Genomic DNA, 60,948 nt, shown 5'->3' with positions numbered 1-60,948 from the left:
CGCGTTCATTTCGACCAGAATACGCTCTACCTATTCCGGAATAGCGAATATACCGGTAGACCTGATAGAAGCGGCCGGTAGAGAGTTTATTATCCGGAATCGCTATTCCTAAACCAGAATACGTATGATCAAAACCTACCTAAGCTGATCTTAGCTGATCTTAGCTGATCTTAGATCTCGTGACAATATCGGAATCCGTAGATTTCCGTTGACACGTGACCGCGAAATCTGACATCTTAATGAACAATTCAATCCACAAGTATATAGACTATTTCTAGACCAATTTCTTATCGATTCAAAAAAAAAAACGTCTCGAAGTTCCACAAAATATCGTCTTACCAAAAACGAATGGACATTTATACGAAAATATCAATAGAACGAATTAGGTAAAACCAACTGAAATGATTCGTACGAGAAAATGTACCATCATATGGCCGTATAACGAACGCAACGTGAATACCACAATTAAGACCGTTCAAAAAAGTCCGTAAACGCAAATTTTGCCGATTTTCCACCCGACCCTACGATAGTTACAGCGTATATGTATATGTAGATACCGGTCGAGCGTTTCTGTACGAATGCTTCTTGAGTATTTTGAGCAATCTATTATTGCCTCAATTCTTCGCTTCGTTTATTATTATTTCGATATTTATTTTCGACTCACACACACACAAAACGAACGATTGTGCCGTGTTTTTTTTTTTACTGTAACGCTCACATACATAGATATATATATATATATATATACGCACACGCACGCACACGCGCACAACGTTCTCGTTATTCATATAGGTAGTTTACAAAACAAGTATTTAGTTTAGATTTTTACACAGGTACATACATCGTAAACGATTAATCATTGTGAATTATAGGTTCCACGAAACCTAGCGAGATAATTTTAATTCTCCAGCCGATCTAACGGATGAAGACCCAACGCCCGGTCGCGCAGTCACGCCTTTACTGAGATTTAGCTAATATAACAATGTATTAAGCCCAGTTATGAAGATTTCGGACCACTTTTGGACTCGAGCCAAGACTGTGAAACTGGCCCCCGAGTCTCAAAGACCAATAGCATTTTGAAAAACGCCAGGAGCTGGCTCCATAGTCGAGACTTAAGTCCAAAATTGGTCTTAAATCTAAAGACTGGTCTTACGTTGTTAGATCGGCTATAGAACTGAGATGGTCTAGAAGTCATGACTACGGAACCAGCCCTAGGGGTCAGTTGCTGAAAAATTGGTTATAAGTAAACCATCGGATACCTTAGTCATAGAGCAGTTGTGTAGGTAAGGGTAAACTCGAATCAACTTTTTGAAGAACAGACCCCCAGGATTGCAGCAAAAACCGGACTATAAAATTCGCCGGCCGAGGCCTCAATGAAACTCCAATCCGAGCCGATTCATGAACCCAGGATCAACTCATTTCAACAATAAACTCGCGTCAAAATAGACTCGAGCGTAACCTTTAAATAGTGCAGTTTGATTTTTTAGTTTTTACGCGTTACAAAACGTACATATATTGATTACAAATGTTTGTTTCTTTTGTAGATTCTTCATCGTAACACGCGTGAATCAGTCTTCATTGTATAACATATGTGTGAATCAGTTAATCGATGAAATTATTTACAAATACAGTGAAGAGAAATGGAAAGGAAAAAAAAAAGATGGCGACAACAAAAAACCTAATAAATGGTTGATCTACCCTCGAATATAAACAACATTCGTTGAAACTTAAGTAAAATAATGACATTCATTACAGGGTAAACGCCCTTCCTTCAGGGCTTTAAAAAAAAACGAAACCACCCCTTCCTGCGGGCGTCGAAGCTCCGGGAAATCAATTTCTGTCGATTCGTTTTTTGCGCGCGTGGATTAAGAGGATACACGCGATATTCCCAGCAGTTGTTTCACGGGGAAAACATCGAAGAGGAAGGTTTTCGAATCTACGTTTATCCGCGATTCTTACATCAAAGCAACGATCAATCTAGAACCTGCGCCCTTCTCGAGATCGCTATTCATTGAAACAGAACTTTATTCTGATTGAAAATAAATTAACGAACACCGGACATTAGACATTAGGTTTATCGGCACACTTTCTCGAAAAGTGATCTTCCACACTTGGCATGTGTTCAGGACTTCACCAGAGATATCTTTATTTGAAAATGAACTACAAACACCAGATATTAGACATTTAATCAGCACATTTTCACAACGCAGTGAATGCCTGAAGGGGTGCAGGTTGCAGATTGTAGATTGACACCTATCAAGCAGAATTCTGACACAAGCAGTCAGCTTTTTATCGGTGATTACAAGTATAAGATGCACACGCGCATAAATTCTCAAACACTGCTTTTACTTCTTTCAATTTCAGCTTTAACTCGCGTAATAATAATTATAATATCTATAATAATAATAATGATTATGTTTTTCGTCCCGTGAAGTAGGTTATTAACTCTTTCCGGTACAGAACGATACCGACACCACCCAGTGATAACGTGGTTGGTCGAGCTGGTCGTACCTACTTCCGTCACTCCATACGAACCCTACAGAGTGAAGAAAATCTTCACTTCTGTCCCGATATTCAACCGGTATACGGTGCTGCCACCTGATTACGAAAAAAGTCAACAGGTGGCGCTTAGCGAAAGAAAAATACAGTACGATTCAATTTTCGATCCTTTGACGATATGGTCCGGAAATCAGCGGACTAACGGCACTAGCTTGGTCCGAAACTCGGAGGAGAAAATCGGCACTAGCCCAGTCCGAAAATCAGAGGATATACCGAACTACCCTGGTCCGGAACTCTCGGGACTCACTTGTTGCGCAGTCCAAAATTCCCGAAGATAAATTTCGACGGCATCTCTCGTGATATCGATAATAATAATAATAATAATACTAATAATAATAATCATAATAATCTTACGATGATAAAATCGACGCATAGATGAATCCTACGAGAGATGGAATGAAAGTTGACCTTCGCGCGCGGCTTGTCGCAGTTTCGCGCGCATCGTCTGCGCGTTCGAGTAGTCGGGCAGTTTCAGATAGTTCACGCACGTCATCACCGACGGCAGGAACATGTCGGCGTTGTCGGGCGGCTCGATGCTCTTGCGCACGATCGTCAACGGCGGGTTCAAGCTCTTGAAGCCGCCGACCGGCAGACGCGGCGAGCCGGTGACGAACTGCAGGAACTCGCGTTGTTCGTTGACGTCGTACGCGGAGAGTACCTCGACGAGGAGTTGAATCGCACGGCTCTCGTGAGTGTAACCGTGGTCCGGACGACAGCTTTCCATCAACACTTTCATGTCCCACGAGTCGGACGTGCTGCCGCAGAATAGCTGTTCCAACTGAAAACAAACCGAAATTATTCGTGTAATTTTAGTCGGTCGACTAAACCTGTTGAATATCTGCTTTTTTTGTTCAAAGATCATGTATTATTATATCTTTCTATTTCCTCTATTTATATGTTTGTATCATAATTTTCTTATTTTGTAGTTAACGGACGTAAAGTTAATAAAAAAGGAGGTCCAGTTAAAGCCCGTGTTACTTTTAGTGTAATTTTTCGGAGGAATGTCGTCTCTGTTTACGACAGAACCCTAGAGATCGGACTACAAGGACGAGGGGCAGAAAATTTTTAACCGCACCAATGATCTTAGAATTATGTTCTTGTTGTAGATTCATCTATCCAGGTTTTAACTAAGAATTGTCTAAGAATTGAGCTCTATCGCCGGTAGTAGCTGATAAGATACCCAGAGTCCAGGACCCTGAGCTAGGACTGGTGTTTGACCCCCACAAGGGACGTAAGATCGCAATCAATACTTGTGTTTATCGATAAAACTCTCAAGTCTACACCCATACGCCATCTATCCTAATAGGCAGTCATTACCGTTGTAGCTGATTTGCTACTATAAGGTTGAAAGTTTGCTACTCAAGGGTTGAATTGAATTTCAAACGGGTGGAAATTCTTGAAGACCATTCACATAAAAATTATCGGTTTTTTCTATAATGAATTTGACCAAATTGCTACTTACCTCATCCGGATAAAAGCAATGTAAATTGCTGGCTGAGAAAACAGATTCAAATCCTTCCATAAACGCTTCGAATTGACGGCTTACACCTTCAACTAATGTCCAATGAGCGACCAGCTAGAACACAAAAATATTCACAAGTTCAATTTGACAGTTTTTTAATACAAAATTTAAGTGAATGAGATTACTATACATCATCATCATCATCATCATCATCGACGGATCCATTGGAGGATTTACTGCCTATTAATATCCGCTTCGATGTCTCGCTTTAAGTTGCCATACGGCAGTAACCCAGCTTTCGCTTGGAAAAACAGCTTTGATTAATCTTGATTAATTTCGCTTTCAAGACACAATTTACCCTTGTTGTACTAGGGCAGGCCTAGTACTAGTAATATACTTGATTACATTCTCAGAAAGTTAAAACATATAAAAACTATTAATTACTCCGATTCATAATTTTTCGAGAATTTCACGATATACGAGCAGGTTTTACGCACCCTCAGATATTCTTCGAGATTGTCGAGTGTAAGTGCTACGTGTTGTCCTCCTTTTTTCAGTTCGATCTGCGGGTATCCGGGCAGCACGAAATCCAGATCTAAATCTTCAATGCTACAACCGTCTAGTCCTAAACTATCCAACGCTAGCTGACGACTTTCGGGAGTCTGAAAGAGAAATACCAATATGAAAAACTTCAAATAACTACCGTTAGTCAAATTGGAGCCTAAAAACTCAAGCTCAACGTTAAATGAAGTAAGTATTAGACCAGCCATTGTGGGATATACAATAGCTGTGCTCATACTATCAATATCAGCCTGGACCCTGCGTCCCCATAAGACAACCAACTTTTGATCATTCACACTTCACAGGCGTTCAGGACTTCACCTGATGAAACATATTTAGTCGGATATGAACTACAAACATCAGACACACTAGACATTTTATCAACTTTCAAAAGTCGATCGTCCACGCTTCACGGAGAATTCGATGCGACGCATTAAATGGTGAATTTCTGAACGGGTTGGAATCACAAGCTGTAGATTAAAGCGTTTGTTTTTGTTTTTTGGCTTTACATCGCTTGGATCTTGGTTTCCCAAGACTAACCCTATTGGATTATTCATTTAACCTCACGCACACTGTAAGCAGCCAGCAGGACTCTAACCAATTTGTCCGTCAGTACTGAGAGTGGATGCAACAGCCTCACGCCTTATCTCACCGAGCTACTGGGGCCGCTTAGTGTTGTTGGGCGGGGTTGTTCCACTCTGCAGATTGAGTGGGGTTGTTGACCTCTGCGCCGTAAGGTCGAGCAGTCGATTCACTTACGTGAGATTTGTCCGAAACGATACGATTTTTCTGTCGTAGAACGTCCTCGAGTTGATTATACGACCGCGCCAGTTCCGGGTCGACGAGGTGCAGGTGATTCGAGTTTAACGTGTTCTCCTGACCGAGGAGCCACATATAGAACACAGGAGACAGTGGTATATCAATCTATAATTAACAAACAACCATCACGAATTCAACACCGGGAATTCACAAAGAGTCACGAATTAAGACTATAGATTCTGACAATGAAATGACTGAAAAGTTACAAAGCATCAAAAAGTTTATTGAAAACTCAGAATGTTCAGATTTGTCAAAACTTCTAAGTTTTTTCATACTGTAAGTAGAAGGCTTTAAGTATAGATACAAACAAGAGGGTGGGCACCCCTAAACAATAAACACTCAATGCTTCCTCCAGAATACTGGATGAAAGAGACTTTAGTTTTCTTATATCGAAGAGTATTTCTTCCTTTTGAAAGGATCTTACTACTTGCGCTCTTTGTCTATAGATAGTGATTGATTGAGTGGCCGATTTTAGAGACTGGTATTATCTTTAACCCAGGGGCTAACTCAATTGAAACTGAATTGGGTTAGCCGCCGGGTTAAAGACCATACCAGTCTATAAAACTGGCCCCTGGACCCAGTTCCACAGTTGTGAGTTAGAGTTAACTCTGAGTTAAAGTTAGTTCATTTTCAATGTTTTAACCCAGGGTCAAATCTTAACTCAGAACTGTGGAACTGGCCCCTGATGTTCAGAAATGACCTTAATTACTGTCAACCATAGGAAAACAACTACCAGTATAAAAGCCTGCGCAATGTGACTTGCGTTCTGGTAGGTTTAGATACTGCATACCGTTAAGTCACAAACTTCGGACGATCAACACTCACCATTCTAGAATCCATCACAGCTTTAGCTAAGAATTTACCCATGAACTTGAATTTAGCTTTGATTTTATTGACGGCGCTCGCCTTCGTATTTCTCGGCAACGGCGCCGGAAACAGACCGCACGGCGAATATATATACATCACATTCTCATCGGGACCTGACCGGAAAAAAAATATATACAATCAGTTAAAATATTTCATCCATAAAATGAAGTAGTATGCGCAGGTATAACTTGACCGATGATGCGATGGAAGAATGAACGAAGTGAAGGTGTTTATGAACGAGGGAGTTGGTCAAGAAGAGCAAGTTGAAAGTTTCGACAGGATTTCAAGCTTAATGAGCAGAACCCTCAGTTCATAATTTAACAATTTAGACAGTTTCGAAGTTTTGACTAACTGAGAATAAACCGTTAAACCATAGACTGTGGTTTTTGCTCATTAACCCTTGATGCTGGGATTAGTTAATCAGTCTATTAACCATTGTAAGCTTAGTTTGCGAGGATTGATTTTTTAAAAATTTGTCAGGTTCAGTTGGCTGCACGAGACAGTGGTATGACTAACGCCATTGTCACAACATTGTGACTTGAAGGGAGGGGGTTAGACCTGAAAATACTGATCCGCACGCAAATGTATATGGGGGGGAGGGGGGGGGATTGTCTGGGATTTTTTGACGTAAAGGTATGTAAAGGAAATCTCCTTCTTGGAAAAGCACGGGTGCACGTTGCAGTACGGATACCGCTGGATACACCGACGAACCTGATGCGTCCGGGAGTTTTATATGCTGTCCTCTGAACAAGTCAAGGTCGGCTCGTTGTAGTTCACGCGATACTAACGAATAGAATTCTAAAGTCGGTCCGAGTCCGGTTCCGACTTCGTTCTCGTATTGTATTTCTAGCAGCGCTTTCGTGTTGTTCATTTCGTCGAGTAGTTTCTCAGCTTGTTTCAGTAAATCAACTCGAGATATCACTTTCTGTTGAATAAAAAAAAAAAAACAATGACACTTTGAACTAGGCTTCGACTTGATGCGAGTTCAACTGTAAATTTGGTTGTAGGCTTGGGCCCTAGACCTGAACATCAGAAAGTCCTAACTCTAAATCTGGTTGTAGGCTTGGACTTAAGAATGTTCAAACTCTAAATGTGGTTCTAAGCTTGAATATGAGAGTCCTTACTTCAAATTTATTTAAATGTTAGATTAGCTATAATTCATGGGTAGACACTAGACCCAAATTTGCAAAGTCCCTGAGTTTTCCAGTTTCTTAGTTTAAAATGTTAGAGTTTTCCAGGTATTTTGGAAAATTTATCGAATTCGTCAAGTTTTTCTAGATTTTTTTCGATTTCCTGACTTTTCCAAGTTTTCCAGGTCAGTGGCGCCACCCTGAATTCCAAACATCCCCCTAAAGTACGTACGTACCTTTCGTTTATCTAAACGAGGAGTGACTCGTTCGCTGTTATCGGTGCTAGTCGTATCCTGACTAGCTTCCTGTAATCTCTGCATAGCTCGATCTCTGTCGAACGACGTCGCGTAAAACAACATCTGACGCGTGTCGAACGGCAACAAAAACGCGCTACAACAAACACGTTGAAATATACATTCGGCGATATCCCACCAGATGGCGTCACTACACAGTAGTCGGTCTTACAGTAGTTAATATTAGTTGTTCATTTTCGATCAATTTTGAATAGGATTTTTAAAGTGTTAATGTTTCGGTATAGTTCCATTGATGATTCATTTCATTTAAACAGGATTCTTACAGGTTTCCCAATTTCATTTTCCATAGCTTTTCCGTACTCAGATTATAAACTTTCCGTACCCCTAAGTTAGACATTGCCCACCTAGAACAGGCAATGTAGGCCCATTCAAAGTAAATGAGTGCCAATTATCAAAACCATTGAAAAATTGATTTCCTAAAGTTTGTCATCAAATAGTAAGACATTTAGGCATATAGCCTAAAATTCATAATAGAATGAAAATTTGAGACCATTTTCTGATTTTCTGTACCTTTTCCAAAGCTATAGAGAAAAAAACCCAAATTTCCATAGCTTTTCCAGGGCCTGGAAAAGATTCCCATTTTCCCGAGACTTTCCAAAACCCCTTAGAACCCTGTTTCGAAGGAGTAACACATCGGCACAATAACACCTATCTACTTACCAGGTAAGAGCCAATTCGCTGAGCCACGACGGCAGATTACCGGTCATTATGACCAACGGATCTTGCAGTTGACGATTGGCTTTAGCCGTCAGTTTACTGCTCAAAAACTCTGAACTCGCTAAAATCGGGCGGTGAGCGTGCGTCTGAAAGTAATCCGGATTAGTCGTAAGAATCAAACCCTTTCCCATCTGTAAACATAATCCGATAACTGATTATAACTTCTATCGGTTACTTACGTCGATGAGACAATCCCAGTGTATATTGAGAGCTTGTAAAACACGCAGTAACGCCAGAACCTGCACGGACGGATCTTTAACCGTCACAACAGCCGGCAGGGTCGCGTGCAAATACGAATCTAACGCGGCAACTATCGGCGGACAAAATCCCTCCGTCCAGAACTCGTCTTTCTTCCCTTTCGAAGGTCGACTCACTTTCCACGCCGATTTCACTTTTTTCGGACTGGTGCCGACGATGGCTTCCTGATCGCATTCAGAAATCGGTCGATACCTGGAATCAGAATCAGAACACAGTGAGATTCTATGTTAAAGATTCAAAAGCAATTGGTACACGTGGAGCTGTGGTGAGAGCACTACTGATATCAATGGATTAGCAGTAGGTATTCAGAGTCTCATGATGTCATCAGGTTTGAATCCCTGCTGAGTGAGGATGTGTCTACTACAGCAGGGGTTTGTACTGTGACAGAGTCTCATGATATCATCAGGTTTGAATCTCTGCTGAGGGAGGATGTGTCTACCTGGGCAGGGGTTTGTACTGTGACAGAGTCTCATGATGCCATCAGGTTTGAATCTCTGCTGAGGGAGGATGTGTCTACCTGGGCAGGGGTTTGTACTGTGACAGAGTCTCATGATGTCATCAGGTTTGAATCCCTGTTGAGGGAGGATGTGTCTACTAGGGCAGGGGTTTGTACTGTGACAGAGTCTCATATAAATGACTAGGTATTTTGACAATTTTCAACGTATCTTAAGATCAAAACCAGATTCACGTTTTACATCTTAAGGCACTCTTGACAGGTCAGCATCAGTAGATGACTCTAAATTGCAGCAGAATTCTTAAGGCAAAACATAATATGCTGTCAGATACTTACCAAATAGTATGAGTTTGAACCCAGATACCGGTATGACCGAGCGGATTCTCGGTATCGGTATCGGTATCAGCTCCGTCGCGTGATTCGGCTAACGGACTGAATTGTTTGATCGCCTGATACACGGTCATGTTATACGGCAACACGTGGTCGCCGATCAGGAACTGTAGTTTATGCCGCGCGGTTCCCTGCGAGATGAACACCGCGGCCATCGTGTCGTCGATATCGTCATCGCTGTTATCATCATCGCTACCTTCATCATCAGCATCCTTTAATAATGATGAATTACACAGGTGTTACTGAATTAATAACCTCTTCAGAATTATAAGGATACACGATATACTCAAGATAAAAACCAACTATCTACAGACTAACAGAATTTAAAAACAAGAATTTATTTATTCAATCTAAAATATATAGAATACACGACATTGTGTATTCTATATATTTTAGATTGAATAAATAAATTCTTGTTTTTAAATTCTTTTAATCTGTAGATAATGGGTTCTTATCTTATTATCCGTTCACCATGTTTGAGTGTGGTTATCGTTCTATGATATACTTCTACCAACTCGAATCAATATGTGCCGGTGATTTTTGTTCAAGTTAGTCAGTAAAATTTAATTCAAGTTTTGTTGTAACAGTTCTAAGATTCGTGTTTGAATAAATACAAAGATGTTTCCACTTTAACGGATTTGATTCAAGAGGTTTCTACTGTATTTCAGGGGTTTTTAACGAGTTACCAAGGTTTCGACCTTGTGGTAAATTGACTCAAAGATCCCTGCGACCAAAGGAAACAGCCTGTGAAGAGTAGACCCCCTTCCCCGTTGTATTATCAACCTCCTTCCCATGTGAAGGGTAGATCCCCTTCGAAAGGGGACGACTAAGTCCCTATACTTTTGAAGTGCAAATCCTGTATTCCAGAGGAGGCTAGATCTCCTGTGATGGGTTGAACCCGTGTGAAAGGTAGATCATCTTCCCCTGTGAATGGATGGACCCCGTCTGCTTCTAGATCCCCGTGATGCGCTGGACCCGTGTGAAGGGTAAATCATCTTCCCCTGTGAATGGATGGACCCCGTCTGCTTCTAGATCCCCGTGATGGGCTGAACCCGTGTGAAGGGTAGATCGTCTGCTCCCGTGGTAGATACGTACCTGTCGAACTCGTCCGTATCCCCTCATGACTAGATATTTCTCGATCGCCTGAACGAGCGCGAGAGGATCTATTTTCACCGGTCCGCCGCGCCATTGACGCAGATTCGTACATTCCGGGTGACGCTGTAAATTGCACTGAAACGGAAAATCCAAATATTAAACTAAATCATCATTGAGCAGCATGGATAAAAGATGAAGCTATTAAACAGGATGCAGCCACTTTCCACCAATTAAACAAATCCCCTGAGTTTCCCATGTGAATACACAAAACCTCCTGAGTGAATTCCTGGACCCAGTTCCACAGTTGTGAGTTAGAGTTAACTCTGAGAGTTAAAGTTAGTTCATTTTCAATGTTTTTAACCCAGAGTCAAATCTTAACTCAGAACTGTGGAACTGGACCGTGAGGTTCAACAATCATTCAAGTTACAAATCATTCATTTTTAATCACGTATTGATAAAGAAACACGAGGTCAATAGTATCATCCAAATTCACCGAGTTTTCCAGGTTTTTGATTTATAAAGTTTGTCGAATTCTATGCGAGTTTCCCCTGATTTTTCTGATTCCTGTCAGCGGCCGCCCGGGCATTGCGGAGGACGGTAAATCAATTACGATACCTTTAACTGATGGGTGTTGAAGAATTTCAGAGCGTTAGAACCGCGACCAGACGACGTAGCACCACTCGGCAAATCATGAACCTTGACCTGGAACTGTGTAATTACAACAAATACTCATTAAAGCCGACTATAAACTGAATAGCTGAATTCATGATTGTCTTCTGGGTAGACTTGTACGTGTGAAGCTGATCTTAAATCCTAACTAAGACTGGACTCATTACGATTGATAAAACACTGTGTTGAAGCTAAGTAGAGAGAATCCGACAATAATCACGGAAAAACAAAGTCCGAAAATGTAACTGAAGCTGGTAGTTTATTCAACGTTTCGACTATATCCTAATAGTCATCTTCAGGAATACTGTATTCCTTGAGCTAGTGTAGTTTATTCAACGTTTCGACTATATCCTAATAGTAATCTTCAGGAATACTGTATTCCTTGAGCTAGTGTAGTTTATTCAACGTTTCGACTATATCCTAATAGTCATCTTCAGGAATACTGTATTCCTTGAGCTAGTGTGGTTTATTCAACGTTTCGACTATATCCTAATAGTCATCTTCAGGAATACTGTATTCCTTGAGCTAGTGTAGTTTATTCAACGTTTCGACTATATTCTTATAGTCATCTTCAGGAATAAATTGAATAAACTACTAGCTTCAGTTACATTTTTGGACTTTGTTTTTTCGTTATTATTGTGGGGTTCTCTCAACTAAGACTGGCCTCAACTTGTTAGATTTTATCAAAATCTACGCATTTATCTAAGTTTTGATAAAATCTAAGCGACGACCGTGCAACTGGCCTCTGGCGAGCGCCACCGATGATTTCATATATCAATTATAAATTACCTGTTCTTGTTGATGAAGACAGAGAATGAGTTTACTGACGAGGGCGGTCATAGGATGATTGACAGTCACGTCGATTTCGTGTAACGCGTTTACGTTAGGAGCCTGCGAAAAAAAACACAAACAAAATCAGACGTTGGGGCACCAGGTTCAATAGTAAAGAGATCGAATATCTTACTTTCGGGTTAGATCATTTGAACAAAACGGCTATCAGACGTTGGGGAACAAGGGTTCAATAGTAAAGAGGTCAAATATCTTACTTTCGGGTTAGATCATTTGAACAAAATGGCTATCAGACGTTGGGGAACAAGGGTTCAATAGTAAAGAGGTCAAATATCTTACTTTCGGGTTGGATCATTTGAACAAAACGGCTATCAGACGTTGGGGAACAAGGGTTCAATAGTAAAGAGGTCAAATATCTTACTTTCGGGTTGGATCATTTGAACAAAACGGCTATCAGACGTTGGGGAACAAGGGTTCAATAGTAAAGAGGTCAAATATTTTGCTTTCGGGTTAGATCATTTGAACAAAACGGCTATCAGACGTTGGGGAACCAAGTTCAATAGTAAAGAGATCAAATATTTTGCTTTCGGGTTAGGTCATTTGAACAAAATGGCTATCAGACATTGGGGAACCAAGTTCAATAGTAAAGAGATCAAATATTTTACTTTCGGGTTAGATCATTTGAACAAAATGGCTATTAGACGTTCAAGAACCAGGTTCAATGGTAAAGAGATCGAATGAAAGCGCTCTGAGCAGCCTGGCTGGATTTGGCGCTATATAAATCGCATTATAATCATGATCATCATTATTATTATTATTATTATTATTACATTTTAGTTTTGGGTTAAATCATTAGAACAAAATTTTATCAGTCAAGAATCAAGAACTCAATCCACTGAATTTGCCTCAAGAGTTAAATCATTTGAAAACGAACTAATCGTAAGTTGAGAATCAAGGTTAACCGATAATTGTCACCTAAAGAGTCCAGAGAATTCAAGTTAAACATTGATCTTATTTTAAGCTAGAGTAAAATTAACTGCTGACAAACACTGTGGCACAGAGTCGTGAGAATTATTTTTGGTCAAGTCATTGAAATTTAAAACTTATTCTAAGCTCGACTCTCAGATACAAGGTCGCGGATTATGAATCGGGTCACAGACGTAACCGGCCACAGATCGGATAAAATACGGAACTTACGGGACAACCGAGGAAGACATGCAGAAATCTACGCAGACGTAATTCCCGCGGCACGGCGGCGGCGCCACCTTCAGGACTGCTCGTCAAATACTGCAGTAATTTACCGACGATGCCGCTGTGAATGATTTCGAACGGCGAAACGTCGCTTTCGCACATGATTTCGCCGATATCGTTCAAACACTGCAGATCTGAACCTTTACTCTGAAAATGAGGAAAACAACATTCAACGGGTTTCTATAACGCGATCGTAACATACCACACATTTACAAAATCCCCGAGCTTTCCATGTTTTAAGACAAGATTCCCTGAGTGAATCTGCTGCAGGTACATGGAGAAATTCCCTGAATAAATCTGCTGTAGGTGAATGGAGAAATGGAGTGAATCTGCTGTAGGTGAATGGAGAGATTCCCTGAGTGAATCTGCTGCAGGTGAATGGATAAATTCCCAGAGTGAATCTGCTGTAGGTGAATGGAGAGATTCCCTGAGTGAATCTACAGCAGGTGAATGGAATCTGCAGCAGAATGGAGAAATTTCTTTGTTTTAAGATGTTGCAATCGATTTATTCTTCATGAATCACGTATCGATACAGAACCCAATGATCAATAGCATACGCCAATTCATGGAGTATTCCAGAATTCCAACAAAATTTATCAGATTCCGGGAGTTTTCACACTGATTCAATTTTCAATCAATTTCAACAGAACAACTGGTAATCAATTTGATGGTGTCAAAGGCTCGAGGCCCTTCAGAGAGTGAAAGTACTGAGTAATGAATGAATACTCACGGGATTATTGAGTTTCTCTGTAGCCTCGCATAGTCTGTTTAAAACACCTAGAGCCGGATGACTGCTACCGGACGTGTCGCTCGTGAAAAACTGCTCCGAAAACTTCAACGCCTGCTCCTTGATCCACGCTTTGATTTTTTCCCGGTTTCCGGACGTGCCTCCCGGCGATTTCGACAGCAACGGCTCTTTGTAAAATGGCGGCTGAAACGAAAAGAACACGAAATCATCAGCGTGTCCGTGATCTCCGCAGAGGGGCACGGTATTCGAAAGGGTTAACGCGGGTGACACTCGTACCTTCGGTAGATGAATACGCTCTGTTAGACTACTAGCGCTAGGTCTGCCCCATCTACTCGGATTCAAGCTCGCCAAGAATGACGTTTTCGAAGAGGCTCCGGGAGATCGGCTATCGCGACCTAGAAAACAACAACAAAACATTAACAGGATGGCAACTTTTATTTGACTTGCTTTTTCCCTAACGTGTAGATTGTTTTCCCTGATTTGATCTGCTAAGAATCCAATCAATCAACACAGTCAAATACGTAAGACATAGACGAAAACTGTTTGATTTTATGCGCGATCTCGCAATTTCAACAAACAGTTCCCTGACATTAAGATTTTTTTAACAAAATTCCCTGAATTTTCTAAAGGAAAGGAAATTCGCTGACTATTCCCTGATTTCCAGTTAAGTTGCCACCCTGTTTTATTAAACACTAGTCCGAGAAGTTCGTCCCTCGTCCGAGGTGACACACGACGACACGTACCTGCAGGACCCTTTCCTTTGCTGCTAGCTCGCGAACTGCTGCCTGATTTCGGTGAGGGCAAATCTAAGAAGCTTTCCTCACGAGCACCTTTACGACCGCTGCCTCGTTTCGGAGGTTTTTTACGTTTCAGGACATCGCTCAATCTCCTGGGGGAAAAAATGGTTTTAATTCTAAAAGCGAAAAGCTGTACGAAATGGCGGATAAAGAGTTAAAACGACGCGACTTACATTTGCGCACTAGCAGCAGTATGATCGGTATCACCACTAGGTGTCGCCAGCGCGCACGAAGACGTCGGAGGAGATATATCCATCGGTTCTCGTTTCTCCGGGCTGCCGCTGGAGGACGACAGACTCTCCTTACTGCTGGACGACGAATGTTGCTGGTCTTTCTGCGGAGTCGGGAAGTGCGTCTCCGGGTCAGCGAGGCGTTGGATCTGATGCATCACGCCTAAACAAATAAACAAACAAACAAACACTCGATGTAAAAACAAACGTAGATAGATAAGTTTTCTCGGACGAAGAAGCAAAATCTGGTGTTCATTGATCAGATGCGGAGATACAAGGAGATATCTCGCAGTGTCAATGGTGGTAGAATAGAACACTAGAGATATCTCTTTTCTATCTCTTCACCTCCCCTTACCGTTCTCTATATCCACTCTCCTCTCCCTCTATATCTCCTATCTCCTCTACATTTCTCTCCCTCTTCAATTCCTACCAATCCCTCTATCATCCTCTCTCCCTCTATCATCCTCTCTCCCTCTATCATCCTCTCTCTCCCATCTCTCTCCCTCTAGATGTCTCCTTTCTCCTCATCCTCCCTCTCCCTCTCCATCCAGATATCTCCTCGCTCTCCCTCTCCCTCCCCCATCTCCCTCTAGATATCTTCTCTCATCAACCTTTCTCTCCCTCTTCAATTCCTACCAATCCCTCTATCATCCTCTCTCCCTCAATCATCCTCTCTCTCCCTCTCCCATCTCTCTTCCTCTAGATGTGTCCTTTCTCCTCATCCTCCCTCTCCCTCTCCATCCAGATATCTCCTCGCTCTCCCTCTCCCTCCCCCATCTCCCTCTAGATATCTTCTCTCATCAACCTTTCTCTCCCTCTTCAATTCCTACCAATCCCTCTATCATCCTCTCTCCCTCAATCATCCTCTCTCTCCCTCTCCCATCTCTCTTCCTCTAGATGTGTCCTTTCTCCTCATCCTCCCTCTCCCTCTCCATCCAGATATCTACTCCTTCTCCCTCTCCCTCCCCCATCTCCCTCTAGATATCTCCTCTCTCCTCATCATCTCTGTCCCTCTCCCTCTCCATCCAGATATCTACTCCTTCTCCCTCTCCCTACCCCATATCCCTCTAGATATCACCTCTCTCCTCATCATCTCTGTCCCTCTCCCTCTCCATCCAGATATCTACTCCTTCTCCCTCTCCCTACCCCATATCCCTCTAGATATCACCTCTCTCCTCATCATCTCTGTCCCTCTCCCTCTCCATCCAGATATCTACTCCTTCTCCCTCTCCCTACCCCATATCCCTCTAGATATCACCTCTCTCCTCATCATCTCTCTCCCTCTCCCTCTCCATCCAGATATCTCCTCCCTCTCCCTCTCCCTACCCCATCTCCCTCTAGATATCACCTCTCTCCTCATCATCTCTCTCCCTCTCCCTCAGACGTACCTTCTCTGCGGAAATAAACGCTGAATACGTCCGGCAGTTTCTCCATGAGGATGAACGCCATTTGTACAGCACCGACGACGACCTTCAGATCCTGTGACGCCATCATCGACGCGATGTGGCTACAACAATCAATCAGTTCATAGTACGATAAGTTAACTCGTTCTCTCCGCGGCGGAGATATTTACGAACGAGCGAAAGTTTCATACCTCGAGACAGCGTGATTTTTGAGGACGTCTTTCAACAACTCCGACGACGAGAAGTATATCGTTCGCAATAAAGCTTGAAGACATTTGTGGCGTACGGCCGGACCCGCCTAGAGAATAATCAACGCGTGACGTTAGATTACGAGGAAATCGTGAATATTCGTAGAGTAGCCGTGTTAACCAGGTTTTAAAGTAAGTAACGAGACGAGTAGTACTGCATAGGTTAACTATTTATTTGACGCACGAGCTTTCGTTTCTAATGAATAGAAGCTTCATGAGGTGAATGAGTGCAGGAGATTGTGGATCCTACGGATTGGTCTTTCCAGAATTTTACGGGGTTTTTTTAAGGAATGTTAAACCTAAATTTTAGGGGTCAATTATCCGAGCTGAGTGCTCCGCTCCAATACGGTGACTGATATCTAAGTAACGCGATGCTTACCGATGAACAATACACCTCGTATAAAACGCCGAACAGCGTTTTAATGAACGCCGACGCCAGGTGTTGATTTTCCTGCAAGACTTCCGCGCGCGAATCGCTCCGGTGTAACCCTGGCAACGCTGTATTCACTGCAACAATGAGAACATCGTCTTCACAGTCAGATATTATCATCATACTGTCTAATGTCTACTTTAATCCGAGAGGACTTCGGGTGGCGTAGTCAGTTTCAGTAGTACATACCGTACCTGATATAGGTCTTAATAGGACCAGAATGGATGGGCAGTTGAACTAAAACATTGATTTTTAACATTTTGTTCTGTAATGAAGGACTACAAGTGTTCTTTAAATGGGGTTTTATCATAGAAAAGTGACACCATTTTCAAATTTAACAATACGTATATTTCCCCTGCCGACCAACTGAAGTTAATCAATGGTCATCCTTAATTATGGTTCATAGGCATGGAAACCTAGGGAACATATTGTTACACATTCAAATTGTGGAGTCACTTTTCCCTTTTCGACCCCATTCAAAGAAGACTTTTTGGCAATCGTTCAATGCATCCAGCCGATGTGCTCTCATAGTTGGAATAGCGCTACAGACGCTCTGATTGCATAGAAAACAAAACATGTTTCGAAATAAAATTTCAAGTCAGTATTAGTTAAATTTACCGTTAGTATTAGAGGCGAGAGGATTAGGTTTACGTTGAACCGGTCGCGACGTTCCCGAATCTTCGTTTATTTGTTGCATAGAGTTGAAGTCTATAGTATACGTACGTCCCATTGTCGATAAACAGACCTCATCTTCACCGGACTGCTGAGCAGCCTGAAAATTATCAATTAAAACGCTCATAAAACCAAGAACATTCATTTAACGTATTTCAATAGTCTCGGTGATAATGTCCGAAAACATTGGAGTTAAAACCCTTAATTTGCTGATCTTAATTTCATAGCAAAACAACATGCAAGTTCTCAAGAGTTGGAATAAGTTCTACCAGGTTTAAACTACATTGTAATTGGGTATGGTCTACATGGCAGGGTTTGTACTGTGGCAGAAGGCACCAACTTTCAATCTGTGTTGGAGAAGTGCTGAGGGGGATGCGTCTAACTAGGGCAGGGGTTTGTACAGTCTCATGATACAACCAGGTTTGAATCCCTGTCGAGGGAGGATGTGTCTACTAGGGCAGGGGTTTGTACTGTGACAGAGTCTCATGATGTCATCAGGTTTGAATCCCTGTTGAGGGAGGATGTGTCTACTAGGGCAGGGATTTGGTACTGTGACAGAGTCTCATGATGTCATCAGGTTTGAATCCCTGTTGAGGGAGGATGTGTCTACTAGGGCAGGGGTTTGTACTGTGACAGATTCTCATGATGCCATCAGGTTTAAATCCCTGTTGAGGGAGGATGTGTCTACTAGGACAGGGGTTTGTACTGTGACAGATTCTCATGATGCCATCAGGTTTAAATCCCTGTTGAGGGAGGATGTGTCTACTAGGACAGGGGTTTGTACTGTGACAGAGTCTCATGATGTCATCAGGTTTGAATCCCTGTTGAGGGAGGATGCGCCTGGCAGGGGTTTGTACTGTGACAGAGTCTCATGATGTCATCAGGTTTGAATCTCTGCTGAGGGAGGATGTGTCTACTAGGGCAGGGGTTTGTACAGTCTCACGATACAACCAGGTTTGAATCCTTGCTGAGGGAGGATGTGTCTACTAGGGCAGGGGTTTTATCGAATGAATGTCATAATTACCTCAATAATCCGATTATCTATGACTGTATACGGATGCCACAGTCCGTGGTCGTCCTTCCATTGCCAGATGACGGCGTCGTTGCTATTTATAGAATTACCTCGTCTGAGAGCCGTATCGATAGCGAACATTCCATCGGTCGGTAGTTTAGGCATCAATTCACTGCAGGGACGAGATAAATACATCTATCAAAACCCGTCAGATCTGACTATGTTACAAGACAGGGTGGCAACTTTTATTTGACTTGCTTTCTCCCTGACTTTTCCCTGACGTGTAGGTTGTTTTCCCCGACTTGATCTGCTTAGAATCCAATCAATTAACACCGTGAAATATGTTAGACATAGAAGGAAGCTGCTTTTACGCGCCACCTCAACAAATTTGCCCGACTTTCCCCTGATTTTTAGCTTCTTTTTTTTAAACAAATCCCAAAACTATTTATTCTCTTTTTTGAAGAAAAGAACATTCACGACTTTCCCCCAATATCTAGGTAAGTGGTCACCCTGCAAGAGAGAAGATATTTATCTTTCTCATCACAACTAGGACTCTAGTAGGTTTACAGCCATAATTGGTATTGAAATAACTATTTGTCGATCGACAATTATTCTAAATTCTTACCAGATCAATGACACAATTTCGTAAAGTTCTTGTGGACTTCGTGGAACGAGCTGTAATGAAATGGACAGACAGTTTGAAGGTTGAATTGAATATTTATATAGATTAAGGGTAGAGGGGGTTATACCATGACACAAACCTCAATTCCTTGTAAACCTTCCTCTGGCGGCCCGACCAACAAATAACACAACGTATCCGCGATATCTGTTAATATCAGCAATAAAATAAGTCGGTCGGTTTAATAAATTTGTTGTGATTTTAAACAGGTTTAGGAAGCGTCGAGACTCACTTTGTTTAAGTAAAACGACCGCCAAATCGGGACAATTCGCGCACATGACGGCCATCATACGTATCGCCATGACGAACGTAACAGTGCTGATAACCGGTGGACTCATTACCAACTAGAAAAAAAAAACATATCGTCTTTTGATTAAACCATGCCTTCAATATTGCTGGGCCCATTGAATTCTCTGCGAGAGGTACGCTCGTTCCGGAGTTGTCCGAGCAAGAATGGGTTGTTATAACGATGAATTGTAATAAGAAAATTTGTAATATATTTTACACGCCAGGTACGCAATAATCTGAGGTAATTGATTGCGGGGTAAAATGGAGTCTACCGCTATACTGGTTATCAATTCTACGGATTTTAGGTTGACAACAGTTGTCCACTTTCAGAGTTCTGGGTTAAGATTTGACTGCAGAGCTTAAGTATTTGAATTAAACTTATTCTAAATCTTTTAAGCGGAACTTATCTGAACTACATGTAAAACTGTGCCAAGTTGCACAGTCATGACTCAAGTCAAAACGGAGTCCTCAACGTTAAGACCGGACTTGAGTTGTTAAATTGACTATAGAAATAAGTTGGTCTCAGACTGGGCTAAAAAATGTCATGAATAAAACGCCGAATTCTCACTCACCAATTGTTGCATGTTGCTCAGCAAACCGTGAGCGGCAATTTCCTTCAGTATTCGTTCGTCGACCTGAAAATTGTCGACCAGTCGCGTGAAACACAAGCAGACGCTCTCGACGGATTTCTTATCCTGATGATTCAGTCGACCGCTGAGCAACGGCAGCGACTCGCGGATGTGCTGGAACTCGTCGGCGTTCATGTTCTGACAACAGTTCGCCGTGACGGCCAGAGCGCATCGCTGCGCGGCGATCGAAAAAAAGTCGAGGTACATCAAACACGCGGCTATTCCACCCTGTAAAAAAAGATTAATAGTAATAATAAATATGGTTGCAAGGCAGCTCCTTTTCCATCTCATTATGTAATGAATCAGCAATGATAAATATGGCCACAAAGCAGCTATATTAGTTTTTTGTCTTCGTTTCTATCCCATGCAGTGATAATGAATACGGCAACAAGGCAGCTATAATGGGAAGTTTTTTCCAGTAACTGCACAACTTTCAATTGGAAGATTTTAGTATGCATACTTACAGCTTGTAAAATAGCTTTACTGTGTCTACGCGACAACATTTCAAGAGCCGTCAAAGCCTGTTCAGCTACATCCATACATTGTATTATTTGCAACTGAAAATAACAAATAAACAACAATATTTACAACAATATCACCTGGGCTAGTTTCATAGACTCGTATTAACTTAAACCCAAGGGCTCACTCGATTCAAATTGAATCTAGTAACCCTTGGGTTAAGAGAAAACAATAGTCTTTAAAGGCTGCAATGCTAGTATGTAGTAAATGCATTTACGGCTGACCTTTTCCAGAAAGACGGGCACGGCCTCTACGACGACGGCTGATGAACGGGGTAACGCTTCCATCATGTAGGTCAACGCGCGACACGCGTGGTTCATCATATCGAAATTATGCTCCATTTGTAACAGCGTGATAAGAGCTGGTACGACTTGTTTAACCGGGAATCCGGCTAATGTATCCTCATTACCCATTACCAGTAACTATAAATACAGTAGACATTTAGAATATCATATCAACGCCAACATTTTCAGCTAAAATCTTTGATTCTAGAAGGGAACTGAAGATTCTAAGTGAACAGCACCCTGGACCCAGTTCCACAGTTAGTTAGTGTTAGATTAGTTAATTTTCAATGAGTTAACTCAGAGTCAAATTTCAACACAGAACTGTGGAACTGGGTCCAGGGTTTTTACTAATAGATCAGCGAATCGAAAATTTCCCGATATTTCCACGACGAAAAATTTTCTGATTGAATCTTAAGATATCGTCAGTGGGGGCTGTTTCATTTCGAGAGGTTCCTTGCGCGAGAACAACACAGGCTTTCCGATGATTCAGAATTCATTGGAATACAACTTTCTAACGAAGAAAATAAATGACCCGGGGATCGCGATTAGCAAGAATTAGATATGTTTGGTTTTTCTTAACGAACCTGACACATTTCGATGACAGCGGTGAGTTGAGTTCCCTCGTCTCCCGATGCTTGTAATCCCTGCATCAACTGTTGAGCTTTACTCACTACACAATAAAAAAACGGTCATCCGATAAACACGCCGTGCTCGCGCAGAAATCTGAACGGTTTTCGAGAATGAAATCGGCAGTTTACTTACTGGCGCCTCCGCTCATCGAACGGTGTAATAACTGATGCATTCGCGGTCCCAGCGCTCCGAATAAATGAGACGGTAAACCTCGCGCTTCCAATAACGCTGCAAACAAATAACACATAATCATAAACTACGTATAATCGCAGCGTCTACGGTGATCAAAAAGTGGAATGCGTATTTTACCTTGCAGTCTACCGACATCCGATTCCTCCGGTTGATCTCCATCCGTCCCAGAAGATGGCGCATTCGCCATATTTGTTCCTGAAATATTTCGATTATCATTAAATGAATCATGAAATGACGACGAAATAGATAGTAAATGATTTACTATCTATTTCGTCATCGAAATTCTATCGCGAAAAGGAGTTTGGGGCATTTCGCTCGAATTGAAGGAGTTTCGAGCACCTTTAAAAGCATTTTAGGAGTTTTTAAGGAATCAAGGAGTTGTAGGGACCCTGATATACCCGCTCCATGCTTACAGCAGATTTTATTTGCCCAAATTTGTGCTGGGGTTTATAGCATTACACAAGGGTTATAATAGGTGTTTATTGGTGTCGAGTTATATTAGGGATATATCAAGGTTTATTGCTGTTATCTCAGGGTTTCATAATCAGTGTTATATCGGGGAGTTAGTAACCTACCTGAAGTAGCAGGCGTATCCTCTCTGTTCGAATTATCGTTGTCTTGTTCAGACATGGCCGACGTAGTGGAGACTTTGAAAGCTCCGCTCGAACGCAGGCCGGTCGTTGGTTGTGCACTACTCGGCACTCCTTGTCTACTCACAGTCGAGGACCGCCTACTTCTACAACAACAAAATCAACAAATATTCATGAATCATTCACCGGTGAATCTAGCTTCCTCGATACAGATTTAAACCCAACCTGCTCCAGTTACAAATCTCACCACCTTACGAGACACAACCTCCCTTAATAGGGATTCGAACCTGATAACATCATGAGAATCTGTCACAGTACAAACTCCTGCCCTAGTAGATACATCCTCCCTAAGCAGGGATTCAAACCTGATGATATCGTGAGACTCTGTCACAGTACAAACTCCTGCCCTAGTGGACACATCCTCCCTCAGCAGGGATTCAAACCTGCTGACATCATGAGAATCTGTCACAGTACAAACTCCTGCCCTAGTAGATACATCCTCCCTCAGCAGGGATTCAAACCTGTTGACATCATGAGAATCTGTCACAGTACAAACCCGTGCCCTAGTAGATACATCATCCCTCAGCAGGGATTCAAACCTGATGGCATACAAACCCCTGTCTTAGTTTAACACCTGTGCCTGTTTATAAACCAGTGCTGGGTTTCATAGATGTGGAGAAAAATAGTCCCTGGGAACATTTTGAAATTTGTTAGTTATAACCATGGTTTCTTATTGTTACTATGGTGGTTGTTACCCAGATTGAGGATTTACCCCTAGGGATAACTTTGATACTCAGCCTATGAAACCGGGCCCAGATGTAACTGGAAGGGATAATTACTAACCTACTACTAGCACAAGATCCCGTGGTGGCTGATCTCTGACTGCGCCTCAAGCTATTCAGCTCAGGCGGCACGTCTACTACAGCAAATCTACGTTTCCTCACAGCCGCTTGCTGCTGCTGTTGCTGCTGCTGTTGTAACTGTCGTTCCGCTTTCAAACGTTTCTTCGGTACGACCGATTTCGAGTCGGCGGCGGTAACCGTTACCGTCGACGATGATTGTTGTTGTAAACCGCTTACGTTAGGCGGTTCGACGATCGCGCGTTTCCGTGCACGCGACGTATTACTACACCCGCACGTCGTACGACCGCTAGTCGTATTCTTACGCGAGCCGCGCTGATACGACGACGATTTCTTCGTCGTCGGCGACGCTGCGTTTGTCGTCGCTATCGACGACTCGTTGTTATTGTTGGCGTTGACTTTCGTCGCCGCGGCGACTACCGACGACGGTAGATCGGCGGCGGCGCGGTTGTTGTTGCGCAAACGGCCGCGCGAATTCGAACGGAGCGTTCTCCGAGGAGGAGAGTCCGACGACTCCGGCGGAGGAGTTATCGTCAACACCGACGATCGTTTGTTCGCCGATTCTAAACTGTTCGATCGACTGCGCTGGGAACGTCGAGTCGGGAACGCGGGAACGGCCGCGCCGTCCGAACTGTTCGAGCGACTCCGCGTCGCGCGCGATGAAACGTTATTGATCTGTAAGTCGACGCTGCTCGAGCGGCTGTCCGAGTTCGCCGCGCCCGCAACGCGTGCCCCGCCGCTAGACGCTGCCGAGGTCGCCGAGCTGCTGCGCGTGCGACGCCTGACCGCGATTACCGGTGGCTCCACCTGCTGTTCGTTTATCGCGAGTAAACTTTCCTTCGTTAAGCTGGACGTGCGCGAACGACTGCGTTGTTCCGGAGTTACCGTTGCGTTGTTAATGTTCGTTTTAATCGATTGTTTGTTGTTAAAATCACCGCAATCGTCGACCGCAGTTTTTAAAACAGCAGCTGCCGACCTGCAACGAAGACAACAAAAAATCATATTTAAACAGCGTCGCAATGGATCGGTCATTCCTGGATATAAACGTTTCTATGCATTTTCTGCATCACTTTCGTATCCCAATTACTGTAGACTCCTCCTAGTATTGTGTATCTCAGTAAACCATTAATTCACTGGTTTTGAAAGCAAATTCGTATCCCATACACTACCTAAACTTAGTAACTGCCTAATTGGGTTAGAAAAAATTCTGGTCCCGATTGTATTGATTTAGGCAGTTTACTGTACAACTTACAAATATTTCCAATTGCCTATTTCTCAAAATTGAAGGATTTTCTGACATAGTGTTCAAATTAAAAGAATTTCAAGCACATTTAAGAGAATTTTCTAGAAGGAATTTTTAAGAAATCAGGGAGTTGTAGGGGCCCTGAAAAAATTGACATTGATATTAAATCTCAATCTAAGAATTGTCAGTTTCCAGGAGCGGGGGACTGGCATTAATTACTAACTGAATTCATTTTCAATCGAGTTTTTGTGAAACTGGGCCCTGGTTTAAGTTAATACCAATCTATAAATCCAGCCCGTCTATTTCATCAGTGGAACAGGACAATTTTTATTTTAAGTTTCATCTTTAATCAATTTCTCAAATAAATTCTTCAATCAGTCAAATAACAAGCTATGAAAACATATCATTACCCGGTAGGCCTTCGAGGCATTGCTTAATTAATGAGGTGAAAGTTCCTAGCTATGCAAGTTACCCTATGTTAATTATACCTTTGTTGTGTTGAGTTGTCACGACTTTTGGTCCCCGATTTTCTTGTTGACCGCCTTAATTTCCCCCCACTCGGGTGTTTAGATTGGTCGGCCATAGGCATCCACCATGCGCTGGCACATGCCAGAGCTTAATTCAATACTGCTGCAAATTAGAAACAAAAACCACAAATCAGAACCGAACAGGTTAAAACCTGTATTTCTAAGTCTAGGCCTCGAATGCTTATCTTTATTCCATTATCGACCCCATTGATAATCATATTACAGTTTTAATCAAGCAGCATTTCGAAAAGCCTTGTTTCTATCGTGGCTCAATTTTTTTTTCGTCGCTTCTGGTTCAGCGTCGAGGGAGAGAAGAGAATGATGTCATGATTTTTTCGTCGACCGTTTCCAGCGAATATCCCGGCTCGTATCGGATTACAGAGGTGTTCGAGAGGACCTGGAAACTTGTTTGAACTGTTCCGAGCGAAACCTACTCGTTTATTCGACGTATTAACAGCGAAATATCGACTTAAATCGGAAAATTTTTCGTCAAATTTTGCCTTTTCTGTGTTCAATGTTGGTTAGGAAATGATTACTGTACTGTTCTCAAGCATACGCGTACTGAAAGATTTCCGACGCGCTACGGACTCCGGGTCCTCACTTGCCAAAGTTTACTCTACAGAGCCCGGCTGACTCCGGGCCTCGCTTACCGCAGTCCTTCTCCGGGGCCTCGCTTACCACAAGTGGTACTGGTCAGTTGACACCCAACTTCGGGTTGACTCCGGTCTTCGCGTGGACTTCGCTTACCTCAGCTTTCTTCTCTCGATGGATCCTAACTCCGGAACCTCGCCTACCACGGCAATACTATTTCTCAGTGGGTTGACTCCGGTGACCTCTCCTAGCCTCCCACAGATGCCTAAAATCTTGGCGAAATGAACTTCCAATTCTTCAAATCATTCGTAGAATCGATGAAATAAGTTATCATTGAAACTATCTAAACAAATTCTGGGATTGCTGTTTCAAAAAAATAATCTATTGGGAACATCAATTAAATAATTACACCCGTTGCAACAGTTTAACGATTGTATTTTGATACAGCTTTTGACAACAATTTTGCTTTTTTTTCATTTGACAGCTGGCATTCGCACTTGGCATTCGCTCTCCTTACACTCCTTGTCGGTTTTGAGATATGTCAGGCTGGTTTGACTTAGTTACAGACGGCGCTGATTTGTTAAATCGTATCGGACAGCGGACTGTGGACGTCTTCCGCGGTGGTTCAAAGCTCGAATCGGGAGGATTGGTCGAACAGCCACAGGTCGTTTTGAAGGAGCTCATTCCGATGGCTCACAGTCGAGTTTTCGTCCGGATGGCTGGTCTATCAGGCGCAGCAGCCGTCATTATGGGAGCATACGGAGCCCACGGTATATTAATTATGCATACTTTTGAAACATGTAGAAAAAATGGCAATTTTGAAAAATGCCATTGTGGAAATTGGAATTTGTGGAAGCAGTTTTCGATTACCGGCTGCGACCAATTGACGATTTTTGGCATGATCTAATACATTACCACGGCGAATATACTTAAAAGTCATTAAAAAAAAACATGGTATTTAAAGAAAAAACGTCATTCAGTCAAATTATCACGATTATCATCGGAGCTTTTGCCGTTGCAGTTCCAACGCCATTGAAGAAGGGATCAGCCTAGTTAGTTACCTAATCGTTGGTGGTAAGCTTTTTATAATCGGATGGGCTTATACCAACGGTATGTGGTTTGTGAAAATATGCGATCGTGAAACTAAACCACAGACAGGTTACTGACCAGGGTCAGCCAGGCAGAATCTGGCGCAATGGCCCACCCTCACTTCCCAAAACTTCGGATGTGTTCGCTTGAAGTCCATGACAGTAACCAAGGCTTAACATGTGCTTTGGTTGTAGATAATTATATTCTGTATTAGTTAGTTACCTAATCATTGGTGGTAAGCTTTTTATAATAGGAATGAGCTTATACCAACTATTGTGGTTTGTGAAAATATCCGATCGTGAAACTAAACCACCGACAGGTTACTGACTAATCCTGTATACACTGGCGTATGTAATCCAATGGACGCATTAACATAATCTATTTTTTAAATTTCATTGTAGGATTCCGGGATGATAAAGCTTCAGACTTGAAAATGGTTTGTATTTATCTTTCGTCTTGTTGATAATGAACGTTTTTTTTTTTTTAACGCATATCATTCGCATGTGATAACAGGGTATTTGAATTGATATTTCAGGTGTATGACACTGGTAGCAAATATCATATAATTCATTCAGCCGCACTGTTAGCGACACCTTTGTGCAGTAGACCACATCTGGTAAGTTGTTTTAACATCTTTCAATCTGCTACCTGCGTCCCATCCTCCCCCGGCAGGGATTCGAACCTGATGGCATCGAGATTGCCACGGCACGAAACCCTGCCATAATCGACCGTGTGCGCAGATACATGCGCAGTTCAGATGATGTGATTTTTAGCCAATCAGAAATCCCGTTTTATTTTAGCCCGGGTTTTCCCATTTATAGTTCTTCCTTGAAATTTGCCTCAACGATTATACAACGAGCAATCTGATTGGTGCCGCCAGTTTTCGTTCGGAAAGCTGCGCATGTACCCGCGCACCCGGTCTACTGATGCAGGGGTTCGTGCCGTGGCTGAGTGTAGCGATGCCATCAGGTTCGAGTCCCTGCAGAGGGAGGATGCCTGCGCCCCAGGGGCTGATCCATCCTACTGCTAATACCGCTTTTTGAATATGGTACTTGCAGAAGTGCCCTTCTATTTTTCAAGTTAGTTCTTCCTGGGATTTTCACAGTTGTGGAAGAAGTTACACCTGGCAAACGATAGAGAGTATATATTTGATAGCCCGAATGAGCTCAGATTGCATCTCAGAGCCCTGAAAGTTCAACCCCTATTAAGCTTCGGTATAGGTACCCCTCCACAGTGTAAGCAGTTCAAAAACCTAGGCTAGATCATCCACCCCTCAGACAAATTCACCTACCTGAGACATTTTTGATTGTAAATAAACCACAAACACCAGACATTAGACATTTTATTACCATACTTTCAAAAACTGATTGTCTTTACTTCACATGTGTTCAGTACTTCACCTGAGACAAACACCAGACATTGGATATTTATCAGAATGCTTTAAAGAACTGAATGTCCACACTTCAAATGTGTCAGTGCTTCACCTGAGACATTTTTGATTGAAAAGTGACCTACAAACATCATACATTAGACGTTTTATCAGTGCACTTTGACAACTCCACACTACTCTATATTGGTGCATGTCTAAAGATCAGGTCTTCAGATTCATACCCTGCAGTAGTTAACGAACATTTTGTTTCAGAGTGTCATTTAGAAATGAAAAACGATATTAGAAAGATAACAACGTTTAATGATTTTATTTCTCATATTTCATTGATGTTTTATTGCTTGGTCTGTTTATCTTTAGTTTTGACACACTGCTTTTATTTTAGATCCTGTGAGTTTATATGCTTTGTAACTTGTTTTTCTGGTCATTCCACCTGATGATGGCTGTTAGTCAACAGCCGAAACGTTGTGGTTTCGTAATAATAAATTTGATAGTATAATTTCAAATTCGAAGTGTGGGATTTCTTCATTTATCTACGGTTTACACGGATTATAGTGTTTATTCGACAACTAATATAACAACGTTTAATGATTTTATTTCTCATATTTCAGACTGGTACGCTGATGACTGTCGGTTTGCTGTTATTCAGTGGTAGTTGTTATTATCACGCGTTAACTGGTAATACGGCTGTAAGGCGTGTGACGCCGTACGGAGGAATGCTCCTAATCGCTGCCTGGATGTCCATGATTCTACCATAAAACCACCTCTTGCTAGAGATGTTCGAAGCGCTATTAAATTTTTGAGGATTCGTTGAGGGAAGGATCAAGCAATAAATCCTTAATTATCTGCCATTCCCAGTTTGAAATCTAAATTCGGAATTCTTGTGGTCAGTTCCCTTATCATGGCTTATATTCAAGACCAGTCTAAGACCGGATTTAAGACCACTTTCGTTGAGTGACAGCTGAAAGTGGTCTTAAATCTTAAGTAAATATGTAGAGTGGCACATAATCATGGTTTGGGCTTAATTAAAAACAAGTAATTCCCTGACTGTTTATCGTTGATAGCTTTTTAAACTAGGATTCAGATTTTTACCAATAATTTTCATGTGAGAAACTGAAAGTTTCCTTTGTAAATAAAAAATCACTGACAACAAACATTTATTCATTGATTTATTCATTTCATACTCGTCTCCACCCTCGCATTCTTGAGAGTGTTCTGGAGCTTTGCCAAGCACTCAGTAAGTAACAAACTGTGGTGCGCTAGTAAAGGAATAAATTCTTAGTTCTATTGCCAAACTAAGAACTTAGTAAACCGATTGTATTGTGTTGTATATGTAAACAACGTATATATTCGTATGCTAGGAGATTTGTCCCGAAATAATGTCACGATAATATGGGATTCGAACCTAATAGTAGACCTTTGGCGAATTCAACCTATGCCTCATTGCATTCAACCCGTACCACCCCGGAAATGTTTTGATCGTGTGCGAAATCGAGGAATTTTTCTCAATAAATCGTGATTATTCCCATAGATATTAGACATAGTTTCGTTTTAGATTTAGATTCGTAGCTTAGAACACAATATGGTCATCATAGGTAAGTTGAGAAACGTTATAGATCTCAGTTTGGGTCGGAGGGGAGAGGGAAACAAGAAGGAAAAGAACAGGCCTTTTCAAAACGATTTTCTCTACTCGTCTCTTACTCCACACACAACACCCTACGTCCGTGAGGTCATTTAAAACATTACCCACTTTCCTTAGGACGAAACAAATTTATGATTTCTGCTAATCAAGGCCGCTGTAGTACTGGATTACCACACAGGCACGCCACACATGGTTTCCTTGATGATGGGCTTGGAATTGGATTTTATTTCTGGGTTCTCGCGAGAATGGCGCAAAGTTTAAAGTGGAAATAAATTCAAAGGATTCTAAATATCACAGAAATACTTTGTATTAATATTCTTTATCTATCGCCTAAAAAGTTCAGATTTCTAACAATTGGCCGTTGTTAAGGATCGGTATCAGCGGTCGCGACTGTAGCCACTGTAAACTGTTAACTATCTGTATAAGTGTGGTTCGTCAGAGTTTCGTAATTAGATTATCGATTGTTTCTATCTTTCAGACATTCCAGAAGAGTTTTATATAACGGGCTTAACTAATAACATTGATCTGTTGGATCGGATAGTCGTAATGGCTGATGAGGTTACCTGGTTACGCTGGCAATATCAGAGACAACAATATCATAAAAATAATGGTACGTTTTTTATTTAGTCAGTTAGTCATTTACCGCACTAGTGTGGTTTGGTCAGTTACCGGACTACGTGGACTAGTCATTAACCAGACTACGGTTTAGTATCAAGACTGGACCTGTCAGTAGCTGGACTATATGGTTCAATCAGTAACTAGTTAATTCAGTAACCAGACTATGGTTGGTTTAGTCAATAACTGGACTGTGGACTAGTCAGTAGTTTCTCTACAGGTCGATCAGTAACCAGATTGTAATTAAGTCTAAATGAACTGCGGTCCAGTCACTAATTTGACCGCGGTTTAGTCACTTACTTGTCTGCAGTTTAGTCAGTAACTAGGCTGTAGACTATAGTCAGTAGCCAGAGTATGAAACTATGGTTTAGTCAGTTGTACTGTGGTTGAGTCAGTAATCTGGAGGCACCCTTATCTCACTTTCGGAGCCATCCCGAATTGTTCGTGTCGTAAATCGGTGTCGAATATTTTCAGGTATGTTCGATCAATATTCGAATGATTTCGGTACGAATTCGATGAATCGATCGAATCGCAAACGTTCCAACAACAACAACAGCAACAACATTCCGAATAAATCTAAAAGTGCCGTCATCGTTCGAACGCCTAAAACAACTCCGCCGCCCGTACAGGATAACAATAGACGCCCGGTTCAGAACGTGCAGCGCGGGGTCGCCACGGATACGACGACGCCGGCGTTTAAACGTCGCCGGAAATCGCAAATACCGCAGCGAACGTCGACCAATCAGCAGTATTACGTAACCGACGAGCTGATCGAGCTGGACGGCGGTTACCAAGGCGACAGTTCGCCGAGCGTCGTTCACTCGTCCGATTCCGGCGTCGACAATCTGAAAATAATCGCATCGAGCGTTCGTACGTGCGCCGACGAGCTCGACCGCCGATCCGAGGAGCCGCGCGACGACCTCGAACCGGCGGCGGCCGCGGAGGACGAGTCGTCGATACCGGCCGACGATTCGACGTCGCAACATTCCGACGAGTCGGGCTTAGTCGTCGCGGAGACAAGTAATTCGTCGGTCGTCCAGCAGGAGGCGCTGGCAGCAGCGACGCCGGTCGTCGTGAAGGAAGAGGATATTTTTAAAGAATCGGATGTGATTAAAGCGATGTTGAACATGAGCGAATCGGATCTAAACGGAAATGAATCGATGGATTATTCGAATCAAATAGGTATATTTCGGTATTTTAACTTCACTTCAAAATCCCCCCGAAGATTACTTACGATCACCCCTCAACCTGCTGGGCAACACAAAGGACTTAATTACATGATCCCTACGACTTCTTGATTCCTGAAAAACTCTTAAATGGAAAAATGCTTTTGAAGGTGTTTATAACTCCTTTAACTTGAACAAAACGCCAAAAACTCCTTTAAAACTCCTTCAATTTTGAAATTAGACATTTTTGTCTAGTTTGTAGTTGTACAGTAAACTAGATCGGTAGAGTTGGGACCAGGATTTTTTTTTACCCAAGGAGGTTACCGAATTAGAAACCAAGTTTAGGTTGTGTAAAGGATAGAAATTTGCTTAATACAAAAACGATGAGTTAACGGTTTACCCGTAATTAGAGTATCAAAGTGATGCAGACACTTACTCGAAATTTGAAGTTTTCTCCTTCAAAACTCCTTGAAAACTCCTTATATCCCTACCAGGATTTGAACCCATAAACCCTGAATTGATGAAAGCCCAGTGACTGACAGTTTGAATCACTCTCTCTCTCTCTCTAAGACCACCACGGTCTTCAGTTATCGAACGATTAATATAAACGATGTATTGATGATTTTGTTGCAGGAGGAGACCCGTCGATGTTAATGAATAATTGTTTAGAATGCGGCCGTATATTCGAAAGCGCAAATAGTTTATACGCTCACATGAAATCACACGCTTTGAATCGACCGTTCGAATGTCCGATCTGTAATAAAACATTCACGCAAGCTTCCAGTTTAAACCGGCATAAACAAATTCATACAGGTACGTTACAGGCAACGAATCAAAATGAATTCCGTAGTTTTACCGTCTTTAGGGGCCGTGGATCCTGAAAAATTCCCTCGTACGGGAAGGGGGGTCAATCAGAAAAGTATGTACGCAAGGGGGGGTTATGAAAAATCGTACATTAGGGGAGGGGGTTAAAAATACCCGGAAGTCAAGCGTACATACTTTATACACAGCCCCTTATCGGCTACAGTATTTGTGTCTTGCCTCGGATGATCTTCTCGCGCTGGGTCACGAACAGGGCGAGAATTTTGAGGGGTTTCATCATTGGAAACTTATAGGGCCAATTGCAGAAAAGTTGGTTTGAGTTAACCAGTGGATAGTTGATGTAGTGATGATTAAAAGTTCATTGTTTATACGGTATTTATTCGCCGGTTATCTTTCACCAACTTTTAAGCAACTGTAGCCCCCGGTTTGAACAGTTTCAATTCGTTATTCGTGTTTCGTTTTTTTTTTGCGCAGGTGAACGGCCGTTCCAGTGTCCGGAGTGCGGCAAGGGCTTCTCGCGTCGGTATCAACTGAATAATCACTTCGAACTGGCTCACAAAGACGTTATACTGGTCGACGACGCGTTGAACGTGACGTCCGATTCCAACAAGAGTCCGCAATCGTCCTGAGAGACGACGACGATGACAATGCGGCGGACGCTATTTTTTTCCTATACGAGTGCAGATCTGTTGTGTTTTAGCGCGTGCGTGAGCTGGACCTCGAGAAATGCGGCCAGATTCGAGATATATGTATCGATTTGTTTAATGAAGGAATATCGCGATGCGGAATTGGACGAATATTAATGCATTTATCTGTAGAACTTTAAAACAACAACAACAACAAAAATCATGCGAAAATGTCATTCTTAATTGATTGTACGGTGTTTGGTTGAGGGTATTTATCATACACGGCATTATTTGTCCGGTCTTCTGAGGTAAGGATTCGTACCTGGTGCCATCAGATTTGAATTCCTGCAAGGTGTGTCTACTACTGGAAAGGGAATAATTTAATTAATGCCGCTGTTTCCGTCTGCAGTCTGGAACCTGCTCCACGTTCACACGTTCACGCCATTCTATTATCAAGTTTGAACGATAAATTTCTGATAGTGCTCTCCGATCAAATATCTAACGTCTGGTGTTCGTAGATCATTTTTAATTAAAAACGTCTCGGGTGAAGTGCTCAACACATGCGAAGTGTGGACCATCTATATTTGAAAGTGAGCTATCCCGGGTGAAGCGCTGTACTGTCTGAGTACATATGAAGTGTGGAGGATCAGGTTTTGAAAGTGAGCTGATAAAATGTCTAATGTCTGGTGTTTGTAGTTCAGTGTCAATTCAAAATGTCCCAGGTGAAGTTCTGAGTACATAAGAAGTGTGGAAGATCAGTTTTTGAATGTATATGCTGATACAATGTCTGAGGGTCGTGCAGGGTCCAGGCTGATATATGCATTAGAACAAACGTTGACTATTTTCTCCGGGTGAAAGACATACTGTTTGTATATGTACGTACGTAACTCTACTACAGCCCTGTGCTATCAATCTATCTTTTTAAACAATATTTTTATAGTAATATTGACCCATTTATGGTCAAGAAACAAAAAACTGTTTTGTGGAGATTTTTTCATTCCTTGAATATTTACATATAGGTATATATTGTGTTTCTGATGACATGTGTTTTACATTCCTTATGATGTTGTAAATGCAGGCCTTGCCAGAAAGGAAAAGAGCTCACTACTTACTTGAAACTTTTGGGTCAACAAATCTGTTCCTTTATAAATGATAGTTACTGCGGAATTTCGAAACGAACTTCAAGGGACCAGAAAATATTTTTGTTATACCGATAGTTCGTTATTCATTATGATGAAATAACTGTAAACCTTGCGTAAGTCGGATCTTTTGGAACCAAGAGAAATCATCCGACTTTGAATGATACGCATTTCCGGCTTTTTTCCGAAAACTACGAATTGAGAATTTCAAGTCAGGAACCGGGAAGAAATCGAACTGGAATAGGAAGAAAATATCTTTTTTCGGACCAAGAAAAGTACTACGAGTTTCCGACTTATAAAATTCGATTTTGGAATATGAATTTCTTAGTAAAAGAGAAGATAAAAATCGGGACCACCGATATTCATCCGATATAAGCGATTATCCGACTTTTGCCGATCCCATCTACGCTAGGTTAAACGTATTATAATTTTCCCGTCAGAGACGAAGTTCTAGGTTTGTAATTACCGATAAATCGCTATATCCGAGTTTGTTATTACTGTACATATAGTAATTCAGAAGGCGGAGATCTTTTCTTGAAAGGCCGACTTTGTAACATAATCCGTTGAAGCCGATTTTATTCTGTCATTCCTGGTCAAGTTTAAAACAATATAGGGTAAATTGAGGTATTTCTATCCGAGAAATTGTGCATTTTTATATACACGTAAGGCCAAATGATACCTTGTTTCTCATTTCTATTGAGCCTATAAGTTGACCGAACCCTGTACATAACTTTTTAAAAAATCATGTTCAAACTAGCCATTGCAGGTTCGGCAGAAATGAACTGATTACAAATTTTATTGCAGTTTACAAGTGGCCCGGCCACTGCGAAGAAACAAGGTATCATTTTATTTTAGCCTAACTATGATGTTTGTACCCAGTATGATTCATGATGGTGTCTTCTTCTATTTTTATCTGTTTTTCGGTTGTAGAGGTTGATCAATAATAATTATAATAATAATAATATTAATGTGTATGAAACATCATTCAATTTGTTTACTTTTCGTATAGATATATCTACATTGTACGTACGTGTTTAGTAAATATGAAGAAAAAGATTAAAGAAACTTGAAACTGAAATGATTAATGAGTTAGATTAGTTATTGTTTGTCTCGTTCCCCCTATGACATCACCGATGCTGACTAGGATTCTCCACCGGTCTCAATCCAGTGAAAGTAATTCTATATCCGCTGCAAAAACCTCAAGTTCGTTTGCCTTGAAAATTTACTGGACCCACAAGATCGGAGGCAAGCACAGTCTACTGTATCTTTACTGCAGCCTGGAACATTCAGACATCCACTTTTTCGAAAGCATGCTGACAAAATGTCTAATATATTGTGTTTGTAGTTCATCATTTTCAAGAAATGTCTCCGGTGAAGTTCTGAACAAATGTGAAGTGTGGATGATCACTTTTTGAAAGTATGCTGATGAAATGTCTCGTCCAGTGTTTGTAGTTCACTTTGTCATCAGCACAGAGCTCATGTGGACGGTCATTTTTGCGAGCTGATAAAATCTCTCATATCTGGTGTTTGTGTAGTTCATTTTCAATTAAAAATGCGTTGCGATCGATGATAGGAAAAAAATGGTTACAGGAGCAATCCCAGAGACTCGGAAAAGAAAACCAGACAAGTCTAAAATGAAAACAGCAATTCTATTCAGCAACTAATTATTTACACATCCCATGAATTAATCAATTCAAGGACGGCTACAGTGAGTGATAATTTCACAATATTTCAGTCTATCGCGGAGTATGAAGGCATTCTCTCAGTCTATCACGGAGTATGAAGGTTCTCTCAGTCTATCACGGAGTATGAAGGCATTCTCGGTGTTTTTAAATCATCGAATGTTAAATCTCTCGACCACTCGTATAAACGATGAGCCTCCTCTTCCCACACTTCATCGTCGTCATCGTCGTAATTCATATCCTCGGTGAGGAACGTGTTCTCGGGCATCCTGTCCTCATCCGGCTCTGTTTCATCAACCTGTAATCGATCGAGTAATTCCGTGAGAAATTCCAATTCGGTTTACGCTGAGTCATTATTTCAGTTGATGAAGGTATGGTATCAATCAGCTGCCCGTATCCGCATCAAGACAATCAGCCTTTGATGGTAGAAGTCTGGACAATCTGATTTTGTCCAAGAGGTTTGGCAGAGACAGTGGATTGTCCAAGCAGATTGTCTGAGGGGCTGCAGGGCACAGATAGCAGATTGTCTGAGGGGGTGCAGGGTATAGACAACAGATTGTCTGAGGGGATGCAGGGTACAGACAACAGATTGTCTGGGGGGTAGGTATAGACAGCAGATTGTGCGACAAGTTAGGACTGGGACAACAGTATACATATGACACATAGGCGAAAACTTAAGGAGAAGTCCAAATGAAACAGTGGAAAAAAGAGTGAAGTTAGGACTGGGTACAGACAACGGATTGTCAGAGTAGACAGCAGATTGTCAGAGGGAGCATAGGGGGTGGGTCTAGACAGCAGATTGTCTGAAGGGTGGGGTAAAGACCTGCAGAAACCTGCACGATTTTAGGGTTTGAATCACATTTTTCAGTGTGATTTATGAACACACACAAACTCACCTCCTGTTTAGTATAAATCTTCTTCATTTTCAGAGCTCTAATGCGGGCTTGTTTCGACCTGCGTCCACCCGCCGATGGATTCTTATCGCGATGACGTCCCGCCGCGTGTCTCGGCGTCGGCATCGGAGCGAGCGGCGGTGACTGTAATCGAGACATCACGTCGATGTGCTGCAGTTGAACGTCCTGAGTGACCGGGCGCGAAAGCAGCACTGGCAAGCTATCGCGCAGTCTCGGGCTTAGATTGCGACCGTAAATGAAGTCGATTATATCGTAGAAAATTGTCGTCCGGGGTAAAACTGAAACAGAGAAGAAATATATTGAGCTGCTTCAGGGTCCAGACAGGATCGGTTATTCCCGGAAATAAGGAGTTTTAAAGGAGATATTGTAAAATTTCGAGGCAATGTCGTCTGCATCATTTTCATATTTCCCATTACAAGAGACCATAAAATGTGCCGTATCATGGTGAAACCATTAATTCGGAATTTTGTAAGCAATTATCATCTTTTACACTACTAAACTAGGTTTCTAATTTGGCCACCGCCTAAGGGTAAAGAAAATCCTGGCCCCAACTCTACCGATTTAGGCGTAATTTGCTGTACAACTACAAAATTTTTTAATTGCCTACATGTATTTCTCAAAATCTAAGGAATTTTTGGGAATTTGGCTCAAATCAAAATAGTTTCAAGCATCTTTAAAGGCATATTAGTTCAGGAGTTTTTAACGAATCAAGGAGTAGTGGGGACTCAGTAGCTATTGCAGTCTCTTCTCCCATCATTCTGTGGCTCTTAATCTCAAGATTGCCAGGACTCACCTGCCAGTGTAAGTTTCCTCCACGAGTTATCTTTACCGCCGCGGTCGGCCGGAGTTTCGTCTAAATGACTGAGATACTGCATGTAATCCTTCATCGTAGTGACGTCGATTTCATCGGTGATTTTAAACTGTTCGTGGTGAACGGCGTCTTGTAAAATTAACTCGTAGAACTTTCGGTTTCCCATCAGATCGCAAGCGTCCCTGGCAGCCTGTCGCAAATAACAATCCGTACAAATCAGTACAATATCCGGTGTTTATTATTAGATGTTATAGTTAGTGTTATTCTTTTAGGTAAAAATGTCTCAGGGGAAGCATTGAACATGTGAAGCGTGAATCCGTTTTTAAATGTGCTGATAAAATGTCAAATGCCCGGTGATTTTAGTTCATTTTCAACTAAGAATGTCTCAGGTGAAGTGAAGTGTGGACGATCAATTTCTGAAAGTGAGCTGATAAAATGTCTAATGTCTGGTGATTTTACTTCATTTTCAATTAAGAATGTCTCAGGTGAAGCGCTGAACACATGTGAAGTGTGGATGACCAGTTTTTGAATGTGCTGATAAAATTTCAAATGCCCGGTGTTTGTAGTGTGGACAATCAGTTGTTGACAGCGTGCTGATAGAATATCTAATAGGCCTATCTGGTATTTGTAGTTCATTTTATTCCAATTTAAAAAAAAAATATCTCAATGTGAAGTCCATGGAAGATCAGAAATTAGAAGAACTCCTGTGATTAAATGTCTACTATCAATATTGTGGATGCAGGGTGTATTTCAACCCCCCTTGAATGATGTATTGATACATTTGTACATGTATTGTATAGTAACCGGTAGTTCTCGTCAAAACGATCCTATTTTCTGTATCGAGTCTGTGACTGTAAACTGCTCACCTGCGAAGCCGGTTTAATAAATCGTTTTCCGCTGATGTAATTCACGTTCGTTCCGTTCTGCGAATCCGTGTAGAGTTTGAAGTAAATCTCGGGCGGAAATTCTCGGCCGCCGAATCGAAAGCGTACTTTCAGTTGCGTGCTGCGATCGCGACAGAATTCCGACTCTTTCGGGCTGATTTTACGCAGAATTTCATACGACAGCGAATGTTCCTAAAGATGCAATAATCAATAGATGATACACTATTATAGTTACTTGTAGTTTCAAAGGACCCAGTCACCGCTTAGATTTGAGACAAGACCAAGTCTAACTTCTAAAACCAATCTTAGAATATAAGTCCAGTCTAAGCGCAGTTTGGTTCCATAGCCATTCTAACAACTTGAGACCAGTCTTAACTCATTTTGGTTTTATAACCAATCTAACAACTTAATACCAGTCTATTCTCATTTTGGATCTATAACCGATCTAAACAATTAAGACCAGTCTAAGATCATTTTGGTTCATTAACCAATCCAAAAATTAAGACCAGTCAAAGATCATTATAGTTCTTTAGCCAATCTAACAACTTAAGACCAATATTAAGTAGATTAGAAGACCACTTTTATACTTTAAGTCCCGACTGTGCAACTAGGCTAAGGAACTCATGAGTCCCGGGGATACTTGTAGAAATGTTAACCCTTTCAGTATCCACTCCATTTGGTGAATGCAGCAATCTGCAATCTGGACCTAACACACCCCATACATTCGATACTCGATCAGATTTCTTCCAATTTTTGATCAACCGATCCATTTTTCTCAGGGGGGCAGATGAACTTACCGCGGCGCAGATGGCGTGTTTGACTAGATTAAACATTTGTCGATCTCTGAACGAAATCCATGCTCTTTCAATCATACGCACTGCTATGATATGAGACACTCTACAATGACACAAAAAACGAAGCAAAAATTAATCTTTACGAAGAAAATTTCAGCAGATTTTTGGCAACTGGTCCTATTCCATGAAAGTTTAAGCTTCACAATTTTGGCAATATCTTTCAGCGCACTTTTTCCAGTGGTAACTAATAAGACAGCAGCCTGCAGAGCAAGATTTAGTTTATATTCTCCATAATGTCCCAAAAGTACCTAAAAATTGTATGAAAATCCAGTGAAATTTTAAATTTCCAGACCCTTGTCTTAGTAGTCAGTAACCTGTCTGTGGTTTAGTTTCACGATCGGATATTTTCACAAACCACAACGTATAAGCCCAACCGATAATAAAAAGCTTACTACCGACGATTAGGTAACTAATTATTGTCAGGGTAACCTGGGTACACACACCCTTTATCAGTTTTATATGACCTTTTCATTTATTTTTGTGCCCCTATCGATGTCTACCCCGGGAACCGTCCCTGTTAAGCTGAAAACGGTTTAGTTCGGGTTGTTGTTGTCCACGTCGAAAACATGAAGTTGTAAAGATAGAAAGTAGGCTGAAAAATTCAACTTTTTCATGAAACTGGACTCATTTACGAGTTTCAACGTACTCGGTATTTGACAGCAGGAAACTGGTTGTTTTCTGTAGAGTCGTCGCTGTAGGAGAACGTTGTTGTTGTTGTTGTTGTTGTTGTGATGAAGGTGATATATTCGATGGTACTGTCTCTACCGGGGGAAGCGTTACGCTGATAGACGTACGACTAGTTGCATTACGATTATCCATCGGATCAGCCGTGTTGGACGACATCTCGCGCTGTGGGTCGGGCCTGGAATGGAAAAACAAATTCATTCATAACTTTAGTAGAGCCACTTGATTGACCGATTTTAGCTATGATATCAATCCAACCTTTCTTTCATGTAAGCCTTTCAAATCGTGTCTTGGAATTTTTGTAAAATTTTCACTTGGAAACCGCAGGTTAGGTTTTTCATTTTCACCATTTTAACAGTGGGTTTTAAGAGACAGCCAGGCAGGGGCCTTTAAGTGTGTCCATGATGTATGTGTCTCGACAGCCAACGCCAGAGGTGGTTTCGAACTAGGGACCTCCACTCACCCGAACGAATGTGCTAACTCTTAAAACTGCGCACACACTACGCTTGCGGCTTGTTATCGAATGATTAAGATTAGATCGGTAGATTTTGAATAGCCTTAAAAACCCAAACCTCTAAAATCAATTATTCCCGTAACCAGTACTGTGTAGAGAGTTGGGTGTTTTTTACATTTTACACCGGGAATCTTCGGGCTTCATGCGCGAAATCACAGATAAAACATCAATTATTTCAAAACCTCGGCACTTTTCGCTGCCTGGTCTCCAATGTAAACAACCGTGCACAATGCAAAAGGAAAGTCTGTTCTGGTCGATGGCTAGTGACGTCACAGGTTCCAAGTAGTTCGAACCCCATAATATGTTCAGGCCAACACTAGGGTTACTGCGTTTATTCAGCAGGCCAACACTAGAGTAACTACGTTTATTCAGCAGGCCAACACTAGGGCAACTACATTTTTCACCAGGCCAACACTAGGGTTTCTGTGTTTATTCCAATATAGCGAAAACTCTCCTGTGAAAAAAAAATCGCCGGGAAGTGAGGATTCAATAAGTATACACTGGGAAGCGAGTATTTACGAAATCCACGTACGTGAATTAGACATACCCTACGCGGAAGTAAAATTGAACCCGGAAGTAAAACAAAAACCAACAAACAGGCACCAAAACTAACGAAAACTCGCACCCCCACACCCCACCCCCTAAATTTAGCTCGGATTTTGCACAGATAATCACTCGTTAAGATGGTGAGTAAATTCCTTCTGAGTCAAGTGAAGATTCATACGTTTTTTAACTGGTAAAAAGCCGCAAAAATATCCTTAAATATATGTAATTTTTTGTTTGGGTTTCATCCTCCCTACATTCATTGTAATTGTATGGTATTCATCGTATTGGTATTGGGACTATCCTTGCTCTTGCTCGTGGCCTCTTGTTATTTGTTAGGCTCCGTCCTTCGAGGCCGGATGAGTCCTATTATCATTACACTGGTGTTTGTGCACGGTTCTATGAAGGATTTGATGTTGTTGCGGGCTGATCTGACTATGACATTCAAATTTACAAAGTCCGTTTCAACAATTCTGCAACTTCCTCCGTAGGAAGATCAGGGGCTGCAGTTGCTCAAAAGTTGGTTAGACAGTTAACCGACGGATAAATGCCAAAGTAACAATGAACTTTTGAATATCACTACCCACTGGTTAACTCTTACCAACTTTTGAGCAACTGCAGCCCCAGATATAGTGAAAAATGATATGAAGTTTTGATTTTTATGGAGTGATTCCACACGGATTCCTATACTTAAACATTGCAATGAAGAACTTGTATACGACGATTGGATATAACAATCTCAGAATTTAAACCAAATTAAAAAGTTCAAGACATTTCTTTCCTGGATACAACGAACTATCCGTCGGTTAAGAAGAACATACCGCGTAAACTGCTGAAAATATCTAGAGTTTCCTCGAAACACAATAATATAATCCGTATATGATGAAAAAACGCGAGAAATCCCACAATAATTCTCTTCTATTCATGAAATTTCTCCTTTTAGCTGAATTATTTCGGGACATCTCGCCGTTGAACACTAAGTTCGTTATCAATAATTTCATTTAATCTTTCAAATTATTCAAATTGTGTGTATTTCAGGGTATGCAGTTCATGTTGCTGTTCAGCCGTCAGGGGAAACTACGTCTACAGAAATGGTACAATGCAGTCACCGACCGGGTTAAGAAAAAGACGACGAGAGAATTAATATCACTGGTGCTCGCCAGGAAACCGAAAATGTGCAGTTTCATCGAATGGAAAGATCTGAAAATAGTTTACAAAAGGTGAATAGTTTATGCGGCCTGGAACCGACTAGATTAAACCATGCATAAGTCGGAACATTTGGGACCCGTAGAAAAAATTGGACTTAGGAAAAATCCGACTTTGGACAAGTCAGATTTTTCCACCTTTAATTTTAGAGAAAAAAAGTATCAATTTCTTTAGCCTTACCAGACAGGCAGCAATATCATAAATTTTTATATGGCTTGTTTTTGTTTATCCGACTTATGCTGATCCGACTTATGCATGGTTGACTGTACTTCTATCTTTGAAGCCTGAGGGATTCAGCTTTTGAAGTGAGCTGATAAAATGTCTAATGTCTGGTGTTTGTAGTTCATTTTGAATTAAAAATGTCTCGGGTAAAGTCCTGAACACATGTGAAGTGTGGATGGTTGAAAATTGGAAGGTTGGTGCAGACAAATGAAATGTTTGAAGGGTTCAGAGTACAGCCCGAGGGGGTGTAGTGTAGGTTACAGTCAACAGATTTTGACCAGTGATCCAATAATAGTGAAATACCGGATGCGGCTTACATTAAGGATTACAGTTTGAAATGGTTTTGTTTTTCTATTTTCCCGTTGTAGATACGCGAGTTTGTATTTTTGCTGCGCCGTAGAAAACAGCGACAACGAACTGCTTACCCTCGAGATCATACATCGATACGTCGAGTTGTTAGACAAATATTTCGGAAGCGTAAGTCAACGCAAAACAGAAGGAAAACCCACAATTTCGAAGTGAAACTCATAAGGAATTGTGTTTTCAGCTCAAATGCGATGAGCAATTTCCAAATTTCCAGATTTTTGCCTCATCAAATTTAAACCCAAATTTTAACGAGTTTTAACGCCAATATTCACTTATGATTGGTAGACTGATGTTAATCTCAGATTTTCAGAGTTAATGAACAAAACCCACATTTGTTTTGATTTAACAATTCATTCTGACAATTTCCAGATTTTTGCCTCATCAAATGTAAACCCAAATTTTAACGAGTTTTAACGCCAATATTCGCTTATGATTGGTAGACTGATGTTAATCTCAGCATTTCAGAGTTAATGAACGAAACCCACATTTGTTTTGATTTAACAATTCATTCTGACAGTTTGAGAAATGAAAGGAACATCATAATGATGTATTCAGTAATCTTAAAATAGGCCTATAGATGTAACTATAGATGTTTTGCTTCTTTGATGATGAAGTTAAGTTAAAACTTCGAAACTGTTGATGGGTTTTGTTGTTGACTACTCTCTTAGTTTTCCTTTGTAATTGTGGATTTTCTTTAATTGAATTTCGACAGTCTCTTCGCTAGGGGTCATTCATTTATTACGTACGCATTAGGGGAGGGGGAGGGGGGGCAATTGCGTACTGTAATGCTTAATGTATATGAAAAAATGGCCGATTTTGCGTACAGAGGGGGAGGGGGGGTTGGAAATTTCAAATTTAATTAATATCCCCTACGTAAACCAAAATAACCGATGCCCGGCGAATGCATTGAAACTATACGTCCGAACATCATTTTCGATCGACAGGTCTGCGAATTAGACATCATATTCAATTTCGAGAAAGCGTACTTTATGTTGGACGAGTATCTGTTGGGAGGCGAAGTGCAGGAGAGCAGTAAAAAGAACGTGCTGAAAGCGATCGCCGCGCAAGATCAACTTCAAGAGGTACGTACAACCCGATCAACCGATGAGAGAATCCAGTGTCATTTACTAAACTCTTAAACCGGTAAAAGTCTGACCCGACCTAATTACGATATATTTCATATTAGATAGATCTATCTCTGGACCCGGTTGCGCGGCTCTGAGTTCGGTTTTCGTAAAAACGAATTAACTTCGCAATTGGTTTCAGATGAAGTGAATTTATTGAAGGAATTAAAAATCACTTCAAGACTTTTTTGTGAAATTGAGCTCCGAGTCAAAATTAGTTCAATTTTCGATTTCTAATCACTAAGAGTCGAATTTGAACTCGGAACTGTAGAACTGGGTTCAGGATTTCAACTGTGTATACGGTTTAAACCCCTTCATCGAACTTCGGTTAGGATTTTCTAAATTTCGCAATCGAAATTCAATCTAATCTTCGTCTGAAATTTTTTCTCGGTGGTCGGTTATCATGGACTGGTTTAATAGACAATGTTTCATACTGTCCTCTGAGTTTCCCTCTGAGAACGAATACCGTTGAAAGTATCAGCTCAATTAGGGTTTTAAGTTGGGGAATAAATGGATTTGTTTGTCTATGAAACTAGTTCCGAGGTAGCTTGACGAATTTCTTTTCTCTCGATTTCTCTTAAGTTTTCATCCTTTTAAAAAACTTTCTCTCGCCTGTTTATTGCTAGTACCATATAGAGTAGGCCAGGTTAGTTTGTACCGTATAGTATTCGTTATTTTCCATATAGGTGTTTCTCATGCTCACTTGCCAGTGGTGGTGTAAAACATCATCGCTTGCCACGGTATCATTTAGGTGGATAGATTTAAAAATTAATGAGTGTTAAATTAGACTCTCCGCTGCAGAACTAGGTCCTCCCGAAGTAAACCTATGATATATCGTTCCCGGCCCTTATTTTAAACCCAGCTCTCTTGTAGACTTGTCTATGAAGCAAACATCGTCGTCGTCCACACTCGGCGCCCTCATTCCGACCGCTTTGTCATCCAACTTTCTATTCTAACTATCTCTTTGTTAAATCTTGTTTCCATCGTGTATCTATCTATAAAGGATGAAGCGTTAGAAACTGCACTACAAGAATATGGACTGACCTAACACACATACCGGCTTTAGGTGGGCTGCCCGTTCTTTAAATATCCGTATATATTTATATATCATACGTATATAGATTATCATTCCTTGCTTGCCAGGGGTAGGCTATATCTGATGATTAACATTATCGAACACTTTGACTGCTAGGTCGAGAGACGAGCAGCCTGGCTTTCCCCGATGATTTCCGAGCAATTCCGTTTATTTGCGGTTACCGTAACGGTTCCGACTGTTTCGCAATCCATCATCCACCATCCAGAATTCACATGTTCGCTCCCTGCCATGTTCGTTTTGAATGCATTGCGTTTCGACGATTTTCAATTATCATATAGAATGATAGCAAGGACAAACCGTTATGTCCAGAACACTTGGACGTACATGATATATATCCAAAACACACTGTGAAAAAATATGCCAAAAACCTTTAACCCTTTCAGTGCTGACTAATCAATACCCCATAGTGCTGGAGATAATCAAAAAATTTTGAAAAATTCCACCCTAGTGTGTTGAATAACGGGAATACCACTATAGTGCGTATACACTGCGGTGCGGTGTATCGTTAGTTACTAGTATTTCACATTGTTTGACAGGTGCTGCCATTTTTCAAGAGAGATAATTACTAATTAGGCCTACATCAATACACCGCAGTGTGGTATACTTGCAAAATCCATCACCGATTCATACACCGCACTGAAATGATTAAGGGTTTTAAAGTTGTAATAAATCAACAAGCGGCCAATTGAGTTTACCACGGAGTTAAAGTTAAAGCTGCTTCGTCGTTGAATTTCCGTTATTTCGTTTATAAACTGTACCGGAGTCAAAGTGTTGAAAATGAAAAATACCGATCCCCGATAGATCGCAACGAATCAATCGCATCCCGCATTTTCGAATCGATCGCTTTACGCTCGAAAATCACGCGTCTCTGATCGAACTAACGTGATACAGCGGTTCGCGGTGGTCACTGGCAAGTGAGGAAAGAATGAATGTTGTCATATTCCTGTAATTCGTGCAATCACAGACAGTACGATACGTTTAGAATTCCGCATTTTTCACACGATAGAAAAAAATGTCTTCGAACACTTTTCCACTTAGTGCACCATTCTCTAATATCATTGCATCATATTCTAGATGAAGATATCCACTTATTGATTTGCACAAAGGGATGCCTGCCACTTGAGGATCCACCAATACACACACTTTTGTTGTTTTGTCCTCCTGGCTTTGATTTCAATTTGAATAGAACTGCTTACAATTTTGCCAAAAACACAAGCGGAAAGAAGTCAATTCAATGTCTTTTTCGACGCTTTCGGATTCAGATGTCTAAAAATTCAGTATGAAGTTCGTTGCATATGAACTTATTTTGGCTGACCGTAAGTCGTGCCATCTGGCGGCCTAGTAGATGTTGCATTTCCCCCCCCCCCCCCCCGATCTGCTAGGTGTTGTACGTGCAAGAGTTTTATTTTAATTTCACTGTTTGTTTCTTGTTGATTTGTTTATTTGTATCACTAACCGCGGCAATCCATCCACTACAGATCAAATTACTTACGGGTCTCTTCTGATAACCGTAAATAGTCTCGATTGTTATCAGCCGAAAACCCACGACATAAATCTAAAACAACTGCTATTGTTTTTCCTTACGTTTCAGGTGGAATACCTCTACCCGAAATGCATTTTCAAATAATCAATTCAGGGGCTGGTTCCTCGGTTGAGACTTAAGTCTAGAAATGGTCTTAGATTTTAAGACTGATCTTAAGTTGTTAGATTGATTATAGAACTAAGATGGTCTTAAATTGGTCTTAAGTCTAAGCCATGACTATGAAGCTGGGCCCTGAAGGTGTTTCTCTGTTTAGATTTATGTCGCGGGTCTAGGGGCGGATCTAGGAAAATTGGAAGGTAGGGGTCTAGATCCCCCAAATAACCCCCTACATCCGCCCCTGGGGTCTCACTCAAAGTCTCTTCTAACCTCAGATTGAAGTCACACTGACCTCATCTGAATACGGGATGATGTACCGGTCGCCCTGAAACGACAGCTAGATGCGCTACTAGACTCGCATTGACCATATTCACATTTGCATGAGTTAATGATTTTGCCGCTAAAATTTTGTAAATACGTTTGTTTCTAGTGTAGTAGAGTGAAAATGCTTTCGTGCGTTTCAGCTATATCGATTAAAATCACGTTTAAATGAAATTAGTTTCGTGCATGCGAGTTTAAGATTTGATCAGGCTTTCAGGGTTTCCAGCGGTCCTTCCAAGTCCTTCTTTTTTGAAAAAAGTTTGGACAAACATCATCTTTGTCCTCCTTTTTGACTCTAAGTCCTTCCTTTTGATAAAAAAGTTTTTCCAAATTTGATTTTTATGCATTTTTCGCGCACAATTTTGGTCACGAATTCGACGGATGAAGTATTTTTTGCTCAGGCCTGGTAATTCAATTGTTAAAAAGATTGAATATATTGGAAAGTGTTATGGAATTACCCTGGAATGTATGACTGGTCTATATGACTAGTATTCCGGCAAAGGCATTGTGAAAATACTCCCATATGGGCCCTCATTTTTCCGAGTCGCAAAGTCCCTCCTTTTGGGTTTAAAATCGCTGAAAAAGTCCTTCTTAGTTCTTCTTCTTACCCTGGCCTTACCACTGGAAACCCTGTAACGCGTGTGCGAAGATGCATTAATTCTAATCTAGCCAATTCACCACCTGATGATTGTTTAATTGTCTTTTAATGCTGACGTTAGGAGGAATCGCCGCAAGGTCTCTTCGACGATGACGGATTGGGATAGTTCTGTTAATCCGAGGTGTCATTTACTGCCGGACTTTACGCGCTAATTATCCGGATTCGCGGTTTTAACTCATTGATAATGTCGTAGTGTAAAATTCGCGATCGTCTTCGATGTCAACATTACTCGTTAGGCTGAAGATATTGATACTTTTTTTCCTCCGTTCTGCCGAGCATGAAAGTCAACTCGGCCGGCCACCTTCTACCCTGTACATTACTTTAAAAAAAATCGTGGTCAAGCTAACCACAACAGACTCGGCAGCTATTGAAATGAACTGATTGCAAATTTTATTGCAGTTTTCAAAATGATTTTTTGACCCGGCCGATAAGGAGAAGCAAGGTATCATTTGTTTAGCCTAATAATAGTTGTTTATTTATCAGGATTTTCTTTTGTGCCGTTTCAAGTATTCGAGAAAACTGCCATCTTACGTTATGTGATGATTTACAGTAGACTCCACCTTATTCGGTAGCGTTTGGGCTGAATTTTTCCAAATAGATATCTAAGTATAATTCGAGCTGGTACCGATTCAGAAGGAGTCGACTGTATTTAGGATTTAGAGAAGAACTCCGATAGGTGTTTTTAGAACATATTTGAAATCTTTATTTCAACGACCGAAATGTAATTTCGATAAGGCATCAAAAGTTGAATGATGCCGATATATTTATTTATATGCAGCTTAAAACCACGCCTTGAAGGCATTTACCATTTAAAATAACAAAAAACCAAAAAATCATGTAGCCTGGAATTACAACCTTCAGAATTAATACGAGACCAGTAGACATTGGTAGGTTAACTATTTTATTTGACGCATGAGCTTTCGCTACTAATGTATAGCAGCAGCTTCATCGGGTGAATGAGTATAGATGAGGCTACTATGCACTAGTAGCTAAAGCTCGTGCTTCAAATGAAATAGTCAACATATAAAGTACTACTCATCTCGTTGTATCACCCGGTTAACACGGCATCTCTACGAATCACCTTCAGTAGATCACCGTTGTAGTATCAGGTCTATCCAAATCCAGCATTGATTTGCTTGATTATGGTTTTAAGAAATATTTCACCGAGCACATCATCATTTGAAAGAAGTCATCTGTACTTAAAAGATCTTATTGTAAGATGTTGTGTTTAGTGGTCAAATGGCTGTACATGTTTTAAATGTATGGAAAAAAAATGTTACGAGTAAAAATGAATAGAATATTGTCAACTTCTTATAAAGGGACCATTTATTAGTTACGAACGTAACCGTCGAGGGCAGTCAAAAATTGACCGCTCCCCTGATGTAGTAAATAATGCTTGATATTTTGCGTAGGTTACCGTGCTTAATGAGTAAAGCCTTTCAATGCAGTTTGTTATGCGCGACATGTTGTGCAGGTTTTAACATAGTTTTAATATATGAATATTTATTTATCGTAACGGTTGTGCTAATGAGCTCGTAGAATGACAGGTCTATTTTTAAAAAGGCTTCGACGGAATCTGGCGTTTTCTGATTTTTTGCCGGTATTCGTGTTAGAGAAAAATGAAATTACTTTGCCTAATGTTTTGTTATTTCGATATTTTAAGGATTTGGTAAGTGTGATATTAATATTGTCCCGCATCTACGATCATTTAACCAGCGATGAATTCTTCAGAAAGTATCGTTTAATATCCGGATGGGACAAACTTAATTTTCCGAAATCCTGCGCACACGGCGAGTGAGGACCTGCGCACACGGCGAGGCAGGATATTGATGTTTATCGTTAGGCGGGTTCTCATGACATACACATTTTTGCGCACACGATTAGATTTTTACCCCGTGTGCCCGAAACTCGTGTACCGGGTATTCGAGCTATTGCCTTGTATGAACTCACTGCGCACAATAAAGCCTTTTACAATTACTTGGTGTACGGATTTTTCCGAGAAAAAAGTGGGAGGGTGAAGGAAATAAAGATAAAAATGAGAATAAATTTATACATAATAGGCATTTTAGAATGGAAGGGAACAGGACAAAATAAGAATTTTGCAGGAATGATATTCTGGAAATCGCGAAATTAGAAATTAAGATGACATTATTATAACATGAGATTTGTAAGTTACTTGATTGAAAATCAAAACGTACATAAGAAATTTAAAAAAAATTGTAACAAAACACTATAGAGGGCTTAAATCCTTTCAAATTTGATGATTTTTGCAGAATTCCGGGATGCGAATCCGTACTCCAAGTAGTTCAAAAAAGGCCTAAGCTCTTCTCCGTGTGCACGCTGTTGTAATCTCATCTCCTTGTGCGCGCAGGGCTTCTAATTCTTCACACAGATTTATTCCACCAGTCTATTGAAAAATCCGCAAATATTCTATCCCCCTTGTACATATTATACGTTATGTATTTCTCCACTCGGCCAGAGTTTTCAGAAAATTTGACTGTTTCAGCAAAAACCGTAGAAAAAATGTAATTTGATTTTTGTGATTTTTTCATACGGGGAAAGGAATTCTAAATTCAAAGAAACGAATTTCGAAATTTATATTTTTACCGGCTCATTTTTTTCCTGAAACGTGATATAATTTTCAGAAAACTATAGCCTTTCACATTTGCATATATATGTTAATTTACTTGTTGTTTATGGCTTATTTATTTATTTATCAAATCATTGAACGCTCGATTAGACTTAGACTTAAACTCATCGCAGTCAGACAGTTCCAAACATGAATTTCATTTATGCCCTACTCAGGTCGACTACGATCTGTCTGATATGCAAATACATACCTGGTCTACTCAAATGTCGATTTCTGATTGGCTAATGATGATATCATATTCTGATATGCAAATCGAGTCTCGCGATGCCATCGGGTTCGAATCCCAGAAAATCGTTAACAGCTGAAAACATTTTAAGCATGATTTATATGTTTTAAGCAAAAACTTATATTTTGTAATACATTATTACGATTATGAATATTATTAGTAATAATTAAATATTAATATTGTTAAGATATTATAATTATCATTATTATTATATTTTTGATGTTATTCTAATATAAAGCTCACCAATAAAATACTGCTTACACTAATCTCGTATTCGCAAAGGAATAGTTTTAATTCTAGTTCAGATCGGATTTTATCGAGGACTATTACTAACCCTCGGCTTACAGAGCAGTGCGCTCAGTCCTAACTGCCACCACATGCAAACCGGTATGTCTGGAATAGAGCCTCTTAGTAACGCCAATGCTTATAGACTTGGAAAATTTTGGTTGAGGTATACGAATTGTACATGGTTATAGAAGTGTGTTGATTGAACTGGACAAATCAGATTGCAATTTCCCTTCAAAACAGCTTTTTATCCCAAAATCCCTAAATTAGGGATATAGTACATATTTGAATTAAGTTGATCTTTTTGGACGTCCATAATATTTTTTTTGGAGAAATAACTGCAGTAAAAGTGTCAGTTTGAAATGTCACTGTTGGGACCAATGAAAAACATGGCGTTCAAATGAACTTGGCAGGGTTATAAAGAATGATATTGTCATTAAATTTGAGTAAAATCGGGCAAATTTGTTCTCTGTAAAAATGAAGGCGAGCAGTGGTATTAAAAAGGATGGCAGCGTTATAACGGACTGTAATGTAGACTCTGCTTGCACCGGATCTCATGTGATACCCATAATTCGCTCCCGTGGTGCGCCCGTTGCAGTCAGAGCCGCGGGGATGGGTTGTTATCACGATGAATTAGAGCGTGATGAAAACACCGGTGGAGTAAGACAATTTGTAACATATTACCAGGCAGGGCGCGCGATGCAATCGACTCTGGGGTGAATGGACTCGGTTCCAATAGGTTAACATTTAACAACGTAACTCGAATGTGGAATCTGTTCGTAGTAAACTGTTCTCTCTCTGCGGCTCTAATCACACGTCACTGTCTAACACGTTGAACTAACCGCGTTTTATCGATTGTTTTTCAGGAATCGGAAGAACCTCGCAGTCTGCTGGAAGAGATGGGACTCGGACTGACATAGGGCCACGTACCGACCTACTCACTCACTCACCAGGGCCGGTGTCTCGGGTTGATAAAACACGCGTGTCTAATAACCATAATCAGTTATTGTTATAATTAAAAGCATCATGTGCACTTGAAGACAGACGGGGAAACGCGACAAAGTCTTACTCTGGCAGTCGAGGATACGCTAGGAGCGCTAGATATCGTAATTTCTTAAGTTATGAGTTGCTGATCTTACTTTAAGTCGTCGCCATTTTTGAGTCTCGCCTCGAATTTCGAATTCAATTTGTCAAGTTTAATTCGTCATTTGGATAGGCCGTCACTTTTAATTTTGATCATTTCTAAATTTTATCGGAGATGAGCCTTTTGATTGATGCTCTCTGGATACGATAGTGTTATTTGTTGTACCGTTTCCCCGATTGTCTTCAAACTATTTCACTATCATGATTTGCATTCCGGAATTACTGCGCGTAGAACAAATTCTCATCCGTCCAAAAAGAGAATTAGGAGCCGGTTTTATCGTCCAGATAATTAGGCAGGTTTCGATTGTACGTTACATTACAGTTTTAGGAATAGCAAAACCCGGATTACGAACTCTCTACCGGCCGCTTCGATCAGGTTTACAGATTAAGCTATTCATGAATGGGTAGAATCTTGTCTGGTCGGAACGAACGCGCCAGAAGAGAATTCCTGAATCGATAGAGATCAATCGAAACCTGCCTTAGTTAAGGCATGGAGTCTAGAACGTTTTAGAGTACATGGTTAAAGATTATACATGTATATGTATGAATTACCTACAAAATTAGGATTAATCCCGATTTAAGTTTCATAAAGCGGGACCAAGTTAGCCACGTGTATTACTGCATGGTGGTCGTACACATTCGAAGTTGCTTTAGTATTTTGTTTTTAATGAAAGGCAATCATTTAGGATAATTAATCGTATTTATCGTTATAAAGATATTTAGTGATGTTTACTTGATTCGAGATGATTTGTTGTAATTCTTTTAATAGTTGATTGATATTTGTATTCAATGGTTGATTGATTGATCGATTCGATTTATAACGATTATGAATATCTAATTTTGTATTTTAACTCATGAACTGATTCATTGAATAAATACATAGTATAATATCGTATTATTCCAAGAGAGATTAAAATGTGTTTTACTGATGTCGCATTTTTGAGATTCGGGATCGAACAGTTTCGGCCCCAGTTCAACCATAGACCAGAAATATTTCTTATATCTGAACTCTATCTTTTGAACTTTATCTTACTACTTAAATAAACAAAGTTTAGGTAAGGAAATTGACCTTGTTTCTCCTTTCTGCTGAGCTAAGAAGACGACCCGGCCGCCTATCTACCCTGTATACTTTTTAAAGATCATGATCGAGTTAACTATAACAGACCCGACCGATTAGGAGAAACAACGTCATTTCTTCGCGATATCTCAAAATGAAGTGTGCAACTGTGGCCCCGGTCCTGAGTTAGATTTGATGCCAACTTGTGTTAAAGATAAATGAGCGCATTGCCTGAATGTGGATCAATAACTGAAAACGGATTTAAAACGACATATGTTCCATTGTTTGATATAGAATAATTTTACAATCGGACGTGACAAGCATTGAATAAAAAAAAACCTGATCGACTGTGTGGCTCTTATTACCGCCATGTTCATTAAATATACTGAGATCATTATACAAACAGATATGTAGATCATGAGCTGCTGAGAAATTCATTCAAGATAAATCGACTTGACCGCTGTTGTCACATCCCGGTATACTGAAATACTGGTCGCGGTCCGGGATCTAAGTCCGATCTTTACCCATGACCGGTACAGTCCACCATGTTGTGGAGCCATAGGACGGAGGATTCATGAGCTCGGCACGAGGTTATAGATACAATATTCCTCCCCCCCCCCCCCCAGCATGAAGTCGAACCTCGAAGACTCTCCCACGACATGAAAGCCATCCGATTAGCACCATGGTACATTATGACGTGTACGGGCTCAGGTTCAAAACCCTGGGAGGATTGGCTAATATAGACCCAGCCTTGAAATAGATAAGACACTGGAGACGAAAGCTAATTGAAAAAGGCCGAAAATCCCTTACGATAGATGAATTTTAAATGGACACGTCGACTCATGAATAAGTTAGATATATAACTAAGCTATACTAACACTAGTTTTTGTTGACACACAAAATTGGGTGCAAAATACAATAAGTTTTTTCTAAAATTAGATTTATAAATCAAAAAGTCAAAGGCCTATAGTCTCATGCTCCGACCCTACAGGCGAGTCGACCTATTACCGGTCGGATAGTGACTGATAGCTCATTAGGAGTGAACTGGGACAGCTGCATGGTTCAACCGTAATAAAACAGCAGAAAACATCGAATTTTGTCGAATCAGAGATCAATTTGTTTAACTTTCCCACAGAACTCTTGTACAAACATTCGTTTAAACACTGCCACGAATATCTAACTACATGGACATGTAATTTTTGAAAGCAAATACGATCCACACTGAATTGCTCGATTTTTGATCTATGTCCAACCACCCAAGTTGACAATTGACGAATTTGAAATATAGATCTTTTTCAAATTTAATTCCAAGATATTATTCAGATGCATTTTTTGCATGATTGAATGAATACAAACTTTTATCACGTCAGAGAAAATTCACTATATTAAATAATCGGGAGGGACTCTTTGAAGTCATTGCAATATGATCTAGATTCGCAAAATCAAGGATAGGGAAACACATTATGTCGAATGTATTCGTTCTCAGGCTCGTAATTTTGCTGAAGAAATTTACAATTAAAAAGCAAAATAAATATCTGACGGTTCCCTAAAATCTTTGATAGTTTTTAAGTTTTAGGTAGCTTTTGCAGCTGACGGGCTATCGAAATTAAACGACCATTATAGGTGAACCCGCACGGCCCGTGCGCATTGGGGAAGGAGTGAGGCCGGAACCCATTCGTGATCGCAGCATGTGCGAAGTGTCGCCGAAAAAATTTGAAGCGTTTTAATCATTTCATTTCATTTGAATCATTTCCCTGCCTTTCTAAAAGATACTTAAGTAAAAGCAAATGGGAATCAATGCCCAACTGCGCGGAACAATCAATAATCGAAAAACGTTGTCAAAGATTGTTCTATTCGTTCGAGCCACGTACCATATTGTATGTTATTCCATATTTTAATGGTAGTTTATCAACGAAATACAGAATCATATTCAAAAAACTATTTTCTCTTCTTTTCGTCCGTTTTGCGAAATGCATTAATCCAAGTTGACGAAGATCGCGTTCGATAAAATTCATTTTCCCGCAACGACGTTTCCTTTAACGAGTCCACTCTCTGACGTGACGTCACATTATTCACACAGCGCCATCTGTAGGTATATACTAGAACGAACGAGTTCGTTATGAAGTTCTATTGGCGCGAGATTCAAAATTTGTCAGAATCAATCGGGAAAAAAGGTGGAAAAACGTATTTTTGCGGATGAATCCGAGTTTGATCTATATTTAGGATACTTTAATGAGTAAAATTAAGTAAGTTTGAAAAAGCGGAAATGATAGCGTTGAATGTCTTTTGTGCAAAAATGAAAATTTCTTTCGTAAAAAGTACTTTCGTAAATTCTATTTCAAAACATTCACATATTGAACAAATACTAACACCACATCTAAAATCGTTAAACTCTAATGATTAAATAGATAATGCATTCAAAACTTAACGATAGAACTTCCGTACACGAATTCTACCGAAAATACAGCGAAATTCGTATCCGGTGATTTTGATTTTTTAACGAATGACTAAAGTCGGGATGGGATTGAATATCGCAGACGATCACAAACCCGTGCGCATTAATCAACACCATATGTCAATGACGTCACGATTAGTTTCAACCAATTAAAATAGGCGAGCTGTTTTTCGTCGAAAATAGAAAGCGAGTTGTTTTATCGAATCGAGCCATTCAGTGGCATTGGTTTCTTAATACAGCTCATATTAGTCGCCCAAAAATCAATACGCGTAAAATCTTGCAAATCATAGGAATAATTCTTGTGGAGTGGATAACCGCTTGGATGCAAATAAAATGGTACGAATTTTCTCCAATTTCGCTTTTATCTGCAATTTAACAAATTAGATTGAATTCGCTGAATCATTTGTGATGAGTAAAATCATAAAAACGTCTACGTTATGAGTTAAAAAATCCTAAAAGAATTCTAAGCGCATAATCAGAAATAGGAACTACATTTTGTGATTTTGTGTAATTTGAAAATTCATATATGGTTAAAGAATTTACTTCTTTGTTATGCGACCCGAAACAAGAACCGAAATATCGTGGGAGAGCTTATCCTTCCTCAGCTCCGCACAACATGCCCGTTTATGAATTCCCAGTGAATTGAGCAACTGCTATCGATTTACGCATGTTTTATAAACATCAAAAATTGCCTATCATAAGACCTTGTTTCCCCGCTTTGCTGAGCTTAAAAGTTGACCCAGCCGGCCGCCTATATCTACCATGTACATTACACTTGTTATCAAATTGTGATTTATTTTACCATAACAGACCCGGCAGCTATAGAAATGATTACAAATTTCATTATATTTTACAAAAATAATTTTACCGCTGCGGAGAACATGGTATCATTTTGTTTAGCCTAGTATACCGTTTGCTTATTTACGATATGCAAAATATGAACAGCTCGGGGTCGTTCACGCTGTTTCGTTCACTTAGAAATCGAACTTTTACTTGCAGATTAATTGTTTAGTTTTTTTGCTCATCGCTATCGGCACTGCCCTAGCCGCTACTGGTGGTAAGACACTTTTATATTTGGTCTGTAGAAATAACGAAAAGCAAAGCACACGATTATAGTTCAACTTAGTTTTCAATAAGATTTTACATTGATACGAATGTAGATACTTTCATTGTATCTGCACGAATTGAAATTGATCGAAAAAATTGATAAAAAAGAAAAAAAATTTGAATAGAAAATGGAAATTATTGAAAATATCAGCTGTTTTGCTGTACATTGGTTTCAATGCATGACTTCTCAAAAATGATATCACATTTATAAAAAGGAGGCTGCGGAGAGGGAAGATTGTCAGAAATTCAGTTCATTCTCGATTCTTCCGACGCCGTTTCGCTCGAGCAGTTCGGCAAAGTCCGGCAATTTTATCACGACCTAATCGGCGCGTTCGACGTCGGACCGGACTCGGTAAACGTCGGAGTCGTCCGTACTTCTACGAACGCCAATATGATGATCGAAGCGGGAAAACTGGCGTCGAAGGAAAGCGTTCTCGACGAGTTGGATAAGATCACGTATACTCCAGGTATGACCTGAATTGAAGCGTTAGTTGTTCCTCCAGACTTCGTGTTCACCAATCATCGATTCTCGTGTATTTACTTCGCTCTATTTTCTGTTTTCTACCTGTCACTTCTATCCTACTCGGTGTGTGCAACAGCGGCTTCTTAAGGCGTTGCTTGATCCACGCAGAAGTCTTCTGCTCTTAGTTCTTATTACGCGTGATTTTGCTTATTGAAATACTTGAAATTCTACTTTTTGTTCTTTTTAGTTCTTTAATCTATCTGTAGGCATATTTTCTGCTTTCCCCGAAAGGATATTTAGACTTTTTAACTTTTTAACTTTTAAAACTTTAAACTTTGAAAACTTGTTGAATCAACAGATCACAATAATCATGATAAGAGAGTAAGAGTGAAATCCCACAATAGATGAATTACTTACTGAAATACTAAGAATATTTCGGGTGGTTCCTGTCACCCTGCTTCAGTCTAAAATGACTCTCATTTTAGACCGTTGAAGGGCGGTAGAAACCACCCGAAATATCTCTCGTATTTCAAATAATCTTTTTAGTTTATAATTCATCTATTGTGGGATTTTACTCTTTTAATAACTTGGCAAAAGATCGATTTCTGCGTATGTCGTATGAATGGAATATAAGTTGAGCTGTTTTCAAATAGGTTTCCGTTATCTGAATGAGGGGTTTAAACTGTTGTGGAACACAGCGTTTAAAGAGAAGGCGGCGAATCCGCGCATCCTCGTGGTCGTGACTAATTCAATACCCGCGCAACAACAAGTGGCCATCAGTTTCACTCGAAAGTAAGAAATCATACAGAATTCATTCATAAACTAAATCACAAAGGCAAACAGTAAGGCTTAAAATGACACCTTGTTTCTCCTAATCGACTGGGTCATTTGTAATCCAGTTCATTTCTATGGGTGAAATTAATCATGATTTGAAAAAAAATAATGTAAAGGGTAGATAGGCGGCCAGCCGTGTCAAATCTTAAGCTCAGCGTTATGAGAAACACGGTATCAGTTTTAGTAGCCTAGTGTTACAATTTAATTGTACCTTAAATACAAAAGAAAATATGCACCGTTTGAGCCCAGTGATTCTAAATACCCGAGTCGAGTCTCTAAGGCACGTAATGGCACCGGACCCAGAGCTCTCGAACTTCTAAATTCGAAGTAACTCAATCGAATCTTTCTAATGTGCAGGCTCAGGGTCAGCAGCTGGGTAGAAATATTCGTCGTAGGGGTCGGTGTAGCCGCCAACACATCCGCCACCTACCGATACGCGTCGGAACCGTTCCTTACCCATTTCAAACACGTGAACTCATTCGACGACCTGAAAAACATCGCACCTGAAATGTCTGCAAAACTCTGCGACGGTAAGTTATTGAATAAACTATAATCCGGTCAACTTTAACCGACCCTTGTATATAGTATAGAACCGGGTAAACATAAATAGAAAAACATTATTGAAAAACCTACAATAAGATGAAAAAACTAGGGGAGAATCAGACGTTTCAACCCAAATCTATGAGCCATTTTTAAAAATCAGATTTTGAAAATGGCTCAGTTATCCCCTAGTTTTTTCGTCTTATTGTGGGTTTTTCACTTTTTAGATATTAGGAAGTCACTTCTTGTCTATTGAAACCAATAAATGTAGGCTCTTTATTTTTCAAGCGCTGCAATGCGGTAGAGGTCACCGAAATAACAATGGAAAATGCGAAGGTAAAGCTACTGAAATATATAGAAACTGTTAAATCAGTTTGATACAGGATTGAAAGATTATTTTCAGTCACTTGAACTCATGGGTTTTTCGGTGTTTATTTCTCGTAGATATCAACGAATGCGACCTGGAGAAGGCGTGCGCTGGTCAGGCTAATTGTACGAACGGAAACGGCACGTTTTACTGTTCGTGTCGTAAGAATTACGAATATTCACGACTTTCACCGAACGGATGCGAAAAATACACGAGTAAGTCACAGCACTGCCACCTCCCTGGTCATAGTGGGCTAAACATCTTTTAATGAAGGGAATTTTGTGATTTTGTGGATTTATTTGCTTCGTGATCCCTTCTAGACGTTTGTTTGGATTTGGTTTCCCAAGACTAAAACCCTATTGGATTATTCATTTAACCTTAACGGGACCAAGGCCTTTGAATTGTTGCCCGCGCACTCAATTTAGCAGCCACCAGGACTCGAACCCACTAATCACTACAGCCCTGTTAGCGAAAGCATCATCATCGCGCCTGATCCTTGGAGTTATCGTTTTACAAACTCCAAGCCTTATCCCCACTGAGCTACCGATCTCTCTTTCTTAATTTTAGCTTGTTACGACAAGTCGCCGAATTGCCCCGGTTTGAAGAAGTATTTCAAGAAATGCACTTTACAGAACAATATGTTCAAACTGTGTCCGATATCGTGCGGTTTATGCGAAATGAGATGCCCGAAATTCAAGCGACCAGACGAAAACGGCCGAACCTGCAAACGTAAGTCAAATACATAGAAATTAATATGAATACCGGTATATATCCACAAGGTTTAGCCACTCTATGCAGCAAGATGCCTGGATTTTGCTTCCAAGAACAGTCAATGTAAGTTTTCGGAATATTGTATTTATCATTTACTGATATCATACAGATCTTCGCTTTCTATACAAAATCTTTTGCTGGAATATTCTTTGTTTTTTTTTCGTGCTGTGATACATTATACTCCCATTCATTCTCTTTTGTTTCATATTTAACACATTTGACTTTTTACATCATGCTTTTGATACGGATGAATGATAACACTTGTGACCAATATTAGTGATATTTATGCTTTTAGGCTATAAAATTGATACTTTGTTTCTCATTTCTGCTGAGCTTAAAAGTTTACCCGACCGGCCGCCTATCTACCCTGTACATTACTTCTTTTTAAAATCGTGACCAATTTCACCATAACAGAGCCGGCACCGGTAGAAATAAATTGATTACAAATTATATTGCATTTTACAAAATGACCCGGCCGCTGCGGAGAAACAAGGTTTCGTTTTTGTTTAGCCTTTAATTAGCCTTTTTAAATTTTGTCTGAATTTGGCATTTATGGAGAGATAGACAAAGAAATTCAACGCCGAATCGAGAACTACCAGAAAGAGCCCAGACTTTCTGGCAAATTGTATGAAATCGACCGATTTGAATTTAAAACCCGCTACGCTTGCAACTCGGTCGATGCAGGCTGGCGTTTCACAAATTGTAAAAATCAGCAAAATTGCTGTCACCATTTTATCGGCTTGTCGTTCGCTGCCTTTTCGTGGTGGACCACTTGCGAGAATTTTCGAACGCTTAGAGCGAGCAAAATTAACTGAACTCAACAAGGCTAGATTCGTAACGTAGAGGATAAGCATCGGAAATCCGACCAGAAATCCGAAATAGATCGTCACATCATAACGAGTTAATAAAACAGGCGTGGTTTTTATAATAGGTATCAATATAGAGAATGAGCAGTCTCGCAGTAGCTCGTATTCGATGTGGAAAAATAGATAACGCGGGCCGTGACACGTGACGGCAAGCAAAAACATGAAACCAATGCTAACTTTAGATAACTTCCACGTCAAAACTCGTCTGGACCAGAGTGGGAATTTTACATTCAAGAATCGAACGACAGAAATATAAGCGGTTATCCAGTTCCT

The 60,948-nt window shown here is 40.6% G+C and overlaps 6 protein-coding genes across 9 annotated transcripts; 3 read left to right on the top strand and 3 right to left on the bottom strand.

The window, feature by feature from the left end:
- Positions 1 to 2,941: 2,941 nt before the first annotated feature.
- On the bottom strand, positions 2,942 to 22,825 carry LOC141911354 (E3 ubiquitin-protein ligase TRIP12-like). The gene is made up of 33 exons (XM_074802355.1): positions 22,672 to 22,825; positions 22,214 to 22,291; positions 22,037 to 22,132; positions 21,859 to 21,944; positions 21,215 to 21,412; positions 20,936 to 21,028; positions 20,415 to 20,699; positions 19,787 to 19,898; positions 19,637 to 19,701; positions 19,501 to 19,550; positions 18,888 to 19,047; positions 17,810 to 17,963; positions 17,141 to 17,268; positions 16,705 to 16,811; positions 16,499 to 16,617; positions 15,054 to 15,273; positions 14,827 to 14,972; positions 14,354 to 14,478; positions 14,066 to 14,266; positions 13,282 to 13,482; positions 12,085 to 12,186; positions 11,242 to 11,334; positions 10,627 to 10,761; positions 9,478 to 9,743; positions 8,609 to 8,879; positions 8,373 to 8,515; positions 7,635 to 7,788; positions 6,980 to 7,193; positions 6,227 to 6,381; positions 5,342 to 5,506; positions 4,519 to 4,683; positions 4,022 to 4,135; positions 2,942 to 3,337 (listed from the first exon to the last, which is right to left on the bottom strand). Exons 1-33 carry the CDS (start codon positions 22,724 to 22,726, stop codon positions 2,942 to 2,944), a joined length of 5,052 nt encoding a protein of 1,683 aa, XP_074658456.1. The 5' UTR covers positions 22,727 to 22,825.
- Positions 22,810 to 25,826, bottom strand: LOC141910592 (uncharacterized). Its single transcript, XM_074801283.1, has 4 exons — positions 25,751 to 25,826; positions 25,278 to 25,419; positions 23,534 to 24,522; positions 22,810 to 22,832 (listed from the first exon to the last, which is right to left on the bottom strand). The coding sequence occupies exons 2-4, from the start codon at positions 25,376 to 25,378 to the stop codon at positions 22,810 to 22,812; spliced, it is 1,113 nt and encodes a 370-aa protein (XP_074657384.1). The 5' UTR covers positions 25,379 to 25,419; positions 25,751 to 25,826.
- Positions 25,827 to 26,388: 562 nt separating this feature from the next.
- Positions 26,389 to 29,530, top strand: LOC141911356 (transmembrane protein 256 homolog). The gene is made up of 4 exons (XM_074802357.1): positions 26,389 to 26,677; positions 27,398 to 27,432; positions 27,532 to 27,612; positions 28,995 to 29,530. The coding sequence occupies exons 1-4, from the start codon at positions 26,446 to 26,448 to the stop codon at positions 29,139 to 29,141; spliced, it is 495 nt and encodes a 164-aa protein (XP_074658458.1). The 5' UTR covers positions 26,389 to 26,445; the 3' UTR covers positions 29,142 to 29,530.
- Positions 29,531 to 29,852: 322 nt separating this feature from the next.
- Positions 29,853 to 35,413, top strand: LOC141911355 (uncharacterized). The gene is made up of 5 exons (XM_074802356.1): positions 29,853 to 29,978; positions 30,504 to 30,635; positions 31,115 to 31,822; positions 32,440 to 32,619; positions 33,103 to 35,413. The coding sequence occupies exons 1-5, from the start codon at positions 29,966 to 29,968 to the stop codon at positions 33,255 to 33,257; spliced, it is 1,188 nt and encodes a 395-aa protein (XP_074658457.1). The 5' UTR covers positions 29,853 to 29,965; the 3' UTR covers positions 33,258 to 35,413.
- A 638-nt stretch (positions 35,414 to 36,051) lies between these two features.
- Positions 36,052 to 40,954, bottom strand: LOC141910957 (uncharacterized protein CXorf58-like). Of its 2 annotated transcripts, none has more exons than XM_074801857.1 (7): positions 40,795 to 40,954; positions 40,185 to 40,400; positions 39,482 to 39,581; positions 38,667 to 38,876; positions 37,783 to 37,990; positions 36,972 to 37,267; positions 36,052 to 36,373 (listed from the first exon to the last, which is right to left on the bottom strand). In XM_074801857.1, the coding sequence occupies exons 2-7, from the start codon at positions 40,379 to 40,381 to the stop codon at positions 36,185 to 36,187; spliced, it is 1,200 nt and encodes a 399-aa protein (XP_074657958.1). In that variant the 5' UTR covers positions 40,382 to 40,400; positions 40,795 to 40,954; the 3' UTR covers positions 36,052 to 36,184. The 2 variants fall into 2 exon arrangements, with proteins under 2 accessions (XP_074657958.1, XP_074657957.1); XM_074801856.1 differs by lacking the exon at positions 40,795 to 40,954 and adding an exon at positions 40,481 to 40,762.
- A 342-nt stretch (positions 40,955 to 41,296) lies between these two features.
- LOC141910763 (AP-1 complex subunit sigma-2-like) lies at positions 41,297 to 53,128 on the top strand. Of its 3 annotated transcripts, XM_074801547.1 has the most exons (6): positions 41,297 to 41,422; positions 42,318 to 42,499; positions 43,076 to 43,184; positions 44,018 to 44,155; positions 45,201 to 45,263; positions 47,973 to 48,054. In XM_074801547.1, the coding sequence occupies exons 1-5, from the start codon at positions 41,420 to 41,422 to the stop codon at positions 45,243 to 45,245; spliced, it is 477 nt and encodes a 158-aa protein (XP_074657648.1). In that variant the 5' UTR covers positions 41,297 to 41,419; the 3' UTR covers positions 45,246 to 45,263; positions 47,973 to 48,054. The 3 variants fall into 3 exon arrangements, with proteins under 3 accessions (XP_074657648.1, XP_074657645.1, XP_074657647.1); XM_074801544.1 differs by lacking the exons at positions 45,201 to 45,263; positions 47,973 to 48,054 and adding an exon at positions 51,939 to 53,128; XM_074801546.1 differs by lacking the exon at positions 45,201 to 45,263 and having other exon boundaries at positions 47,973 to 51,917.
- Positions 53,129 to 60,948: the final 7,820 nt, after the last annotated feature.

This window comes from Tubulanus polymorphus, chromosome 9 (genome assembly GCF_964204645.1).
Source record: "Tubulanus polymorphus chromosome 9, tnTubPoly1.2, whole genome shotgun sequence".
Lineage (NCBI taxonomy): Eukaryota > Metazoa > Nemertea > Palaeonemertea > Tubulaniformes > Tubulanidae > Tubulanus > Tubulanus polymorphus.
This window is presented reverse-complemented; position numbering and strand designations above follow the sequence as displayed.

What these genes read in the sequence shown, in the direction of transcription:
- LOC141911354 (XM_074802355.1), bottom strand. Translation starts at nt 22,726, where the DNA reads ATGTCTGAACAAGACAACGATAATTCGAACAGAGAGGATACGCCTGCT. An exon ending in TCAACACCCATCAGTTAAAG is followed by an intron (nt 10,762 to 11,241) that starts GTATCGTAATTG and finishes TTTCCGTTTCAG; the next exon opens with TGCAATTTACAGCGTCACCC. An exon ending in GATACGGACGAGTTCGACAG is followed by an intron (nt 9,744 to 10,626) that starts GTACGTATCTAC and finishes TCATTATTAAAG; the next exon opens with GATGCTGATGATGAAGGTAG.
- LOC141910592 (XM_074801283.1), bottom strand. Translation starts at nt 25,378, where the DNA reads ATGCCTATGGCCGACCAATCTAAACACCCGAGTGGGGGGAAATTAAGG. An exon ending in GACAACTCAACACAACAAAG is followed by an intron (nt 24,523 to 25,277) that starts GTATAATTAACA and finishes TCTTCGTTGCAG; the next exon opens with GTCGGCAGCTGCTGTTTTAA. An exon ending in CACGGGATCTTGTGCTAGTA is followed by an intron (nt 22,833 to 23,533) that starts GTAGGTTAGTAA and finishes TTGTTGTTGTAG; the next exon opens with AAGTAGGCGGTCCTCGACTG.
- LOC141911356 (XM_074802357.1), top strand. Translation starts at nt 26,446, where the DNA reads ATGTCAGGCTGGTTTGACTTAGTTACAGACGGCGCTGATTTGTTAAAT. An exon ending in GGGAGCATACGGAGCCCACG is followed by an intron (nt 26,678 to 27,397) that starts GTATATTAATTA and finishes ATTTCATTGTAG; the next exon opens with GATTCCGGGATGATAAAGCT. An exon ending in TGTGCAGTAGACCACATCTG is followed by an intron (nt 27,613 to 28,994) that starts GTAAGTTGTTTT and finishes CTCATATTTCAG; the next exon opens with ACTGGTACGCTGATGACTGT.
- LOC141911355 (XM_074802356.1), top strand. An exon ending in ACAATATCATAAAAATAATG is followed by an intron (nt 30,636 to 31,114) that starts GTACGTTTTTTA and finishes GAATATTTTCAG; the next exon opens with GTATGTTCGATCAATATTCG. An exon ending in GCATAAACAAATTCATACAG is followed by an intron (nt 32,620 to 33,102) that starts GTACGTTACAGG and finishes TTTTTTGCGCAG; the next exon opens with GTGAACGGCCGTTCCAGTGT.
- LOC141910957 (XM_074801856.1), bottom strand. An exon ending in TTCCTGCTGTCAAATACCGA is followed by an intron (nt 39,582 to 40,184) that starts GTACGTTGAAAC and finishes GTGTCATTGTAG; the next exon opens with AGTGTCTCATATCATAGCAG. An exon ending in TTATTAAACCGGCTTCGCAG is followed by an intron (nt 37,991 to 38,666) that starts GTGAGCAGTTTA and finishes TATTTGCGACAG; the next exon opens with GCTGCCAGGGACGCTTGCGA.
- LOC141910763 (XM_074801544.1), top strand. An exon ending in TAGACAAATATTTCGGAAGC is followed by an intron (nt 43,185 to 44,017) that starts GTAAGTCAACGC and finishes TTCGATCGACAG; the next exon opens with GTCTGCGAATTAGACATCAT. An exon ending in CGCAAGATCAACTTCAAGAG is followed by an intron (nt 44,156 to 51,938) that starts GTACGTACAACC and finishes ATTGTTTTTCAG; the next exon opens with GAATCGGAAGAACCTCGCAG.